The following is a 67184-nucleotide window of genomic DNA, read 5'->3' on the forward strand; positions in this document are numbered from 1 at the left end:
AGAAGCTTTCTTTAGGGAAAAAAAGAAATCTGAATTTCCTGGTACTGAAAAAGACTCCTCTCCTGGGGGATTTGTACTTTTATAGATTTCAAATCCTGAAATTCAAGGAAGAAAGTGCTTACTTTAGAGTTTTAGGTTTCTGTGAGCAAATGACAGAGGAACTTAAAACCCATCACAGATCCTGTCTGGAAACTACTGCCACAGCCAACTAAGCCTAGGAGTGCTGTTTAATTTTATTTCCTCTGAAAGTATATCTTAAGCATATCTTGTCTCACATCTTGGAGAATTTCTTAATGGCTGCTCCTCCAGACTTCTCTCTTAAAGAGCAGAGTGCCTGAGCCAATGAGGTGCTGCCGTTCTGTTTCCATAGCAATAAAAGAAAGAAATCTTCCCTTCCATCTCCCAAGGACAAACCTCACAACGCAAAGCCCACGTCAAGAGTCTGAATGAAGGGGTGACTTTCTGCTCTAGTTTGGCTTTCACTGCAATACTGAAAACTCAAACTGGATTGTCTTTAGAAGGGAAATTCATGCTCATACCAGGTCAGCCTTTGTAAAAGACTTTGACAGGATTCACTGGAAGCCTGCCTCTCTGCAGCACACATACTGTGGATTTTCTGCTCTGGCATTTCAGTCACTTGGAATGACCACTGAAGTCTCGAGTTCCGGAACCCTCTGGATTTGACCTAGAATGAATTCTGATTTTGTGTTGGTGCGAAACAGTTTCTCTATAACTTTGTGGTGTCTTTAAGACTCTTGGCTTGGAGAGGAGCCACATGGGAAAAACAAATCTTTGGGCAGTCCAAGGTAAGCCCTTTGGGAAGATGTTTCATATAATTTTTTCTGGAGGCTCAGCTGGCTCACTGGTGACTACAGAGTCACCAGTTGGCACATTCGGTCCACTGATCCTCAGGCAAAATCATCAGGGAGAGAAATAGGAAAGGAAAATAATGAGGAGAAAGAATCCTAACCCCATCACCACCACACACACCCCTGTGTTTAGAGCCATACGGTGCGCATCAAGCCACTCTGTATGCAGCAGATCTATCTATGCTGATATGGAAATATCTATTAGATAGCCTGCTATATATCAAAAATTTTTTAAAAAGCAGAAATGGTGTAGTGTGTAAAGTATGTTCTCACTTGTGTACAAAATTTTAAAGATTACAGAACATTTCTGGAAGGGTAACCAAAAAGCTCTTAACAGTGATTCCCTCTTGGGGGGGGTACAGAGGTAGAGGGCTGACGTTTAGCTCGTATGCAGTTACTGATATATTGAAATACTACCATACTGGTTGTGCATATACATTGTTCAAGCCCCTTGAATGCCCTGACTGCCACCTTGTTACCCCAACACCTCCCCTGGCACCCACATACCTCCTCAGGATTCAGCAGGTAAGGGTTTAATACCTGGCATGGGGATGGGAGAGGGTCCTCCACCCTGTTCCATCCCTATAACCCTTGACTATACTGATTGTTCCATAGTCTTGTCTTACCGGTTGTTAACTATTTTGAGTGTCATCCCCACGAGTATTTGGAGGGAGAGGCCTTTACTTTTTAAGAGCAAAAGAATATGCACTAAGCATTGGTGAGAAAAGGAAACAACCAAATGTTCATCAATATAAAACTGGCTAAAAATATAAACAGGTACATTCATAGAAGGAAAATTTACAAAGTCAGGATGATATAGAATCAAATCTCAGGCTTGTTTTAAAGATCTGTCTTAGGTATAATTAAAATTATAGATTTGCTTTTAAAATAATCTAGTGTTAGAAAAGTGGCCTGAGTATAGATGAATGAGACTAGCCACAAATTGCTAATTGTTGAAGCTAGGTGATGTGTGCGTTCACTGTACTCTTTTCTCTACTTCTGTACATTTAAAAAATCTCTCCATAGTAAACTTAAGTTTAAAAAGGATTATATGGGGGCTTCCCTGGTGGCACAGTGGTTGAGAGTCCGCCTGCCGATGCAGGGGACACGGGTTCGTGCCCCGGTCCGGGAGGATCCCACGTGCCATGGAGCGGCCGGGCCCGTGAGCCATGGCCGGTGGGTCTGCACGTCCAGAGTCTGTGCTCCACAACGGAAGAGGCCACACAGTGAGAGGCCCGTGTACTGCAAAAAAAAAATAAAGATTATATGATTATACTATATATAATATATATACTATATATATATATTATACTATATATATATTTATATAGTTACTGACATTAAAGAAGCTCATGACATTGTTTAAAAAAGGCACATCTAGAATGTAAGTAGAGTTTGTTCTCATTTATGGAAAACTATATAAATCTGTTTCTTTAGAGAGAATTCTAGAAGATATTAATCAAAATATTTTCAGTGGTCATCTCTAGATGTTAGTATTTTGGAGAATTTTTACTTCCTTAGACTCTTCTGTGTTATGATTTTCTTTACAATAAGCATATTTCAATTTAACAGAAACACAAAAATAAACCTATTCTCCCACAAATTTAGAAATAAAAGTTTCTATAAACAAAATGCCACTGGGGTTCATAATATTCCTAAACTCAGTTACCAGTTTTTGAGAATGTAATATATGCAAGGCAGTGTGCCAAGAGCTTTCCTGACATGGTCTCGTTTCATGTGCACAACAGCACAATGAGGAGGCATGAATTTTTGTCCCCATTTTGCAGATGAGGAAACTGAGACTCAGAAATGTGAAAGTACATTTTTTGAGGTCCCACAGGTGATAAGTGGAGAAGCTTCCATGCAAATCAGACCCATCTGATTCCAAAACCCAAAGAAAATTTTAGTAAAGAATGTTGTGGAGGGGGGAAGAAAAACTATAATTCTGGCCCAATTTTCATTTTTAAATATATTCTTTTCTAACCCTTGTCCATATTGGTACAAACTTTTACATAATTGTATTCATTGCATACACACTATTTTATATCTTGGTTCATACTCATTTCTTCATGCTTCCACAGGCTTTAAAGTGGTCAGTTAAAATCTATATAGGGCTTCCCTAGCAGTCCAATGCTAAGTCTCTCTGCTTCCACTGGAGGGGGCATGGGTTCAATCCCTGGTCTGAGAACTAACATCCAGTACGCCACGTGGTGCAGCAAAAAAAGAAAAAAAAAAAACTATATAATCTCCACTGAGTGGTTGTACCATAATTTACTTCTGTACAGTTTCACTTGTGGAGCTCCTTTCTCCTTGTTGACTGCTCCCTGTGATTAGAGCCACCCAGTGTATTAGTCAGGTAACAAATATTTATCAAATACCTGTCGTGGACAAGTTGCTTTGCCAGGCTCCCTGGGGGCACAGAGAATGACATAGTGGATCCAGGCCTTTAAGAACTGCTCAGTCCAGATGGGCCGACAAGAAATGGAATAGGGAAGGCACTTGCTGGGAGTTGGCCTGCCCCAGCCTCTCACTTCTTGCCCCAGGGACTCCTCTAAACCCCCAAGTTCAGGATTGGCCCCATTCTCACAGGAAGCAGATACAAGGTCCTAAACAGAAGCAGAGCTTCTGTCTTATTACTGCTGCAGGCTCCTCTCAGATTCTTACCTGAATTCTAGTCCCCTGTGGCACCATCTTCTCACCTGGTGTGCTCCACCCACCTCCTTCCCTTGTCTCCCTGAGACCTCCTGACCAGGCCCCCAGCAAAGGGGAACACGGACAGCTAGATACAGTGGCCCTGTCACCTGGTCGTTGGGCCAACATTCTCCATCCCACCCCCACCCCCAATCTTCCAGTGCAGTCACAAATCACTTTTTGGTTAAATCAATATTAAGCGTTTACATTAATATATATGAGAGTGTTCCTTACTGTGAGTTTATTTACTTTCTTATGCAATATTTGTTAGCCTGCAGTAATTATGCAATTTTAATTTTCTCAGGTGTCTATGTTTCTATTTTTAACTTTTCCCCAAATTTTCTGTTTCCTATTACAAGTGCTCTGTAACAAATTACCACAAATTTAGTGGCTTAAAACACCAGTTTATCTTTTAGTTCTGAGGTCAGAAATCTGAAATGGGTCTCACAGAGCTAAAATCAAGATGTCGGCAAGACTTCGTTCCTTCTGTAGGTTCAGAGGAGAATCATTCCCTTGCCTTTTCCAACTTCTAGAGGCTGCCCACATTCCTTGGCTCATGGCCCCTACCTCAATCACTCCTACTTGGCCATTTTCTTCTCTGACTCTGACCTTCCCACCTTCCTGTTAAAAGAACACTAATGATTACCTTGGGCCCACACGGATAATCCAGATAATCTCCCCATCTCAAGATCCTTAACTTCAGTATCTTGGCTATTATGAATAATGCTGCAATGAACATAGGGGGGTGCATATATCTTTTCAAATTAGTGTTTTTGTTTTCTCCATATAAATACCCAGAAGTGGAATTGCTAGATTGTATGGTAGTTCTATTTTTAACTTTTTGAGGACCCTCCATACTGTTTTCCATAGGGGCTGCACCAATTTACATTCCCATCAACAGTGCACAAGGATTCCCTTTTCTCCACATCCTCGTGAACACTTGCTCCTTGTTGTCTTTTTGATGATGGCCATTCTGACAGTTGTGAGGCTATATCTCATTGTGGTTTTGATTAGCATTTCCCTGATGATTAGTGATGTTATGCATTTTTTCATGTGTCTGTTGGCCACCTGTATATCTTCTTTGGAAAATTGTCTATTCAGGTCCTTTACCCATTTTTTAATCGAATTGTTTGGTTTTTTTGCTACTAAGTTGTATGTGTTCTTTTATACTTTGGATATTAACTCCTTATCAGATGTATCGTTTGCAAATATCTTCTCCCATTCAGTAGGTCGGCGTGTCGTCTTGCTGGTTTCCTTTGCTGTGCAACCTAAGTACCCATCAACAGATGAATGAATGTAGATGTGCCATATATATACAATGGAATATTATTCAGTCATAAAAAAGAATGAAATCTTGTCATTTGCAACAACATGAATGGACCTAGAGGCTATTATGCCAAGTGAAATAAGTCCGAGAAAGACAAACACTGAATGATTTCACTTCCATGTGGAATCTAAAAAACAAAACACCCTTTTTCACTTTTGCAAAAATTCTAGTATATTCTAGTATATTTTTAGTATAACATTTCTAATTCTAATATAACATTTTAAAATATTTTAGTTATCTACATTGTTTTTAAACTCAGTTTCCTGCCAGTCTTTCCATGTGACTCCTTAACCAGCCAAGCAACTCTGATTTATTCTATTCTGATAACACACTATATTGGCCTTACCTGTATGAACGTGAGTTATTTTCAATAAAAACTTTAATAATGACTTTAAAACATAAAAAATAAACAACAAAACAAATGAACAAACAAAACAAAACAGAAACAGACTCATAGATACAGAGAACAAACTGGTTGCCAGAGGGGAGAGGGGTAAAGAGTTGAGCAAAATAGGGCCTCCCTGGTGGCACAGTGGTTGAGAGTCCGCCTGCCGATGCAGGGGACACGGGTTCATGTCCCGGTTCGGGAGATCCCACATGCCGCGGAGCGGCTTGGCCTGTGAGCCATGGCCGTTGAGCCTGCGCATCCGGAGCCTGTGCTCCGCAACGGGAGAGGCCACAACAGTGAGAGGCCCACATACCACAAGGAAAAAAAAAAAAAGGAGTTGAGCAAAATAGATGAAGAGGATCATAAGGTACAAATTTCCAGTTATAAAATAAATGTCATAGGGATGTAATGTACAGCCTATGGAATACAGTCAATAATACTGTAATAACTTTACAAGGTGACATGGTTACTAGACTTATCATGATCAGTTTGTAATGTATATAAATGTCAAATCACTATATTGTATCCTGGAAACTAATATAATATTATATGCCAACTATACTTCAATAAAAAATAAACTAGAGGGGAAAAAAAGCAGGGTTGAGGGGGAAATCCTTAATCACAGCAGCAAAGCCCCTTTTGGCACGTAAGGTAACATATTTACAGGTTCCAGGGATTAGAACATAGACTTTTTTGCTGGGGGGACATTATTTGACCTACCACGTGCTCCAACAGATCTGTCAAATACCCATCAGAATCATCAGATAATCTACCAGTTCCAATCCTGAGTCTTAGGGAGCTTCCACCTGGAAATTGGTTCCTGCTGGTTTGTACGCCCTTTGCAGGCACGTAGGCTGCAGTTTCCTATGGAAGCTAAGTGAGGGAGTTATGGTCCCAAGCATGTCCTGACATCGCCTGTGCAATATTGTCTCCTCTGTCATTCTCTTTGTTTTTGTGGAATTAAATCTCTTTTAATCTTTACTCTCATTTTCGTGGGGTTCTGGAAAAGAAAGAAGATAAACAAGTGTGATCAAGGCTCCATGTTTATCTGACAGTTGTCTTTCACGCAAACCTTCGTAACAGGGGTTTTTGTTATTGGTTTTGTTTTTATGGAGTCAAGAAAGAAGAGTTTTGATTGTGTAATTCAGGCAGGTGACCAGGAAAGAGAGACTGAAAGATCTGCTTGCACTATAATTTGACTAACAGACCTGATTTTCCAGAAAGGTCTATGAAGGACTTGCTGTAGGGATTCCTCTTCGCTTTAGAGACAGCTAGTGTGACCTGATGGAAGAGCAAGTGCTTAGGAGTCAGATAGACTTGTGTTTGTTTCCAGCTTTCCAACTTGCTACCTCCGTGACCTCTCTGAGCCTCACTATCTTCATCTGTAAAGTTGGCATAACAATAACTGATCACTTATTGTGGATCTGACTCATAGTAAGCACTCAACTACATCAAATGCGAAACTGCTTTCAAGTCAAGTCTCCTAGGTGGCAAGGGGTGAGGTGTTATTCTATAGTCAAGACTCTGTACCACATCGACAACTTCCAGAATCTGTCATCTGTGCTTTGGGCCTTCCCTGGGTTCTTCCCAATTTGTCTCTAAGTATTGTTGCTCTGACTCTGAACACTGTGACTCTGCTGCCGTTTTCCCATTTCAGCAAGGGCCTCCTGACCTAGCAGCCAAGGCGGCCCCTGACCTCTCGTCTACTGCCCCTGCTGGGATCCCTGGAACTTGGGACCACGGAAACTAATCGAGACCCCTCGGCCACCAAGAAAGACCTCCCCAGTGAAATCCAAGTAAGGACTACCCGGGATGGAGTGGAGCCTGGGGGCTTGGGCTCCATTACAGCCAGCTTTCTCTCACAAGATTTCTGAAACAGTCAACTTGGCAGCAAAATCCCAAGAGAGCCAGAAAGCCCAGCTTTCCACAGCCTGCAGGCTGCACAGCGCTCTAGCCAGTGATGCCGGGGCTGAGTGTCATTTTCAATGAGGAAGTCTCAGAATTAGCGCAGCAGGGAAAGGGCCCATGGCAGCTGCCGCTCCATGGGGACAAAGAGCTTCTAGAACCAGGGGATGAGCTGTGCTGCTGGCCCGGGAACCCCTGGTCAGTGAACAAGTGCCAAGGCCTTCAGCCTGAGGTTCCCCAAGATCGTCCTGTTTTTAAAGATTCCTGTTGTCAGACCATATATTCCAATTTGTTTTCACTGTGGGGATCTCCCTTACTGGGGAGTGCTAAACCTGGTTTCTGAATTTCCAATTTTCTCTTTCTCGTTATTTCCCTTTTCACTTTCAGGCTAACTCCTCCTCCTCCGGCTTCAAAAAAACAAAATTATGCCCAACTGATAACAAAATCTGTTATTGCCCCAAAGTAAGTATTTTCATGTTCATGGGACAGAGCTGTTCAAGGTATGTGAATAAAATAATCTCCATTCTTGGCCTTCACAGCCCTTCCTGACTTGAGCTAATTGCTGCCAGGTATGTCAGAGAAATGCCAGAACCCGATGGGATTCCTCCCAGACCTCAGCTCCTACAAGTGGGTTCTGTGGTCCTCTGATCCCACAGCTTTCAAGGTCACTTCAAAGGAGCTCTCAGTGGGAGTGCCCCAGAAAGCCATTCCCTGACCTCAAAGGGCATGATGCCCAATACACGTCCTTGGCAAAGAGCCTCCCGTGGATTTATGGTGCTACTCACCCTTCTCCTGATTACCGTGTCTAAGATTTTCTGTAGATTGCAGCTCTGTTTCTACTCATCAATTAAAGTTTTTAATCCATAAGTTTTTAATTATAAATAAGCTTAGATGTGTAACTTAGCTTTAGGCCTTTGCATGAATCTTTGTGTTCTATTTATTTGGAAAATTTTTATTGAGCACCTATTATTTGCTATACATTGAGTCAGGTGCAGGGGGACAGCAGTGAACACGGCAAAGTCTCCACTCTCAGGGACTCACATTCTAGTGGGGAGGGGCAGGGAGATGACCATAAACATGTTAATCCATCCAAGATCTACAAGTGCTACGAGGAAAAATAACACAGGCATAGGGAGGAGGGTGGGATTGCTATTTTATACCGAGAAGTCAGGGCAATCCCTGTGTAAAAAGCCAGCAGGAGCCACTTTGGCACCTCAGGCAAGCACTCTTGGCCAAGGGAACAGTGGGTACAAATGCCCTGGGTGGGAACTTGCTTGGCACGTCTGATCTTTTCCTGGAAAGCAAAGAGGCCCATGTGGGGGGAGTGGAGGAAGTGAGGAAACAGTGTTGGGAAACGAGCTCAGAGAAGCAGCAGAGATGATGAATGTAGTAAGCAGAATAATGACACCACCACCACCCCCCGCCCACAAAGAAGTGCATGTCCTAATCCCTGGAAACCACCACTTTGTTCTGTTACTTGCCAAGGGAAAATTAAGTTTGCAGATGGAATTATGTTGCTCATCAGCTGACCTTGAGATGGACAGATCAACGTGGATTATCCAGGTGGGCCTAATGCAAATGTAAAGGTCCTTACACATGAAAGAGGAAGTCAGAGTGTCAGAGAAGGAGACATGACGATAGAAGCAGAGGTTGGAGTGATGCCGTTGTTGGCTTTGAAGATAGAGGACAAGGCCACTAGGAACAGGGGCAGCTTCTAGGAGCTGGAAAAGGCAAGGAAATAGATTCTCCTCTAGAGCCTCCGGGAGGAATACAACTCTGCCAACACCTTGATTTTAGCCCAGAGAGACCCATTTCAGACTCTGCCCTCCAGAACTATAACAAGCTGGTGTTGTTTTGGGGGTTTTCTTTTGTTTTTTGTGGTACGCGGGCCTCTCACTGCTGCGGCCTCTCCCGTTGCGGAGCACAGGCTCAGGACGCGCAGGCTCAGCGGCCATGGCTCACGGGCCCAGCTGCTCCGCGGCATGTGGGATCTTCCCGGACCGGGGCACCAACCCGTGTCCCCTGCATCGGCAGGCGGACTCTCAACCACTGCGCCACCAGGGAAGCCCTATCCTCATTTTCTGATAAGGAAACTGAAGCACGGAGATGTTGAATAACTATGGTTGGTGGCAGAGCCAGGATTTAAACTCGGGCCCATCTAATTCCAAAACCTGAGCGGTTTCCACAATGCCTGGCCGCCTCCTGGCCTCTGGCCATTAAGGAGAACGCAGAGGAGGATGTGGGCTGGGAAGCAGAGCGGTGGCAGGCGCCAGCGGCTGGCTTGTGCACATGCTGAATTTGAGAGGCCTATGGAGGCGCTCAGGAGCCAGCCGGGTCTTGTGCTTGGGGGTGAGGAGAGAGGTTAAGCTGGGGGAGGGCATGGGCGGAACTTGGGTGCGGGCATCCCACCTCACACGTCTGTGTTTAAGATGTGAGTAGGGCACTAGCAGAAGACTGGAGCAATCTCAGCACTCCAGGCTTGCACTATACCTTATCTTCCACCTTGAGGCCCAGGAAATAATAAACGTGTCACCTGGCTACTGCTTCGTTCGGAATAGGGAGCAGATTTGCGTCACCTTGGGAGACGAGATGTCTGCTAGGAAAAAGCATTCAGAATCAGAGAACATGGACAAAGTCAGGACTTCCAGGCAATGTCCCTGGACCCGCATCCAGTTCCTCAGCCCCACCCCGGCCTGGCCTCGAGGACGAACCCCTTACCTGACGCCCAGTCCACGGCATCCCTTCACTCCTCAGCATGGCGCCGGCTCCTCTCCGCACCCACCTCTCTGCTCTGAGCCCGTTTGAGTCAGGCATACAAACGAGTCAGGCAGCTGATCTGGAGAATGACTGGGTGGGTGTCCCTCACACTAAAGGGGACTAGCTGTTTCTGGAGGTAATGAGTAGATGCAATGTTCAGAAAATAGTCTGAACTTGAACGGTGAGAGCTGAGAGTAAGGTCAGGGTTTCTGGGAGGCCAGAGCCTGCATCTCTTTTCCATTAAGTCGAAAGATACCACTCAGTTTACGCCTCTGAGAGGTGCAGCGTGGAAGGTTCTGGTCTGATTCCATCCCGGCTGGGCATGCTGACACCCCCTCTGTCATTCAAGGCCCACCCACTCTCTATCCTCCGGGACCATGTAAAGTCAGTCCCCACATCCTCTTCGCGCTACCTGCTAAACCTCTCATTCATATCTCCTCCTTCCCCATCTCCTCCTACATCCTCTCTCTTCTTTCCTCACCCTCAGGAATCAAGGACCTCATCTCTGCTGCACTGCCTGCCACCCTGTTCACTCCAGCTCAGCCGTACAGAGCTGAGTAACCTCACAGATTTCATGGAGTCCCCAGACTCAGAAACACAAAACTCCGTAAATCTACTCTGAAATCCACACTCTTAAATCCCCTTTGTCCTGTTTCCGGCCCATTCCTTGTCTATGAGTCACTGTCTGCATCAATCCTATTCCTCCACCTAATTTCCTAATCCTGTGAATTTCTCCCTCCTCCATTTCAAGTATCTTTACCGAGTCAAGGTCAAATCCTAATAGATTTCTGGCATCCTCCTCTTTCCCTTCTAGTCAGTGGGTCACCAAACCACCCCTGCTCACTTCTGGCCAGATTACCCAAAAGGGCTCCGTGTGAGGCGCAGCCACCCTACTGCCAAATTCCTTCTTCCGAACCACCCTCTGCCCCTACCCCCCACCCCCCATGGTGATGGAGCAGGTGCAGAACGTGGCCTGGCTCTCACCAGGCCAGAGCCAGCCATGCCCAGGGAGGGCCCTGACTGGGACGGCATGGAAGCTGCGTGGATCACGGATTACTTGTCCCGCAGGACTGCTATCATTACTGACCTCGAAGAACAGATCTCAGAGCTGACAGCGACAATAGAGCAAATGAACAGAGCCCATCGTTCTGCCCAAAAACTGGTGAGTGGCCCTTGAGTTAACCGACATCTCTTTGGGAAGGGGAAAGGCCAGTAGTTTCAGATCACCTGCTATGTTCCAGGCAAGGCCAAGCACCTTCCTCCTGGGAGCCAGGCTGTCCAGACAACAGCCCTGACTCCATCCTCACCCATAATCGCAAGAACTCAAGTCCCTCCTCTAGGCCTAACTCAATTTCCGGGAGTTCTCGGGCAGCCTCTGGCATGTTCAACGCCACTATTCTTTCCACACTAGGGGGTGCCAGCCATTTCCAGCAGGGCTGGCTGTGGCCTGTGCGGTGAGTTAAATTTCAGACCTTGCTGAGGCTCTTAGTAACCGCACCAGCGTGACCAGGACTTCAGTTTTGCTCAAAAGCTGCCCAGAAGCCTCCAGTACCACTTCCTGTTGCTGGTGAAGCTGCCATAGGCCACTCTTCAGAACCTGCTCATTTCCGTTTGCACTCTTCGTGTTCCCTGGGGATTCTGGGAACACTCCCTTTAAAATTCACCATTCATTTTATCACAGACTTTTCTTCTCCGCCCTAAGCAGAGGTGTCTGGTGGCCTGGACTGCAATGATACATCAGACCCATCCTTAGATCTCCTCCCAACTCCTCCCCTCTCCTCCCCATCTGCCTATCCCCTCCTGCCACCAGCACCCCCCCCCCGGCCCCGCCTCACTTGCCGTTACCGAACCCACATGTGAAGGGTGACTTCCCAGCAGGCCAGCCCCTCGCCCTCTGATACACACCAGATGTGTCTGAATCCTGTAGTGACCCAGCATAGGACTCAGGCTGAGACCTTCCCTTCTGAGGATTCATTCCTATACCTTCCTGAAAACCCTGCCAAGTTCATGGTCACCTTCCTACAAAATTGAGGCTCAGGAAGTTAAATAATTTGCATGAGATCACTCGCCTCATCTGTGGTGGGTTAATGGGCAAAAGGCACACTTTCAGTCACTGAAGCATCGGCCCTGCTGAAGACATATTTAGAGATTATTTCTATCGAGGGACCTCAGATTGGGATTCTTAAAATTCTCCCAGCTGTGAACACCCTACATTGTTGTGTGACTGTGCAGAAGGGGGGGTGTGCTGGCCCCGAGCCCTTGTCTCGGCTGGCAGTGTCTATTCCTCCTGAGGCACTGGCCAGAGGACCCGATGTGCGTGTTAGAAGGGAGGTTCACCTGGAACTGAGCACTTCCTGCCTCCGGAAACAGAGCCATCCTGCCAACGAGGGCTTATTAACACTGGTTTTAAGTTCATCAAAGCAGGGTCTGAGTCTCAGGCCTCTTTGGCTCCTCCAGGTCAAGCCCTTTGCACAATCAACGATTGCTCAATTGAATTACGTATCCAAAAATCCGAAGGCCATGATCTTACAAAGAGAGTACAGTCCAGCCAAAGAGGGCAGACCTGCCCACAAAATAGTGAAAGGGATGGTTTCCATGCACCCTTTGTGAACTGATTACATACCAGACAATGCAGAGCGAGGCAAGAATTGTCCCGTTCCCTCAGTAACGATGTGCTTTCTGGCACTGCCGAACACAACGGGAGAGGCTTGGGGAGAGGGGCATACCCCGTGAATGGGAAGGCTTCTCAGAAGTTGCAGGTTGGAGTGGGAGTGGGGTCCTCAATCCTGTCTTGTAAATGCCAGCCTCGTTTCTAGCTCGCCAATGAAATGGATCTCCGCTGTGCTGAGACGCAGAAGAACTTTGAAAGCAAGAGGAGGTACACTTCCTGGCACAAGCTCTTGTGTTCTGAAGGTCCTAAGGCTCCTGCATCCTTGCAGGATTTCAGTTCACTGGGATTTCAGACAAGGCCAAATGGAACTGGGTGGCGAGGGGTAGGGGAGATAAGAGACATGTCTTTGGAGAGCAGAATGGTTTGATCTGAGGTCACTAAAATACAGCCCGGAGAAGGTTATTCCTGGCTTTGTAATTTCTCATCCAAATTTCATTTCAATTATAATCTCCCTTTAAGTTGATTGCCGAGAAGAGCCGTTTTTTGGTTCTCCAGGAGGTTTTCATGGTAAACTACTGTTGTTCCCAGCCTGGTCTCTCCCCACGCCTCTCCTCTTCTTCCTCTCACCTCTACTGTCCCTGGCTACTAGGTCAAGGTCTGGGCAAAATGGGAAGAAGGTATGGGAAGGGCAGGAGCCAGAGCTGTAGAGACAAACCAAGGGGAAGAAAAAGGAGGTGTGTTTTCTGTGAGAGTGAGAAAAGGAAGAGTCCCCTTCCACACCTCCTGCTGGGCACCAGAGCAGCCCCAGTTGTCCTGCTGGAGAGAAGTCTTCCTAAGTGTCACAAACTTGCTTTTTAAAAATTTTTTTAATTAATTGACTTATTTACTAATAGACTTTTTTTTCTTTTTTTACTATTTTTTATTTTTGCAGTACGCGGGCCTCTCACTGTTGTGGCCTCTCCCGTTGCAGAGCACAGGCTCCAGACGCGCAGGCTCAGCGGCCACGGCTCACGGGCCCAGCCGCTCCACGGCATGTGGGATCTTCCCAGACAGGGGCACGAACCCGTGTCCCCTGCATCGGCAGGCAGACTCTCAACCACTGCACCACCAGGGAAGCCCCTAGACTTTATTTTTTAAAGCAGTTTTAAGTTCACAGGGAAAAAGAGCATAAAGTAGAGAGAATTCCCACATACCCCCGGGCCCCATACCTGCACAACCTTGTGTCATCACTGACATCCCACACCAATATGCGATGTTTGTTACAATCAATGAAGCCTACACTGACACACACTGTTATCCCCCAATGTCCACAGTTTACATTAGGATTCACTCTTGATGCTGTACACGCTATGGGTTTTGACAAATATTTAGTGACACGTATCCGCCATTATAGTATCATACAGAATAATTTCATTGCCCTAAAAGTCCTCTGAGCTCTGCCTATTCATCCCTCTCTCCCCACTAACCCCTGGCAACCACTGATCTTTTGACTGCCTCCGTAGCTGTGCATTTTCCAAAATGTCACATAGTTGAAATCATACAGCCTGTAGCCCTTTCACAGTGACTTCTTGCACTTACCGATATGCATTTAAGGTTCCTCCGTGTCTTTTCTTGGCTCAACAGCTCATACAGCCTTTTATTTTTTTTTTAATATTTATTTATTTTATTTACTTATTATTTTTATTTTTGGCTGCGTCGGTTCTCAGTTGTGGCGCACGGGATCTTCACTGAGGCATGCGGGCTCTTCCTTATGGCACATGGGCTTCTCTCTAGTTGTGGCACGTGGGCTCTTGAGCACGTGGGCTCTGTAGTTTGCAGCACGCGGGCTCTCTAGTTGAGCCACGAGGGCTTAGTTGCTCCGCGGCATGTGGGATCTTAGTTCCCCGACCAGGGATTGAACCTGTGTCCCCTGCATTGGAAGGTGGATTCTTTACCACGGGACCACCAGGGAAGTCCCATATGGCCTTTTATTTTAACACTCCTCTTGAACACTGCCGACATCTGCCTCCTGGAATGGAGGCTGGAGAGACCTTGGGCTCTAAAATTATCCTGCGTGTTAATCAGCCCACAGTTTCCCAAAAGGATTGTAAGCAAAGACTGTGCTGTTGGGGGGCATCCATGGCCCCCTGATGTCTCCATGCAAAATAGTGGATGGTGAAAACAGGGATCTCCTCACCCTTTTCTGGATGGATGTCAGGAGAATGTGTCAGGAAGTGAGGGCCCCGCAGCCTGCCCACCAGCTGCCTGCGTGAGGGAGGGGAGGTGGGATCAGGTGAACTTTTCACGGATGACTGTGGCCTTCTCCTGGAGTCCTACGGGGAGCTCGAGGAGACTCACGCAGCACAGCTCAGTGAGCTGGAGAAAAACTACAAAGCAGCCTTGAAGGCAGAGAAGTTGGCTGCTCAGGTTAAACTAGGTACGGTTGGGACCTGGGAGAATGACCCTGATGAAGGGGTAGCGGCTGACCCTGCAGATCTAGGGCAGAGGAACACCCACGGCCACGGGTGGACTCTGCCTAGGCTTTCGAGGTTTCCTTCTCAAGCCCAGGAAGAGCAAGTGGTTGAGAATGAAACTGAAAAAAGGGAAACCATGTCAAGCAATGTCCTCCCTACCCCCAGAAGTTTGAAGGGTCTGTGGCCAAGTTTTGGGGTCTGAGCAAGTCCCTTCATCTCCTTAAGTCTTAGTTTCCCCATCTAGGAATCAAGGACAAGAATACCTGCCTTTATCAGAGTGATAAGAATGTGAAAGCACTGTTTAAAGTATATTTAAAAGGTCTACAAACGTAATACTGTTCCAATTCAACAAGTTTCCTCACCTGTAAAATGATGGTGTTTCATTAAATTCTAACAGGCACACTGTGATTTGTGTGGCCTTAAAACCTGTAAGGGTTGTGTGGGCCATTTATCCCATTATTTATGCTGCCTTTGGGAAGGACAAAGTGTGTACCCTTCAGAATTCTGAGTTTATAGACTAATCGCCACAGGGAGAAGAATTTCTATAATCTCCTTATTTTCCTTTAGCTTACATTTTTTTTTTTTTTTTTTTTTTTTTTGCTGTGCGTGGGCCTCTCACTGTTGTGGCCTCTCCCGTTGCGGAGCACAGGCTCCGGACGCGCAGGCTCAGCGGCCATGGCTCACGGGCCCAGCCGCTCCGCGACATGTGGGATCTTCCCGGACCGGGGCACGAACCCTTGTCCCCTGCATCGGCAGGCAGACTCTCAACCACTGTGCCACCAGGGAAGCCCTAGCTTACATTTTTAAAAGATGATATTTGTACCTTGCTGGTTTTCCAGTTCTCTAAAGAGAACATGTATTGTTTTCAAAACCAAGGTACACTAGGAATGTTATTTTAAAAAGAGAGAAGGTTTTGCTTCTGTTTTTCCTTCAGTTGTAGGTTTGCCCCCAGGGATTAGTCCTCATACTTGGGGTGCATCAGAATCACCTGAGAAGCATATTCTTGACAGATACTGAGCCTTGCCTCTGAAACTCAGCAGGCTTCGAGTGGGGTCGGGCCATCTAAATTTCTAATAAACTTCCAGAGTGATCGCTAAGGCAACACCATGGTTTCACCACCGACAAGATGAGTTTGAGGTACGGACGGTGTGCAGGAGAGCTCTCATTTGAATTTGAAAACATGTATTTCAGAGGAATCATGATGACCCTGTTGTTTTCCTTTTGTCCAGAGGATATGGGAAAGGAATATAAGTATCTGAAGAATCTGTTTCATATATATCAGGTGAGATTCAGAGCTCCTTTGTGGATTATGAGAGAAAGAGAAGCAAGGCTCATTCCTGGTTGATGACGTTGAAATGAATCTAGAGCTCTTGCCCAGAAAATCATTTCCTGAAATTCCCAGCCTCCTTGAACCTAAATGGCCCTCAAGGAGAAGAGGGAACCTGCGGACTGTGATGGCAGCCATGCAGGACATGTCAGTCACCCAGACCCTAAAGGAGCCCGTTGAAAAATACATTCGTCATTACAAAAGTAATACCTGCTCATTGTTTTTTAAAAAATGGGAATTCAAAAACCAACAACAGGGACTTCCCTGGTGGAGCAGTGGTTAAGAATCTGCCTGTCAGTGCAGGGGAGACGGGTTCGATCTCTGGTCCGGGAAGATCCCAAATGCTGCGGAGCAACTAAGCCCATGTGCCACAACTACTGAGCCGGCGCCCTAGAGCCCGCGAGCCACAACTACTGAGCCCGTGTGCCACAATTACTGAAGCCCACATGCCTAGAGCCTGTGCTCCACAACAAGAGAAGCCACCACAACAAGAAGCCCGCGCACCGCAACGAAGAGTACCCCGCCCTCACCACAACTAGAGAAAGCCCGCGCACAGCAACGAAGACCCAACGCAGCCAAGAATAAAACTAATTAATTAAAACAACAGCAACAACAGCAGCAACAACAAAAAGAATGAACTATCACCACCCCAAGACAACCACTGTTAATATTTGTACTTTGTAACATCTTTGATCTTAGTAAAGTACTGGGTCAAAAAGGATAAACACTTGGAAGGTCTTTGATGCATTTGGCCAAATTGCCACCCAAAAGGACTGTGTCGCTCTGCACTGACTCTAGCAAGCAGGGTAGGGGGTACCTCAGAACACAGCCCATCCACTTAGCCAGCTAATTTGATGGAGCCCCAGGAAACCAGAATTAGGGCAGGATTTCATCCTAGGGGGATGAGAGAGTGGGAGGGGGGAAGTGGACAGGGGAAGGGCTGGGCCAGCAAGCCCCCCATCCTATGGTGACCAACTGGTCCTGGTTTGCCAGGGACTTTCCGGGTTTTAGCACTGACAGTCTGGAGTCCCAGGAAACAACTCAGTCCCAGGCAAACAATGACAGTTGATTAAAAAAAACAACAACTTGGCATTTCCCTTGTTTCCCCCTGTGCTATTGATGAGTGATTCATGGTTCAGAGGGAGCTGACACGAGCATCTGCAACATGCTCAACTGCCTGTCTTCAAAGGAAGCCCAGTTCCAACAGGGCAAACGCCATGCAGAGTTCTCTTTGATCTTTAGGGTTCTGCAGGCTCTTGGGTGACTGGGCTGGAATTGACTCCCACCAGTCACCATATGGGGCCCCCAGCAAGGGTCCCAGGTGAGGGAAGCTGCAAAGGGCTCAGGGCTGAGCCTCAGGCCAGGATGCAGCCTTTCAGGATGCTTTTCTTCATGGTACCTTTGTACCTCCACAGGACAGCATTTATGATGGAATGGAGAAGTGGTCAGAGAAGAAGGCAGAATGGGAGAAGGAGTGGGAAAAGATCCTGTTACAGCAAAGTGAGTACAGAAAGTTTAGACTTTTTGATGACAGATGCACCAAGAAACTAGCATTAAGTTTGGTCTCAACTTGAGGAAGGCAGCCTTGAAGTCACGAAGGATGATGGGGGAGCTGCATGGCTGGACTCCTGAATGGAAAGGTGCCTGGAGTCTTCAAGAAAGTGCAACAAGGATAGAGTCTTTTATGTAGTTTAGCCACCTGAGGGTCTCAACCGTACCCTCCAGAACTCACTGATTGCAAGTTTGGCAATCATGTGCTGGAACGAGCTTGTGGACATCTGTAGGATTGCAGACTTGTTTTCTGGGTACAGGTGACCCCGAAGTTCCAGAAAAAAAGCTCTTGAATTAGTTTCAAATATTCACTTGTTGGGGGAGGGGCAACACAGTCCATACTCCCACGTCCCCCCTAGAGGAAGCCATGTTTGATATATTTTTCAATTGAGATATATTTTAATTGATATAAGGTGTACAACATGTTGATTTGATACAGTCATATATTGCTGTGTATTTTTTAAATATTTCCAACACTTAGCACAGAGCCTGGATCATACATAGTGCCCTATAGGACACTTTCCTACCTCCACTGAGCTTCTTCATAAATGGAAAAAAGAGAGAGAAATCTCTGGAAACTGCTCCCTGACCTAGAGGACTAGTTGAGGTAGAATTGGGGGCTCTATAAACCTATTCCACATCCTAGCCCAACACAATTCAGATCAGATTTAGTTGATATTCACAAATCACTCATATAAATGCAGATACTCCCTGGGAAAGGTCATCCTTAAAGCCCTTCCCACCCTGGACTCCCAGGAGGTAGCATGAAGACCCTGGAGTCAAGGCTGGGAAATGGGGTGTGGAGCTGCTCCTGTCTGAGTCTTTACCTGGAATCTTGGTGTAGCATAGCCCACGTCATCACCCGGACTCCCAGCTACTCGTACTACGCTCATCCCATGTTGCCAGAGTCTATGCTAAGATGCTACGAGCAGTTTTGGAAGACCGGAATTTAGCTGCTCATAGTGTAGCTCAGTCCAGACTTATCTTGTGAGCCCGGGGGTTGCCCCCCTATCCACCCCTAGCACCACGATGCTGAAGAAGAACTTTGTGTAAGACCTACACCCGTCCTTCCCCCTGTTTAGTACTGGGGCTCTGCTGGCAGGTTCCCCTGTCCCCCAAATACACTTAAGCCTAGCTCTGCCCCAGGGCTAAGTATACATTTTATTGAATAAATTTTATTGAATAAAGAATAATAAATTTTATTGCTAGAAAAGTCACATGAGCCAAGAGCTGTATTTTAAGGTAAGGGTATCAAAAAAACATGGTGATTGCTTCAGCAGAGGGAATGGACAAAATAATAAGCAACAGATCCAAAATAAACTTCTGGTTTCCCTACTCTATTTAACAGAGGTTTCTGTTTATTAATTTTTTTTTAATGAAAGCTTCTTTCTTTCTTTCTTTCTTTCTTCTTTCTTTCTTTCTTTATTTTTGGCTGTGTTGGGTCTTCGTTTCTGTGCAAGGGCTTTCTCTAGTTGCAGCAAGCAGGGGCCATTCTTCATTGCGGTGCGCGGGCCTCTCATGGTTGCGGCCTCTCTTATTGTGGAGCACAAGCTCCAGACGCGCAGGCTCAGTAGTTGTGGCTCACGGGCCTAGTTGCTCCGCGGCATTTGGGATCTTCCCAGACCAGGGTTCGAACCCGTGTCCCTTGCATTGGCAGGCAGATTCTCAACCACTGCGCCACCAGGGAAGCCCAATATCCAATTAACATCATTCCTCTTAAAAGTGAGCTGAATACTGTACTTATGAGTAATAAAAACAAGGAAAATCATGCTTAGGTTTTTGAAATCTAAGTCTAAACAGTGGTGTCTTTCACCACTGAAAAGCAAAGTCAGCTCATGGCGCAGGAGAAGAAGCTCACATGTTTCTGGGATAGTTTGTCACACTCACCACCAGCAATCAGGCTGGATGTGGGAGCATTATACCCTCAACCTCAACACATGAGGGGTTTTTTTAGCCAGATCAGATCACAAATATCCCCCTCAGTGATCTTTGACATTTCTTTTAAACTTACTATACTTTTTGTATCTACTACAAGTTCATTTTTAAACCTTCTCATCAAATTAAAGATACAATTAAAATCATGCCTACAGCTATGACTGTCTAGCTATTGCAAAGCCAGAGATTTAGATTGAATTTGCATGAAAATTATATTGTCCTGATTCCCATTCTCTTGACTTCCAGCTATCAAGAAAAAAAAAGAAAGAAAGAAAGAATAAAATAGCAGCATTTTAATTACTGTTTAGTTATGCAACTAAACAATAGCATCAATTAAGGGGAAAGAAGAGTTTTTTCCTCAGTGTGAAAGTAGGTTGTGGCATCTGTTTGCCCATATTTTTCTTGTCATCCTTATTGCTTACTTCAAAGTTCACCTTGGTAAGGATGGTGAGAATATCTTCACCCCTGAAAAACATAACATAACCTTGTGACCATCTATGGGGGGAAAAAATCAACTGGTAAACCCTATCATCTGCTGTGATTAGTGACAGTTATGTCCCTCAAAACAACAGGCATTTGAAATAACAAGATGTTAAACCAAGACCTACCACAGCTTTCTAGGTAAAGAAGTTGTCTCAGAGCTTAATATATTATGACCATCACAAACTTCACTGTCAACATCAGATTTGGTTTCTTTGCCTCCTGACCTATTTGCACTTCACTCTGCTCCATGTATGTGTCACTTACCCCCAATCGCCTCAACGCCCCCCCCCCAACATCCTCTGCCTCAAATTGGCATTGCTTCTGTGGATTTATCTGTGGCCGCATCAAACTTTAGGCAAGTGGAAATTGAAAGTCTCCTGCAGCCACCCCACTGCTTTCTCACCAGCTTCTCTTATCAGTTTAGTTGGGCAACCTGTTTATTCACTTCTGTAGCTAACCCCTTGGAACCTCGCAGGATTCGTGGTCTAAGTTACAAAATGAAAATGTAGTGTGGGTGTTATGGTTCAGTCCTTCATCTGCCATGGGAAATTCTTGCTCTTCATACACTTAAAACATAATGAGACACAGAACTAGAAGCAACCTACAGAGGATTCCTTGCTATTTATCTGCTGGTTGTGTGTGCATTTGGTGAACTGTGCCGTACAAAACCATCATTTAAATAAAGGCAACATAAGATAATAAATGAGGGAAAGTTATTTTCCCACATTTTGTGGGCTTCAAAGCAAATTTGTGGGAATAGAAAAAGTTTCTGATCTTTAGCACTTATCTCCCACAAGAGGGTCCGAGGTTGGTCAGCTATTATAGAACTTTTGACAGGTTTGGAGGATGTTAAACATGGAAATTCCAAACTAGTTGAGTGGGTTCAGTCATATTTCTGCCTAAAGACAGAGATAAACTATATGACTTTGCCATCTTTCCCACTCTACGATATGCTGATTGTCCTTTGAGGTGCTAAATAAAAGAAACTCCTCAGTAAGTATTTCAGTTTTTTCCATCAGTAAACTTGCCCTCTTTCCCACTCTGCAACTGACCTGAGAATTACAGTTATATGATCCACAGCTAGATATTTAAAGATGAATGAAGTGTTGAATAAGCAAAAATTACCTAGGACATCTTTCTCTCAGGCTCTGGCAAAGTGACTGGATATACCAGGTCCCCTCCATGGGGCTTCGGTAGGAAACACAGTTGTCCACGGTGGCCATCCCCAGCAGAAAGTCAGCCTCATCTGGGATATATCTCTTCTGAAGGGATGAATCCATTTCTAAATAGGTTTCCTTCTGTTCTGAGTCAGTTTCAACAGCTATACCTCTCTGGTAGTTATACCCTTGACAAGCCTGAATAAAAAAGATTTTGGGTTTGCCAAGAAGGGAAGGGCACTTTGAACCAGTGAAGTAAGAGGTCAGCTCATAGATGGGGGCTTCCTGCCCATCGGAGCCATAGATGATGCCTTTGTCTCCATGGGAGAGGATGCAGCAGATGAAGCAGTCCTTGTTATTGTGGTCCATGCTTTGGTAGGATTTCAGAACCTCACAGATTTTCTTCGCAGTGTAGTCTTTGTAATGCACTATCTCAAAATGAAGCTCACTAAAGGTCTTTCTCAAAGCCTCTGAAAAGTGAAACAAGAAAAGTCATATTACACCGCAAGAATTCCCAGACCACAACCCAGGACTAGAGAGAACATTGATCAGATAAGAATCTGAACCAGAACTTAAAAACAAGACCCTCTATATTAGTGGCTGGATTCCATAGACTTCTAATGTTTACTGCCACTAGCTGAAAATATTTCCCAGCCCTGAGGCAAAAGAGAAAGGGGAGACTGCTATTGTTGGCCTGTTGTCTTTTCTCAACTAGTCTACAAGCTATTATTTAGGCTTACTACCTAACCAATCTAAAAAGTAACTAATACTTACATAATCAGAAAAAAAGCAAAAACAAATTTTTAATAAAAGATCCATACTTATTTTATCCTGAACCCTCTCAAAATTGTTCATCAAAATACGAGATATGAATGTTTTAAAAGTCAAGTAGAACTAAAAAGCTACAAAAAAAGCTTTACCAAAAAGCTACCCCCCTCTACTCCTTCCTTTTACCCAGTCATGTTCTGTCCAGCCATTTCTATGAAGGAAGCCACTTTCAACTTTTAGCTATTTTTTTTTTTGGTATTAGCCTCCATTTTGTAATGAATTTGGCTTATTTCTATTTATTCGTTTATAAATTTTAGACTTTTGTATTGAGTTCCTATTGTGGGTGATGAGTGCTTGGTGCTCTTATACATTTACAAGGTTTAGTTGAAGCAATAGAAATATATGTATTACTAATACTATGTAAACATAAAATTCTTTAATTATGCTTCCTTTCTTATTAAGCTTTTTGTCTTTCCTGGAATTAGCAATAGCATTATTTTTTCACTGCTTTGTTTTCTACATGCTTAACATTAGTTTCCCCCAAATGCTCTAATTGATCTAGTCAAAGTCTTTCAACATTTTTCAGGCTGCCTGTCTGATTATTTTAGATAAAAATAGCATATATTTAAGGTGTACAACATAATGATATGAATAGTGAAATGATTACTACAGTTAAGCTAATAATTTATCTCCTCACTCAGTTACCTTTTGTTTGCATGTGTGTGTGTGTGTGTGTGTGTGTGTGTGTGTGTGATGAGAACACCTGGAATATAGTCTCTTTGCATACTTCTCATGTTCAATACAGCATTATCAACTATTGCCATCATGCTGTACAGTAGATTGCTAAACTTATTCATCCTACATATTGCTACTTTATACCCTTGATCAGAAATACAATCAAGGCCATTTTAATAAAAAATGTTTTCATGGTAAATATTAAGTAAATGAAAATCGAAAGCCTGAAACCTTTTCTTCAATACCAAGATATACGATGATGAGTGATGTAGTCAGTGAACTTAAGTTCTGTGGCTTTTTAAAACCTTAGAATAGATTTGCTTGAATAAACAAATGTTAACAGAAACCATTCACAGAGTCCTGATGATTAAAATCAACCTATCTTATTTTCTAAACTACTTTATTTAAAAAATAAGTAATTACCTGATGTTATGACTCATAAACACCATTTTCAAAAATTCTTTGATCAAGTAAAAATTCTTAATATCACAATGGTTGGGTTGAATTCTTTCTCTTATTGCTTTTAGTTGTAGCCATTTCTATGTTCACATGATGCAAATTATTTTTCATTTAACTTGTAAGCTCTCAATCTTAGCCGAAAAAGGCTGAGCCAAAGACTTTCTGTTTAGTTTAACATTTGAAAATGCTATTTCTGTTAAGGACTCAATTTCTGCTGTACTCACAGCCCAACTTTTATAAACACAACTTCCATAAATGGTCTTGATACCAAAGCAATGTTTTCCACCCAACACCTAATACACTCTATAGAGGCTCTATTCATCTAGTGGAATTAAAAACAAAGTTTATTGTTGCTTTTTATAAGCTTTTTAGTAAGATTTGATATTTTATCTTTATATATACATTGCTTTGATTTTTAAAATTAATTAAAAAAAAACAAAAGCAGAAAACTAACAAGTATGTTAGTTTTAGAACTAACAAGAATGTTGTTCACCTCCACAGGGAAATACGGTTATAACCATCTTTTTGAAACACGTGGCCCTGTTGATACAGCTTTTGTTCTCCCCTTTTGACAAAAACATAGATATCAGAAATATTTCATTTCTCTTTTGGGTTCTACTGTACCTGCATCCAAGTTTGTTCCATTCCTATCCTTCATGCTGTGAAGTTTGGGCACATCCTTCCTTGCTATGCTAAAATCATAATTGTTAAAGATCAAACAGTATCCCCGAGGTTTGCTTTTCATTCGGTAAACTGTGTTCGATGTCTGGAAAACAAAAATCCAGCCCAGGAGCTGACTCTGTGGATCAAACACTTGAGACGTGAACAAACAACTCCCTAGTAAGAGGTTAGGCGTCACCTAAGCCAAACTGGGATGCAAGTGCACTTTCCATAGCCCCACCCCAACTTGGCACTGCTCCCCTAAGGAACTAGTTTCCACTCATCCCCCGACAAGGATCGCAGACTTCTTCCCCACAGTTAGTGTGGAAAGTCAGTGTCCCAATACTTGGGCGTCCTGAGCATTTGCACTTATATTAATAGTGTTGTCACCACATTGTACTGGTATTATTTATTCTCATTTCTGCTCAAGGCAGTGAACATCTGTGCCAGGGACTAGGATTATTATTAATTTGTGAGAGCTCAATCAGGAGTTCCTGGATGAATGACTGTCTTGGTGCTGTCTCTGGGCTGCCCCTTTGAGACCTTGTGATTCCCTCAGCTCTCTGCTCAACTCATCCATGCTTCTGGGCTAACAGGTGAGGGCCTGCCCATCACACAGCATAGCATGGTCCCAGGATTTTTCAAGCTGATGACTTAATCTGGATCTCAGGACCAAAGTGACTCGAGGAGACAGATGTGCTAGGCAGGCAGGTCTTGGCTGTGCTACAGGTTACAGTATCCAGACTCTACTACTTGACAGTATCAATCAGAGGTGACCCTGTGACCTCCTGACTTCCCTGGGGTTGTTTCAGTGCTGAGATATTTAGCATTGATTGGAAAATCCATGCAGTTCCTCAAGGTGGAGAAAAGGGCCCCAGACTAGGGGGCCAAATTCCTGGCTCTACTACTTAATAACCTGAAGACTTTGGACAAGTTAACGAATCTCTCTTGCACTCAGTGTCATTAGCTGACGGGTGGGGATAAAAGCATGCAGAGTGCTTTTACTGTTTACAAAGCGCCACATGACTTCAGTTAATCCTTGATGTTCAGACTGAGAGAGGTCTGGTAACTTGCTCAGGAATCCACTAACAAACGGTCTCTCCTAAGCTTAATTTCAAGTCTCCCACTAGACGTTAGGCATACAGGGTTTCCTCTGTTTCCCACCACAAGGAAGAGTGAATGGGCTGCTGAGCCACAATGTGGTAAATTGCTGAAAGTTACAGAAACAGAAGTGATATCTAGAAAGGCAATTCTTGGGCCAGCTCATTGGGATGAGATCATAGAGACAACTAGATCGTTAGCATGTGCTGCTTACCCCTAATCGCAAAGGAGAAACTGTTTTGAAATGCCGAGCTAAAAGAAGACTTTGCTTTTTCTAATCCTGCTGACTCTTCTCCCAAAGCCCTCTCCCATTTAGGCTGATGCAGCTGCTGAAAGGATCAGGTTGGAGGCTCCCCACCCCTCTACCCTCCAACTATTCCAACATCTTCGCTTTTAAAATAGAAATTTAACACATGGGAAACCTTTTCAAAATTCAAAGTTTAAAAGTCACATTTTAAACTTGTGCTTTTGTGAATTTTTTTCTACAGTTCTCAACTGTATCTGGAAGCTAAAAAAAACCTCAGGAACACAATAACTAGAATCTGCAGCACAAAGGAGAAAAGGAATGGGAATTTCCCCGTACCTGTGACTCACTGTCCTTTTCTCCTGGAGAGTCCGACATGGCCAGCATTTCAACGGAGCCCCCACTTAAGAACAATTGTGACACATCTGGAATGACACAGGCAGGGAAGGTGCTTTGGTGAGGAAAGATGTAGCACCCAGGACAACATAAAGTCCCTTTTAAAATGAAAATTCACAGGACTTCCCTGGTGGCTAAGTGGTTAAGGATCCTCCTGCCAATGCAAGGGACATGGGTTCGAGTCTTGGTCTGAGAAGATCTCACATGCCGTGGAGCAACTAAGCCTGTGTGCCACAACTACTGAAGCCCGCATGCCTAGAGCCCATGCTCTGCAACAAGAGAAGCCACCACAGTGAGAAGCCCACACACCACAACGAAGAGTAGCCCCCACTTGCTGCAACTAGAGAAAGCCCATGCACAGAAAAGAAGACCCAATGCAGCCAAAAATTTTTTTAATTTAAAAATAAATAGAATAATTTTTTAAAAAATAAAGTCAGGATTTGTTAAAAAAACAAAATAAAGAATAAAAAAGAAAATTCACAGACCACCTTGAACATAATACCCTTGCAGTTCACAGAATAAGGGAAAATCTTATCACTAACTAACTCTGCCCCTATTTCAAACATGCTGGCCTGGGGCTGCAGGGTCTTTGTCTTTTGACAATGCCTTTTATATCTTCCAATGTGCAGAGAAGGTGAAAAGTAGCCAGTGCTATTAGGAGAACAGGTCCATTAACATGCAAATGTCATCTGCATACAGAGTGAAGTAAGTCAGAAAGAGAAAAATAAATATTGTATATTAACGCATATATGTGGAATCTACAAAAATGGTACAGATGAACCAGTTTGCAAGGCAGAAATAGAGACTTAGACGTAGAGAGCAAACGTATGGACACCAAGCAGGGAAAGTGGGGGTGGGATGAATTGGGAGATTGGGATTGACATATATACACTAATATGTAGAAAATAGAAAACTAATGAGAACCTGCTAGATAGCACAGGGAACTCCACTTCATTGTACAGTAGAAGCTAACACAACATTGTAAAACAACTATACTCCAATAAATAAATAAATAAATAAAACAAAATGAAAAAAAAAGATGGAGAAGTGGTCACGATTGTGACTGCTGTAGCCCTCCCTCTCCCCAGCCTGAGTGAGCAAGTGAGCCCTAATCAGCCGCTGCTTTTGCCCCCTCTTGCCTGGGTGGGGAACAGATGCCTGAGGGTGGCCCACATGCACAGACGGCACCAAAACCAAAGTTGAACTCCAGGGGCAGTGGGACCAAAGAAGAGAAAGGGAAATCTCTCTGTGCAGCCACAGGAGCAGAGGGTTAAATCCCTGCAATCAGCCTGGTAAACCCTGCATCTGTGGAATATCTGAATAGACAATGAGTGTTCCTGCAATTGAGGCTGTGGACTTTGGGGGCAACTGTGGACTTTGGGGGCAACTGTGGACTCTGGGGGCAAGTACACGCCAGAGTTGGGCCAGGTCAGAGTCTGAGCTGGCCCTACATAGCCCACAGCAGGTCCAGAGACCCACCTAGAAGTACTGGAGGACTTCCCAGGCAGGCAGGGAGGGATTGGCTGCACTTCACTGTGGGAGCAAGGACACTGACAGGTGAGGCCACAGGAAAATATTAATATTACTATTATTTTTTTCACTTTGTTCTATTGTTTTTTATTATTCTTTTAATTTTTATGTACTTTTTCTTTTCTTTTTATACTTTTATTTGTAATATATTTTTTACTCTATTTTTTTTCCTCTTTCTACTTTACTTTGTCATTATATCGTGTTTTTTCCTTGTTTTTCTTTTTTCCTTTGTTTTTATCTTCTTTTTAACTATATTTTATAATTTTCAATTTTTACTTTTTTGTTGTTTTGTATTTTTTCCTTTTGTTTTCACCTTTCTTATGTTTTTTTATCTCTTTTGTGTGTTTTATGCTTTCTTTGCCTTTTTTTAGATTGCTTTCTGCTTTTGATTGGTTTTTTGTTTTGCTTTTACCATTCAACTTGCGGTTTTGTTTGTCTGTTCTTTTTTTTTTTTTCTTTTCTTCCACACCATGTGGCTTGCAGGGTCTTGATGCTCCAGCCAGGTGTTGGGCCTGAGCCTCTGAGGTGGGAGAGCTGAGTCCAGGATGTTGGACCACCAGAGAACTCCTGGCCCCAGGGAATATTAATCAGCGAGAGTTCTCCCAGAGGTCTCCATCTCAACAGTAAGACCCAGCTCCACCCAAGGGCCAGCAAGCTCCAGTGCTGGATGCCTCACAACAAACAACTAGCAAGACAGGAATGCAACCCCACCCATTAGTCTAAACCCCAGCCTTTAGTCAGACAGGCTGACTAAAGTCATACTACGCTCACAGACACCCCAAAACACACCACTGGAGGCGGCCCTGCCCACCAGAGGAACAAGATCCAGCTCCACCCACCAGAATGCAGGCACCAGTCCCCCCACCAGGAAGCCTACACAAGGCACTGGACCAACCCCACCCACTGGGGGCAGATGCCAGAAGTAAGAGGAACTATGACCCTGCAGCCTGCAGAAAGGAGACCCCAAACACAGTAAGTTAAACAAAATGAGAACACAGAGAAATATGCTGCAGATGAAGGAGCAAGGTAAAAACCCACAAGACCAAACAAATGAAGAGGAAATAGGAAGTCTACCTGAAAAAGAATTCAGAGTAATGATAGTAAAGATGATCCAAAATCTTGGCAATAGAATGGAGAGAATACAAGAAATGTTTAACAAGGACCTAGAAGAACTAAAGAGCAAACAAACAGCGATGAACAACACAATAACTGAAATTAAAAATACTCTAGAAGGAATCAATAGAATAACTGAGGCAGAAGAATGGAGAAGTGAGCTGGAAGATAGAATGGTGGAAATAACTGCTGCAGAGCAGAATAAACAAAAAAGAATGAAAAGAATTGAGGACAGTCTCAGAGACCACTGGGACAACATTAAACGCGCCAACATTCGAATTATAGGGGTCCCAGAAGAAGAAGAGAAAGAGAAAGGGCCTGAGAAAACATTTGAAGAGATTATAGTTGAAAACTTCCCTAATATGGGAAAGGAAATAGTCAATCGAGCCCAGGAAGCACAGAGAGTCCCATACAAGATAAACCCAAAGAGAAACACACCAAGACACATACTAATCAAACTATCAAAAATTAAATACAAAGAAAAAATATTAGCAACTTCCCTTGTGGTCCAGTGGTAAAGAATCTGCCTTACAATGCAGGGGACGTGGGTTCGATCCTTGGTCATGGAACTAAGATCCCACATGCCGCAAGGCAACTAAGCCCATGTGCCACAACTACTGAGCTCACATGCCTCAACTAGAGCCCGTGTGCCACAAATTACAGAGCCCGTGTGCTCTGGAACCTGCATGCCACAACTACAGAGCCCATGCACCCTGGAGCCTGTGCACTACAGCTAGAGAGAGAAAACCCACACACCACAACTACACAGAAGCCCGCACACCACAACGAGAATCTGCACGCTGCTTTGAAAGATTCTGCATGCCTCAATGAAGATCCTGTGTGCCACAACTAAGAGCCAACACAGCCAAAAATAAAAATAAATAAATAAATAAAAAATCTTTAAAAAAAAAAGAAAAAATATTAAAAGCAGCAAGGGAAGAGCAACAAATAACATACAAGGGAATCCCTGTAAGGTTATGAGCTGATTTTTCAGCAGAAACTCCACAGGCAACAGGGAAGGGCCGAATATATTTAAAGTGATGAAAGGGAAAAAGCTACAGCCAAGATTACTCTACCCAGCAAGGATCTCATTCAGAATTGATGGAAAAATCAAAAGATTTACAGACAAGCAAAATGTAAGAGAATTTAGTACAACAAAACCAGCTCTACAACAAATACCAAAGGAACTTCTCTACGCGGGAAACACGAGAAGAAAAAGACCTACAAAAACAAACTCAAAACAATTAAGAAAACGGTAATAGGGACGTACATATTCATAATTACCTTAAATGTGAATGGATTAAATGTTCCAACCAAAAGACACAGGCTCGCTGAATGGATACAAAAACAAGACCTGTATATATGCTGTCTACTAGAGACCCACTTCAGACTTAGGGACACATACAGAAAGTGAAGTGATAGAAAAAGATATTCCATGCAAATGGAAATCAAAAGAAAGCTGGGGTAGCAATACTCATAACAGATAAAATAGACTTTAAAATAAAGAATGTTACAAGACACAAAGAAGGAAACTACATAGTGATCAAGGGATCAATCCAGGAAGAAGATATAACAATTATAAATATATATGCACCCAAGATAGGAGCACCTCAATACATAAGGCAAATGCTAACAGCTATAAAAAGGGGAAATCAACAGTAACACAATAAAGGTGGGGGACTTTAACACCTCACTTAACAGATCATCCAGACAGAAGATAAATAAGGAAACACAAGCTTTAAATGACAAAATAGACCAGATAGATTTAATTGATATTTACAGGACATTCCATCCGAAAACAGCAGATTACACTTTCTTCTCAAGTGCACATGGAACATTCTCCAGGATAGATCATATCTTGGGTCACAAATCAAGCCTTGGTAAGTTTAAGAAAATTGAAATCATATCAAGCATCTTTTCCAATCACAATGCTATGAAATTAGAAATCAATTAGAGGAAAAAACCTATAAAAAACACAAACACATGGAGGCTAAACAATATGCTACTAAATAACCAAGAGATCACTGAAGAAATCAAAGAGGAAATTAAAAAATACCTAGAGATAAATGACAAAAAAACACGATGGCCCAAAACCTATGGGATGCAGCAAAAGCAGTTCTAAGAGGGAACTTTATAGCAATACAATCCTACCTCAAGAAACAAGAGAAATCTCAAATCTAACAATCTAACCTTACACCTAAAGGAACTAGAGAAAGAAGAACAACAACAACAAAAAAAAAAAACCCAAAATTAGTAGAAGGAAAGAAATTATAAAGATTAGAGCAGAAACAAATGAAATAGAAGAGTAGCCCCTACTCGCCACAGCTAGAGAAAGCCCATGTGCAGCAACAAAGACCCAACACAGCCAAAAATAAATAAATAAATTTTATTTTAAAAAAAGACACATGCACCTTGATATTCATTGCAGCACTATTTACGATAGCCAGGTCATGGAACTAATGTCAATGCCCATCAACAGACAAATGGGTAAAGAAGAAGTGGTACATATATACAATGGAATATTACTCAGCCTACAAAAAGGAATGAAATTGGGTCATTTGCAGAGACGTGGATGGACCTAGAGACTGTCATACAGAGTGAAATAAGTCAGAAAGAGAAAAACAAATATCATATATTTAACACACATATGTGGAATCTAGAAAAAATGATACAGATGAATTGGTTTGCAAGGCAGAAGTAGAGACACAGACAGAGAGAACAAACGTATGGACACCAAGGGGGAAAACGGGGGGTGGAAAGAATTGGGAGATTGGGACTGACATATATATACTAATAGGTAGGAAATAGATAACTAATGAGAACCTGCTCTATAGCACGGGGAACTCTACTTCAATTCACTGAAACTAACACAACATTGTAAAACAACTCTACCCCTATTAAAAACAAAATGCGGATGTGGTAGAAGGTTGTGGAGAGGAGGCAATGAGGCTATCAGGAAGTAAATTAACTAAATAAACCTCGAAAACATATCTGCAAGTATTACCATTTGAAAATTCATCTGGACCTCTTCCAAGGCTCATTCCTTGCTCTGAATTTAAAAAGAAACACACATATTTGATTAGAAACTGCTGTGACATAGAGGAGTCTGTCCATTTAAGACTACATTTTGCTGATCCACAGCTCTCAGGTTATTTATACCTCTGCTTAGTTCTTCATAATCGTTGATTTTCTTCAGCAAGCTCTTGTTGATTTGCTCACAGATTCTTTTCAGGGTGTCCAAGTATCTTTCCCCTAGCATGACCCTCTTCTCCATCTCTATGAAAATATCAAGCAAGGTCTAGAGGGAGGAGAAATCAAGTTGGAAGATTAGATGGAGCCATATTGGCTTTTAGATTAACTTTTTGTTTTGCTTCCACTCTCTCCAAACTAAGCACCCACCCTAGCTTCCCAAGCCAACCCTCCTGAGAGGACATCCTGGCCTTATAAAGCCAATCAGTAGATTATTAGGGAGGCAATTCATGATTTCTGGCCCAGAAAGATAGAAATAAGAAGACACAGGAGAAGTCACATCAGATGTCACCTAGTCCCCAGGCCCAGGCCCTGTGCTGAAACTGTCTGTGGACACCTTTATGTGAAGACAGTGAAGCAGCCTGAGTGCATGGCTGAGATGTGACAGCCTGGTCCCTATGGCAACAGCCCTGGGGACTGCCTCACACCCTCCATTGCCTCTGCCACCTGATCATCTCCAGGCTGAGTGTCCCCATAACACATACACACACAGACAAGCACACACACATACAACATTACATCACAACACACACACACACACACACACACACACACACAGAGTTCCAGGTCCCAGGTTGTTTCAGAGACTGCAGAAGTGGGGAAACGATCTCAGGCCCACCACCGTCTCTCCTGGCTCTGCAAGGTCGCCACATTGCCTGTGCCTCCACACCAGCCTTCTCCCCTTGCTCCTCACTCTGCCTTGTTCCTGGTAATTAATGTGAGCAGCACTTCACAGTATACAGAGGCATCATATCTACAGCACTCATGCCTGACAGCATTCTTCTTCTCCCCAGTTAAAAAGTGAGAATTCATGTTGCTTTTACTGACAAGCGCTCTCTTTAGTCTCAGAAATCCCCACTGGCTGACTCACCCTCAGGACTAAACCTCTGTCAGACACCAGGTCTTACCATGTCATCATCCAGCTTATATTTGGCGATCTTCTGGCTCAAAAAAAACTTGAAGTCCTTCAATTCCTGTTTGGTCATATCTTCTGAAATCTGAAAAAGCATGACCCTGAAGTGGGAAACAGAAACACTTTAGAAATATTTTCTTAAATGATTTCCCAACCGATTTCCCATCCGAGTCACAGTGGACTTGATTCCTACGGCCTCCCTTTAAAATAAAGCCAGATAATGACATGATTTATGAGTTGAGTCTTTGGAAAGAGGCTGGTGTAGTGACACTGAAGACAAATGGCTCATGCCCAACTATCCCACTCTTAACAGAATTTAAAGTTCTCCAACTTTGACTTTCAGTTAATTCCAGTTAAATGAATTGTGTTTTTCCTTTGTCCTTCGCTATAAAATCAAGATCTTGTTGCAATAGAAAAAAAGCTTTGATTTTGGATATCATGCTTTTCAAAATGCAAATCAGATGGAATTCCTCAATTAAAACTAGTCAATGTTCTCCCAGGCGCTACCTTCAGTAGGAAGGCCAAACACCTCCTTCTGGAGTACAGGCTTCTCCCAGCCGCTACCTTCAGTAGGAAGGCCAAACACCTCCTTCTGGAGTACAGGTTTTTGTGAACTGAGCCCAGCCTGTCTCCTCATCTCTGGATGCTCCTTACTGCTGTCCCCCCATCTCCTCTCCAAACACACCCAGCTGCCCTGCCCCTCACCCTGTTATGCTGGGCCTCCTCCCACCCCTATCCCCTTGTCCGTCTGCAGACAACCACTCATCCACTAACAGCTCAAGCACTGCCTGACTGTCCTCAAGGCTGTATTCACCCCGCTGTTCCTGCCTGTGCATCGCCAGAAGAGTAACACACATAACTGTCTGTTTATGAAGCTGTCCAAGTTCCCTGAGAATGGGATCAGTGCCCTTTTGGTTTCCATAAGCCTAGAGGGTCATGAGATATAGTGCTTAAGTGCAGGGGACCCAGACTCCTGGTGTTGGAACCTTGGATCCACCATCCATGAGCTGTGTGGCTTTAGACATGTTACACAATCTTTCCCCCTCATCTGTAGATTGTAGATAATACTCTATTTACCCCTCTGGGAGGTGTTGAGGATTACATGAATAAGTTTACCTGAAGCACTTAAACCAACCTTTGGCAACACACTAAGTGTTCAAACATGACAGGCATTATTATTTCCTAAATTATGATAGGCTCTTGCGATATGCTTGTTGAATGAACAAAGGAAAGTTTTATAAGTCGGCAAACCTTTTACTATGATGGTGCAAAGGAAAATAACTTTAATACAAAAACATGTTAACTTCAAAAGTAAATTAGAAAATTAAAATTCTAAAAATAAAAACATGGTTGACCCTTGAGCAACACAGGTTTGAAGTGCGCGGGTCCACTTATGTACAGATTTTTTTCAATAAATACGTAATACAGGGCTTCCCTGGTGGCGCAGTGGTTGAGAGTCCACCTGCCGATGCAGGGGACACGGGTTCGTGCCCCAATCCGGGAAGATCCCACATGCTGCGGAGTGGCTGGGTCCGTGAGCCATGGCCACTAAGCCTGCGCGTCCGGAGACTGTGCTCCACAACGGGAGAGGCCACAACAGTGAGAGGCCCGTGTACCGCAAAAATAAATAAATACATAATACAGTACTACACAGTCTGCGGTTGGTCGAACCCACAAATGTGGAACCTAAGATATGGAGGATCGACTGTAAGTTATAAGTGGATTTTTGTGCAGAGGGTCCACATCCCTAACCCCCATGTTGTTCAATGATCAACTGTAGTGTAGAAACAGAAGTTACTCAGTATTATCACCTGCTTCATCCTTCTTCTCATGGAATCTCTACCCTAGAAGTATTTCTCTAAAACTGTCTCAGTTTGACCAAGATTGGGTCCAATCAAAAGCTACCTCCCCTTTTAACTTTATCACAAGGTATTTTGCCCTTCTACATTCCTCATTACTGAAACCTACTGGCTTTCTTGTACCATCATTGTCCAGAAATAAATCTGGATAGTTTATAAGGTACTAATTTTATAGGTAGCAATGATAATTTGAAATTTTAAATATCTTATAAATGGGAAGTGGCCACACTAGCATTTTTTTTTCTTACTTGATATTCAACAATGATGAACAAGCAGGAGATTTTACTTGTGCTGACCCTTTTGTTCCCAAGTTAACATGTTGAAGATTTTAACAGACAGATCCTGCCCTTGTTAGACACTCATAACCCTCCAACAGAGAGGCCCACGTCATTGTCTGCACTGGAAGTTGCCTTGGCTTTGCTCACATGGCAGGAGTGCAACCTTCAAAAGACCAAGACAGGGGACACAAGATGAGGCCCTCTAGCTTTCCTAATTATGGGGCTGTTGTTTTTACGATTAATTGATCCCTTAATGAAAAAAAATTCATTACAAGGACTTCACAATTCTATTGAACCAAAGTTACCCAGTATTGAATAGTATCCTTCCCCACTCTCCTTCCAAATTCACATCCACTTGGAACGTGTAAAAGTGACTTTACTTGGGAAAAGGGTCTTTGTGGATGTAATCTTGCCAAGATAAGATCATACTAGATTAGGGTGGCCCTAATCCAATGGTTGGTGTCTTTAAAAGAAGAGAGAAATTAAGACACAGATACACAGCAGAGAAGACAAGGTGAAGAAAGAGGCAGAGATTGAAGTGATGCATCCGTAAGACAAGGAACACCAAGGACTGCCTGCAACTACCTGAAGCTAGGAGAGGATCATGAAACAGATTCTCCCTCAGAGCCTCTAAAAAGGAATCAATCCTGTTGACACCTCAATTTTAGCCTCTAGCCTCCAGAACTATAAGGAATTAACTTCTCTACTGTGTTAAGCCTTTGGCAGGACAGACAGCCCAAGCCACTGCTGTTCTGACAGCATCTGGGGTCACAGGGATTAAGCAGTCATTGAGCGTTACAGGATGGCTTATGAAGTAAAACTGTGGAAGCTGTTTAACCTTACAATGGTCGGTTATTACAATGGGGGTTTCCAGATGGCCAGGCATAGATTAAAAATGGTTATCTTATACCCTAAAAAAAAAAAAGCACTCATTGCGGGGGTCTGGCCTGGCCAATCCAGAATGACTGGCAACACACAGCTCACTTAAGAACTTGGTAACAAAAGTCTTAAGGTATGGAATACAAGCCTAAAACCCTACTGAGAATTTCATAGTCATCCAAAAGTAGGTGGGAGGGCGTCTCAGGTGGGAAGTAGCGATGCTTTATTCAATAATAGGCAAAGAAGTGCATGGTATGGGCATCAGAGGCAGAGGCATCAAGATAACAGATACGTAACAGAGAGAGAGAGAGTTAGAACGTTTAAAAAGTGTCTATTTGGATTTTGGCATACCTATAGGTAATGTTTCACCTTGGAAAGAAAATTTTATTTTATGGTTTTAGCATATTTTTCTCTGAATTCTACATAAAGTCTCTAAATTTCTTAATCTGACTGTGGTGGGACATCTTCCCAAAGGCTCCAAAGTCACACCATACTGACAACCTACAAACAGCATCAGCCCTGCCCATAAAGATGTGCCCGTTCAACCCACACGTCCCAGCTCCACACCATGGAGGTTCTCCCCACCTATAGGCAGAGATCTGGGCCCTGCCCGGCATCTGAAGCTCCCTCTCCATCTCCTCCACACTGGTGTCCAGGTAGGTGAGCAGATCCAGTCTATTCATTCGGAAAAGCAGCTCCTTCAAGAAGGACAGGTTGCTTTCCTCCAACATTCTCTTTTCCTGGAGCCTCTGGAATAGCACCAAGGCATCCTTGATGGGTTCCTGCTTCCTATGTGGAATGTAGTCCAGGCTCAGGAACTTGAGGGCAGCCAGGTCTTCACTGCCCAGCTGTTCCCCAATATTATACAGACATCTGTTGAAATTCATGCTGATCAAGCGTTAGGAGAATGTAGTTGTTACCTAGGTTAAAATACAATGTTATGTTCAGATGAGGAAGAAAACTACCACTTACTGATTTGTTCCTTCATCAAATGCTATTACATCTACTATATGCCAGACATTATGCTGTGGATACAGGCAAGAAAACGAACAAACAGGTTCCCACTCTCAAGTAGCTTACTGTTTTTGGAAGGTAGATTTACAAACTAGTCAGTGGTCAGAGAGCTGTGACCAGGGCACAGTAGAAATATAGAGGAAAGAGCCTTAACTCAGCCTGGGAGAAGGGCTTCCTGGAGGGAATTCACCTCTGGGGAGGAGATGGTGAAGGACAATTTTTGAAGGAAATAATTTATGCAAAAGTTGGAGGCAAGAATGTTCAAGTCAGTTCAGGCAGGCAAAGGGAGCTCAATAAAGTAACCATGAAGGGTCTGGGAGAGGGAGTGGTGAGACAAAGGGATGGAGCTGTGGCCGGGAACTGTTATAAAGGGCCTCATATGATGGGTCAAGGGGGTCAGGCTCTCTCCTGGATATAATGGGAAACCAAGAAAGGATTGTAAACATGAGCGTGACGTCATCCAATTAGGGATTAACATTTAAAGTGTGGGGGACATATGTAGATGTATAACTGAATCACTTTGCTTCACACCAGAAACTACTCCAATATAAAATAAAAATTAAATTAAAAAAATAAAATAAAGTGTGGAGGACAGATTGGAAGGGTTGGAGGTGGGAGAAGTCATGTGGTCTAATGGAAACAATGGTGGCAGGAGGACATGATGCAGTGCTCTCCCCCAAGGGCCTCAGGACAGGCACCCACAGCTGGTCAAGACCCCAAGACTGGAAACGGAACCAAGAGAACTCGGTCAGCCTTTCAACACAAACAGTCTCTAAATCAGATTATGGGGTATTTTCACATACTTACATGTTTGAGCAGGTAAAAAAAAAAGAGGGGGGCTTCCCTGGTGGCGCAGTGGTTGAGAGTCCGCCTGCGGATGCAGGGGACACGGGTTCGTGCCCCGGTCTGCGAAGATCCCACATGCCGCGGAGCGGCTGGGCCCGTGAGCCATGGCCGCTGAGCCTGCGCATCCGGAGCCTGTGCTCCATAACGGGAGAGGCCACAACAGTGAGAGGCCCGCGTACCGCAAAAAAAAAAAAAAAAAAAAAAAGAGAGGGCAGTGTTTCAGGAAACCCCAGACAACCTTCACACAAGCAGCCCCAGGTCTGGGGTTTCTCGAGCCCCTTGAGTCACCTTGGCCAATTTCTCCCTCACCTCCCCTGCTCTGATAGGCCCATGTTCATGGTACAGGAGCCCTTGGAGCAGGGTTTGTATCGGGTACATCATAGGAACGAAACTGGGACCTGGATCCCCAGGGCGGGCTACAGGGCCACTGTCAAAGCCAGGAATCTCACCTGCAGCTGACTGTCGGAGAGGCAGGCAGTGTGGTGGTTCAGAGTCTGGGGCTGCGGGGTCCGAAAGAACTTGGACCAGAACCCAGCTGGGGCACTGGCCCAGGCCTGGGCAGCTCACAGCCTACAAGGGTGAGATTCCTCCTCGGTAAGGTGGGATCAAAAGAGCAATATCTCCTGAAGTGTTGTGAGTATACAACACCTATCGTGCTTTTAGAGTAACGACCAGCAACTAACAAACAAAGACGAGTTCACCTGAAAGAAGGAAAGACATTGGCTGTGGGGCCGGACACCACCGGGCATGTGACCTGAACACTTCTCTTACCCTCCTGGTTTTCCCACTTCCTCCCTGGAAAATTCATCTGGAAGCAGTGATTTTCCACCTCTTCAACGTTGAAGAACTCTTCCTTGAAGGCTTACTCAGATGCTCCCTTACTTCAGGGCTACCATCTGCAAACCCTGAACTAGAAAACCTTTAACTTCTCGTCCAGCTTCATCATTTGCTTGCTCCCACAGACTCTGTGCCCCTGGGCACTTTCTACTCAAATAACCTTAACCTGTTTGGACCTCTTTCCTCCCTGAAACAAGGCTCCTAAATTTTTTTTTTTTTTTTTTTTTTTGCGGTACGCGGGCCTCTCACTGTTGTGGCCTCTCCTGTTATGGAGCACAGGCTCCGGACGCGCAGGCTCAGTGGCCATGGCTCACGGGCCCAGCCACTTCACGGCATGTGGGATCCTCCCGGACCGGGGCATGAACCCGTGTCCCCTGCATCGGCATGTGGACTCTCAACCACTGCGCCACCAGGGAAGCCCCAAGTCTCCTAAATTTTTAAGCTCCCTGCATTCACTGACATTCTCGGATGAAACCACAAATCCTGACTATCACTTGAGGGGTGATGGCGTGAACCAGGACCTGTGTATTTTGTATCTCTGATGTTAAAATACAAACATTATGGTAAACTTTAATATTTTTTAAAAGTGGCCCAAAAGACTTTGAAGCTTTTAGTTTTTCTTTTTAAAAACACCTTTCCTGGGACTTCCCTGGTGACACAGAAGTTAAGAATCTGCCTGCCAACACAGGGGACACGGGTTCGAGCCCTGGTCCGGGAAGATATCACATGCTGCAGAGCAACTAAGCCCATGCACCACAACTACTGAACCTGCACTCTAGAGCCCATAAGCCACAACTACTGAGCCCTCGTGCCACAACTACTGAAGCCCGTGCACCTAGAGCCCGTGCTCTGTAACAAGAGAAGCCACCACAATGAGAAGCCCTCGCACCGCAACAAAGAGTAGCCCTCACTCGCTGCAACTAGAGAAAGCCCATGCACAGCAACGAAGACCCAATGCAGCAAAAAATAAAAATAATTAATTAATTAATTAAAATAAAATAAAACAGTATTTTTTTAAAAAAACAATCCTGATTACTTCCCCCCAATCCTGATTACAGAACACTGGGGTGGTTTTTTTTCCAGTAAAAATTGAAAATGCAATAAATTATAACATGGTTATCATTATCATACATCACATACACACAAATACACATTTATATAAAAATTAGAATCAGGTTGCACATCCAAGCGTGTACATCTGTATTTTTTTTATACCCACTTAATATTTAGAATGAACATTTACCCTTACCATAAATATTCTTCTTTGGCATATTTTTAATATTTCTTGATTTCCAGCATGTGGAGATATCAAAATTCATTTTAAGCAATTTTCTGTTCCTTTACTATTAAAAATAATATTTCACTGAGAGGTGTTTTCATATATCCTGTGCACACCTCTGATTATTTCCTTCTTAGAACTGGAATTATGGGCAAAACTTTTTTTCTCCCTTTTAATCTAGAGCTGACATTATTGTTTAGACAAGTTTTCTTGATTAGGAAACTGGAGGGACAGTGTCTTAGAAAGATACATCTTGTTTTACACTGGATTCACAAAGGCTGCAGAGCCTAGATTATTCACTGCAAAAGCAATCAATTATCATGAAAATACTTTTATATAGGAAAGATACCTTAAATATTTGGGCTGCACCTAAAAGCATACGTTCAAAGTTCAACAAACAAAACCTCTAGACATTCAAGGGAACAAACTAGCAAGTTCATTCCTTAAATCACACTCCATAGGCACACACGTGCTCAACAGGGTTTGTACATGGAGTCTCACCACAGACCGATATATAAACCTGAACAACCAGAAACATCCCAAATGTCCTCCAATAAAGGAATGGCTAAATTAACTAAAGCATAGTCATCCTACAGAATATTATGCAGCAGTTAAGAAAATGCACTCCAACTTCTGAAATTAAAATGGATAGATATTCAAGATATGTTATTATGACAGTGAAAATAGCAAGTTGCAATATAACCAAAATCATACATCTACTTTTTAGAAATAACTCAAACAACATAATTAGATTTTCAGTGATTACAGACATATATATTAAAGCAGAAAATAAAAGATAAGGAAATTCTGGAAAGAGACATACCAAACTCATAAAGTGCCTAGATTTTGTATTCACAGATCTTTGAAGAAAATACACAGGAAGCTGCTTCAGTGGTTGCCTGAGAGGAGAGGAGCTAGAAGTCTGGGGGGTGGACAGGAAGAGACTTGCTTTACATTCTATACTCTTTGCACTGTGTAAATCTTTACGATTTTATTACCCTAAATATACATGTACTTAAATTAAAATCTCTATTTAAATAACTATTTTTATTCCAGTATATGAAACTGGAAAGGATCAGAACTGGGTCCAGCCCTGTTTAAAACCATTAGGTCCAGTGTCCTTAAATCTTCCAATAAGTTCTAACCATTGCTAAAATATCATTTTACAGAATAAAATCAACCAAAGAATCAAATGAAAGCAGAATCTCCTTTTTTTCCCCTCTGCAATTATTTTCTTTCTAATGATAACAATGCTTATTGTATTCCTTTTAGAAAATACAGGAAAGATAAAAAGGAGAATAAAAATTACCTATAATTCTATCATCCAAAGATAAAATGCCTAATCAAAACATTCTCTGATGTAAATCATACCAATATTTTCTTAGGTCAGTCTCCCAAGGCAATAGAAATAAAAACAAAAATTAACAAATGGGACCTAATCAAACTTACAAGCTTTTGCACAGCAAAGGAAACCAAAAACGAAATGAAAAGACAACCTACAGAATGGGAGAAAATATTTGCAAATGATGCAACTGACAAGGGCTTAATTTCCAGAATATATAAACAGCTCATAAAATCAACAACAAAAAAACAACCAAATCAAAAAATAGGCAGAAGACCCAAAGAGACGTTTCTCCAAAGAAGAAAGACAAATGGCCAATAGTCACATTTGAAAAGATGCTCAACATCGTTAATTATTAGAGAGATGCAAATAAAAACTACAGTGAGGTATCACCTCACACTGATCAGAATGGCCATCATTAAAAACTCTACAAATAACAAATGCTGGAAAGAGTGTGAAGAAAAGGGCACCCTCCTACACTGTTGGTGGAAATGTAAGTTGGTAAAGTCACTATGGAAAACAGTATGGAGGTTCCTCAGAAAACTAAAAATAGAATTACTATATGATCCAGCAATCCCACTCCTGGACATATATCTAGACAAAACTCTAATCCAAAGAGATACCTGCACCCCTATGTTCATAGCAGCACTATTCACAATAGCCAAGACATGGAAGCAACCTAAATATCCATTGACAGAGAAATGGATAAAGAAGATGTGGTACATATATACAATGAAATATTACTCAGCTATAAAAAAGAATGAAATAACGCCATTTGCAGCAACATGGATGCAACTAGAGATTATCATACTAAGTGAAGTAAGTCAGAAAGAGGACGAAAAATACCATACGATATCACTTATATGTGGAATCTAAAATATGACATAAATGAATCTATCTGAAACAGAAACAGACCTGTGGTTGCCGAGGGGGAGGGGGTTGGGGCGGAGATGTAGTCAGAGGTTGGGTTAACAGATGTAAGTGTTTATGCATAGCATGGAGACCTATATTCAATATCCTATGACAAACCATAATGGAAGAGAATATTAAAAAAAGAATGTATATATATGTATTACTGAATCACTTTGCTGTATAGCAGAAATTAACACAACATTGTAAATCAACTATACTTCAACTTTTAAAAAATTAAAGTAAAATAAAAAACAAAGATAAACGCCTAATAATCCTACTGTCCTTCCTACCGAATATTTTACGCATATATATTTTCCCTCATATTTAAACACCATATTTCTGAGGTATACGTGGACTTTTCCACTGATAATACTGTAAGTGCATCTTGATGTCTTTATTTTTTCTTCTACAGCATGGATTTTTAAATCTATAAGGCATCTAATCATATGAATGGGCAAGAATTTATCTAACCAGTCTCTGATTACATTTAGGATGATCTTAAAATGCAAATCTCCATGTATACCTCCAATTATTTTATTAGAATAATTTCCTAGAGATAGGATTACTGAGACAAAAGGAATAAAGATTTTTAAGGCTTTTGTTACATATTCAATAGCATTTTCTGACAGTATACAAAAAATTCCAATCCAAGGCCAGGATGACGTGAATTTGGATATAACATGATGGGCTCCTGTCCTCTATGGCCAGTTCACCTCACTCGTTTCATTATCTTTGCAATAGCCTGACAATGCTTTCTAAATTATTTTTGCATCATATTAAAATGGACACTTAGTAGGGAAAGTGCTGGCAAGGCTTCTTTTCTGACCCAGCTTTTCCCAGAACACATTGTGGTATAATATTGTCTTTGTTTGTTTAGGTCACACATCTCTTTGATCGTAGTGCCTGGGAAGCACTGTTACCTGCTCTAGATTTTATACCATTAACAACGGGCCACCTCTAGGTTCTGGCTCTATAGGAACAGGGACCAAGAGGCACTTCTTTTTTTATGGGCCCTGGGTTTAACTGCATGTGCTCATGAGCTAGAAACTTTGTTAGAGTAATATTTTAAGGAGAATATTCATTGTTGTATTTTTCTCATCCTAAAATAGTAAAAGTAACATTTATTCCTTAGAGAACTTTTAAAAGAAAAATAAAAATCACTTAGAAAAACTTAGAAGTAATTTTGGGGTCAAATTTGGTGGGTTTTTTCCCATTTTATTCACATGTTCACATATATATACATATATAATGTGTGTGCATATACATATGCTGAATATATAAATTTGAAGATAAATTTGAATATATTGGTTTATATTGCATACAAGGTGGAAGAGAGGGGTGGAAATGGAAAGCCCTCCAGAATTTTTCTTTTATTTCCAATTATATAACAATGATAAATCAATATAAATATATTTGTATTCTATGATATATAAGTATATCTAATATTTTTATAATAAATGTGTGCCCCAAAGTATTTTGATATAAATTTTTATATTATGATGTGTGTTTATAACATATAACCATATAAACATAAAAATATTTTTCTTGTCTCACTTACTGCAATCCTCTGAAGAAGTTGCTATTATCATCCTCATTTTACTATTGTGAAAAATCAGTTCAGAAATAAGCTATTGAGAGGCGTCAGGCCCAGGTTTGAGCATCTCACTCAAGGGTCTCAATGACAGACCCTGCAAGGATTTAGAATTTATTCTGATTCCAGTTGGAAGCCAGTGAAGGAATTTAATGAAGAAAGACACATAATCAAAATATTTTTAAAGATTATGAATTACTTAAAATTTTAAAAGACTAAAGAAACCCCCAAAACACAGAAACAAGAGTTCTTAACAAATCTACAAAAGCAAAGAGAGGGTCAGAACCTTACAAACCAAGCCGGTACATGCTGGAGCCCGGATTTAGACCTCAGCACCTCACCCCAGAGTCCCAAATAAGCACTGCCTTTTGTGCCACAATTAAATTGCAAATAAATCTCATCTAATCACAAACAATCCTTCTAGCGACATTCTAGCAACCTCTTAGCTCTTTTGGTGATACGGAAAACTACCTCAAAGCTAGAGAAAATAAACCCAAAATTTGCATTACTCTTCTGAGACAAAAATCCGTTACCTCGTTCAAAGCTTGAGAGTACTGGAAAGCCGCTCTCAGGCCCAAACCCCTAAGCAATAGGGTGACTACTCCCTCCAGTCCAGGATGACCACCCCCAATTGGGGTTCCCCCAGAACCTGCCAGGTGTCCCCCCTGCACACAAACACTCTCCGCTGCAGGGTCCCAGCCAGGGCTATCACACAGCCCAGGAAAGGTGTTCAAATCACGACAAAACTCAGAGCCAGCCAAACTGAAGGAATTTATAACTCCACCTATAAACGCTTAACCCCACAAGTACTGATTATCAGTCGATGCTTGCCATTATATTATTCCTGGTACTGTCCTGTGCCCTTTTAATTTCTCAAAAATAAATAAATAAATAAATAATTGAGTTCTTAGCACTATTTCTGTTTATGTGTGTGTCTGTTTATGTGTACGTGTGTGTTTATACTGGTGGTCTGAGTGTCGGCAGATTGGTAAACTATAGCAGCAAAGACTGTTGAGAGTTGAGTTTTGGTTTCTATTCTTTGACAACTCGGCATAAGGATGAGGCATCTGTACAGATAACTGAACTTGGAGTATTCCCCCCCAAAATCAGGAATGCATCAACCGAAGCTGGAGGGACCCGTGGGCCCTCACTACAGCCCTGGGAAGCACTGCTAACTCTCCTGGTTTCCGCATCTACACTCATATACAAGGATCACCCCATGAGCCCCGAGGCCACCAGATTCCACCCTCAGTAGCCTAGAAAATTCTAGAATCAAAAACTTTCCTCTCTAAAAGCCCATCCAACCTTACCAGAGGCAAGTCCCAGAACCCTCACAGCGGCAGCCACTTCACAGGCCTCTCTCTCCTGGCACATCTAAGAAAAGAATGAAGTCAAATGAAGAACCTACAGCACAGCTCACTTACTTCCTGTTTTCGAAACTCCTGAGTCACTAGTGAGGTAGGCCGGCCTCCAGGCAGCACCCCCGTCTAGATCGCTAAGAGGGAGCCTGTGGAAGAGGAGGCAGGTGCCGGGAGGGGACCCTGGCCACCTGAGCTTTGGTGTGTGACTTTGGACGGGTCAGTTTCTCTTCGGGGCCTCCTTACCACACTCCAACAGGAGCCAGTTTGAACTGGATGATAGCTAAGAACCCTTTCTTTTCATATTGCAGGAACTTACAGATTTTTAGGGGCTCATTATGAAGACTTTAATGGTTTCATTCAGTAATATTCACTGAGCACTCCTGAGTGGTCTTGGGATCTGTAAACTGCAGGGCCCTCACCACAGCTCTCAGAGGGTCTGCCGACCCTCACAGAAACTCTCTTGGTTTCCCCATCTACACTCACATACGCGATCACTTCCATGACCCCGAGGCCACAAGACCCCAGCCTCAGCAGCCCAGAAAACACTAGAATCATAGTCCTTCCTCCCAAAAGGCCCAGTCAAGCTCACCAAAAAAGACAAATCCTGGGGCCCTCACCATGGACTGGCCCTGGAGAACAAAGCACACATTAGCCCTGTCTTTTTGCTCTCAGTCAGTTGAAATGTTTTCTGATGATAAAACTAGAGAGAGAAAAAAAAAAAAATCAAACACCTCTCTTCTTTGAAACTGCCTTTTTTCTTTCCCCAAATGGAATATTAGCTTTCAGAGGGCAGAGCTCACGGCTGAGAGGATTAATGAGATGTCTGAAAGTGCCCCTCCACCTGCAGAGGGCTAGGGAAGGGTGCCGTGGTCCCATTGTGCCCTTTGCTACCTCGACTCTGCCCCGAGAACTCTGAGTGAGAGCACAGTGACAGAATGAAATCCTGTTAATGGCTAAATCCTAGCCCAGGATGTGCTCCCTGACTCTTTCCTGTGGCTTCCTGAGCATACACTCAGCTTTCATCCTGCTGTTTTATGGCTGGTTCCTGTCCGAGGCTGTGAGCTTCTCAAAGGCAGAGACCGAATATTTCATGCCCGTTCCCAGGATATGCCACAGGAGTAGCAATATCTAGAACATACAAAGGTTTCCTGCAAATCAACGAGGAAAAGAAACCCTGGAGAACGACAATGGATATGGACACAGGGTTCCTTGACAGGGATACTCAGATGGCCGAAGTGTACGAATGACGCTCAGACTCATGAGTAAGCTGGGAAGTGCCAAAATAAAGCAACGAGCTCCCTACTTTGTACCTATCAGAATGGCAAAGGTTTGCAAGCTGGATCAGGCTAAAGATTGGTGGGCAAGTTCTCCTATAGTCCTTATATAGGATTGGGAGACCGTCCATCATGGAATAATAAGTAGTGGTTACAAAGTGGGACCTGGCAAATTACACAGAACTTAAAATACAGTGCTTACTTGAAAAACAAAAAAAGTCAGAAACGGAACAAGCAAAATACAATACAAATAATACTAATACGTAATAATAATTGCTAACACTTACTGGATACTTAGTAGTGCCAGTCACTGTCCTAATTGGCTCATGCTGTTGTTATCAACTTAAATCTTCACAGCCACCTCATGAGGGAGTGTTAATCCCATTTAATGATGAGGAAACAGAGGTACAGAGAAATTACTTTCTTGTTCCTGATCACACAGTTTAAAAAGTAGCGTACACACACAAAACAAGGACACATTTTGCAAAGATACAGAACAATTCAAGGATATGTATCAAAAGATTTAGAGGGTCGTCTTTGAGAGGGTAGGAGATAGGGTGGGAGTGGGGAAATCAAAGAAAGTACCTAGAACAGGGCAGGGGAGAGGGGCCCGTAAGTCTTAGAGACCAAGGGCTACAGGGAATAGGGATCTGACAGGGTGATTAACTTAACCCTCTGCCCCAGGCCAAACAGAAAATAATTTAAACATAAGTAGGTAAATAAAGTCTTGTAGAATTTCCAAAGTAATCCAGCAGGAGAGAGACAGTGTGTCTATATTTGAGGCAGCAGAGGAACGGGAGATTCCTCAGAGTTAAAAAGTAGCAAAGTCAGTGGTTGTGGTTCAGAGAGAAACCCAGTCCAAGATCTGGGCCCCTAGCAGGACCCAGAGGTGACTCCACTCCGCAGGTCTGATCTGCCCCTTGAGTGGGCAACGTGGTATCCAGAAGCCACTTCTGCACCAGACACTCACCTGCTCCACCCTGGCAACATCACAGTCACCAAGCTCCCGATGCCAAGACCCCTAGACTGCCTAACTTCACACGTTCCAATTACTGAGGCGGGTTCTTACAACCGGAGAAAAATCCCTTGTAACGAGACAAGGGGGAGGGGGAGGAAGGAGGTGGGGTTGGAAAGGCCTCCCGGAAGAAGTTTTCTTTTACTTTCGATCACTCAACCAGGCTTTTCTGCCTGTCCCAGCAGACTCACTTCCTGTTTCTCTCCTCTCCACATTCAGAATTTACTAACGAATTCAGCAGGGCTTTGAAACATCGCGAGATAAAAGAAAGAGAACCTGTGAAACCATTGCCCTCCGGCAGAAGGGCAAAATCTGGTCTTCAGTAAGAGAGAAAGAAAATTCCTGAACAGAGAGAACTAGAGAATAAAATTGACTTTGAAAACTGGAAAACAGAGGTGATTCACTCGAACAGAAAATGTTTCTTATTTAAAGGAACCGATGCAAACTAAAAACCAGGAAGCTGTATACTCACTACATTTAGTGTATATAAGGCCTATAATTTTTAAAGACAGATTTGAGACTGTCTGTGGCAAGTAAAAATGCCATTCCTCCTTGAAAGGGGTCTGGGGAGAGGAATTATTCCTCTATTCTGTGGCCCAAATCTCAGCACTGAAGCCATGGACCAGCCCCCCATATCATCTGGCAAGAGCTCTTCTTGGGTCAAAGCAGATGTCTTGCTGAGATTTGGGGAGATCCTGCACAAAAGGGGATGTGGGTCTGGCCCAGCCCTAAGCAAGGGTAACAGTCCCTGGCCAGTGCTGTGCCTTAGTGACCGGTACCCGTCCAGTGCCGAGCCTGGAGTGGTGGTAATGTGGAGATCTGTCCCCCAGGACCCTGAGCCCCCAAACCTCCCCAGCTTTTCTTCATCTTCCATCCCCTTCCCACCCTCTGCCTCCGTTTCCTGTTTGAATTTTTTAAAAGGTTTTCTGCCTTTTTGTTTTTACACCTTGTACATTTTATAACAAAAACACCAAAAATTATACAATACCTATATGTTGTACCTTTACATCAATTATCTCTAATTCCCCCAGCAAAGTAGAGGATTGTTCTCCCATGTCATGGATGAGGAAACAGAGGCTCAAATGAATACCCAAATTCGAACTCAGTCCCATTGGACCAAAAACAAGGATTTTCCCACCGTAACCCACTATCTCCCCTTCCCCAGCATTTAGGATTTGAAATGAACCATGTGGGTGGAAGAGCAGTAAATTTAAACTAAGATAATGACCTATGCACAGAGGTCACAAGGTCACCTATGAAAAAGGAGTCCGCCTAATGACACCAGCTAATATTGAATAAACATTATGTGTGCAAGGCACAGCCACCCACACTGGCTCATTTCACCTTCTGAACAATTCTCAGAAGTGGATGTTCCCATTTGAGTGACAAAACTGAGGTTTGGAGAGGCGAAAGACTTGGACAAGTACCTTCAGCTAGTGAGTGGCAGAGTGAGTTTTGTGTGCCTAAGACCCTGAGAGGTTAATCAGTGTCTGAACATTAATACACACCCATGGTTCTCAACTTGACTGATCTGAGGGTTAACTGAGGAGGTTTAAAACAAATACCAGTCTTCAGGCCCCAGCTTTGGAATTCCTACCTGAGCAGAATTACAGGAGGCAAAACAGACTGAGCACTTAAAGGAATGCCTGGACCTTTGACAGTTCTCAGTAAATATTCACTACCACTGTGTTACATAAGCTCACAGTGTCTGTAAGATGGCTACGAATTATTAGTCACATTGTACAGATGAGGAAACTAAGTTCAGTGTCAATCAGCTGACCAACTGCACGGCCAACACAGGATGCCAAGATTGTCTCACTTGAGAGTTTACGTCCAGTCCCCAGCCCCCAGCCTGGCAGAAATGGATGACCCACAGCAGGCATCCAGGGGGCCATACTGAGGAGGAATGGGGGAGTCTCAGGGCTTTGATGTGTCATTTGTAAGGTATTGATCCTAGGCTCTCCCAGTCTTAGATCTTTTTAAAAAGGAAGATGAATAATCAACAAGTGAATTGCGAACCTGAAGTTGGTTAAATTCCTTTTGTGATCTTCTAGGATCAATATTAATTCACTTGCTCTAACCAGTTTCTTGCCTCCTTCTTGAGCTAGACGTCTGCTTGATTATTTACATGGAAATGAATAATGTACCTGGTCTTTAGTCCTGGGGAAGCTGGAAAACCTGGAGGCAATGCAGTTCAGCGGGACATAAGGGAGCTGGTCCCTGCCCAGTGCAGGGTGAGGACAGCCTGTTTGGTTTTTTTTTTTCTTTTTTTTTCAGTACGCGGGCCTCTCACTGCTGTGGCCTCTCCCGCTGCGGAGCACAGGCTCCGGACGCGCAGGCTCAGAGGCCATGGCTCACGGGCCCAGTCGCTCCGCGGCATGTGGGATCTTCCCGGACCGGTGCACGAACCCGTGTCCCCTGCATCGGCAAGCAGACTCTCAACCACTGCGCCACCAGGGAAGCCCAGGACAGCCTGTTTGGACTTAAGTGCCGAGAGGTTTCCACCCTCCTGAATCTCAGCTCCCACCTGATGGCCTGCTCCAGAGGCTCATGTCTACTAATCTGCTGAAATCAGATTTGGACCTGTACATTTCCCTAAGAAAGCCAAGAATGACTAAACCTCCTTTCAGCGGGCTGGAACACACCAGTCCCATTGATCTGGACTTGAACCACAGGACATTAGTCAAGGACAAATCAAGGACAAATACTGACAGTGAAACAAAAATCCCCTGAACAAGCATGCTCTTTTGTTGGTTGCTTCTCTATTAAGTTGTATACAACTGACCCACAGGCCGGGTGGTCTGGTACGTGCATTCTACTGGGCCCCTCCTCCCCCTTCCTCAAGCTGGCCTTGGCTTGACCTTAGAATCCTGAAGGCAATGGTGAGGGAAAGGAGACTGCATTCCAATCCATCTATTTCACCTCCTCCCGGCCATGTGGGAAGAGACTCGGCCAATTCTCTAGAAGTTTTTAACAGCTAGGCTTTGAAGTCTTTGATTTTTGTTTTGGTATTGAGATGACTAGACAGTCATGAGCAGGTAGATGAAGAGTTTACATCACTGACCCGAAGTGTATATTCTGCAATTTGGTGGGTGCTGGAACCTGCCCCCTCTACTTCCACAAAAGATCCTACTGCAAACAAGAACCCATCCCACTGATCTAGAAAGGAAGAAATTGAGGTAACTGTTGGGCTGGGATGCAATATTCATGTCATCAACTTAGCTTTTCAAATATTTTCTTGGAGGTCTGAGCATAGTCAAGGTGAAAGTCCTCCAAGTTCCAGCTACACTCTATGCCCACCCCCAGGAACCATTTCTTGGGAACAATTTCTCAGTACCTCAAACCCTAAGGACAAATGTCAAGAGCCATTAAATTTTTTTTATTATGATAAAATATACATAACAAAAAATTTACCATTCTAACCATATTTAAGTGTACATTTCGGTGGCATTAAGTACATTCATATTGTTGTGCTATCATTCCTATCATCCAAGAGCCACTGTTTTTTCTTTTTATTGAAGTATAGTTGGTTTACAATGTTGTGTTAGTTTCTGGTGTACAGCAAAGTGATTCATATATATATATATACTTTTTAATATTCTTTTCCATTATGGTTTATCACAGGATATTGAATATAGTTCCCTGTGCTATACAGTAGGACCTTGTTGTTTATTTTATATACAGTAGTTTGTAGCACGATGCAGTTTTAAAGTGTTCTCCCTACTTCATCTCATTTATCTCATTAGTGAGCACAATTTTTTAGTCTAAAGCAGGCAGAGTAGGTGTTACTAAGACATTTAGAACACCAAAGGCCAGAAAGGTGAAGTGACTGAGCTGGGACTACCCAGCTACTCTATCTGCATGCAGCACTAGTGACTCTTTCTTTTAAAAAAAAATCAAAAGATGGGAGGATTATTCCCTGAAACACATATATTTTTTCCCTTTTAAAAGAAGTCACTCCTCGGGACTTCCCTGGTGGCATGGTAGTTAAGAATCTGCCTGCCAACGCAGGGAACACGGGTTTGAGCCCTGGTCTGGGAAGATCCCACATGCCGCAGAGCAACTAAGCCCGTGCGCCACAACTACTCAGCCTGTGCTCTAGAGCCCGCGAGCCACAACTACTGAGCCCACGTGCCACAACTAATGAAGCCTACGCACCTAGAGCCCATGCTCCACAACAAGAGAAGCCACTGCAATGAGAAGCCCATGCACCACAAGGAAGAGTAGCCCCCGCTCGCCACAACTGGAGAAAGCCCACGCACAGCAACGAAGACCCAACGCAGCCAAAAATAAATAAATACATAAATTTATTTTTTAAAAAAAGAAGAAGAAGAAGTCACTCCTCAACTTCTGCAAGGGAAATTCATTTCATTCTTTCTCAGTTCAAAAAGGATTTCAAGAATTGGGTAATGATATTTTTCCTCAAAGCTATTAGTAAAAATAATTACAATACACCCGTTCCTAGTAGTAGCACAACTAACTTGCAGGTACAGGTAAGTCCAGGTGAGACAGCCAAGTGGCAAAATGTGTATTTGGTGTCTTCCCTGGATAGGACATTTTTTCTTCCCCCAGAAGTGTCCTCCCAGGCTCACTTGGATTCCTACTGACTCCAGCTTTCAACAGACCCCGAAACAAAATGATGTAGTAGGAGGGTTAGTACAGTTTCTTATTTATCTTTCTTGTGATAGTCTACAGAAAAGGAAAAGCAAACATATATCTGCATTGACTTTAATTTTTGCACTAATTATTTGTATATTTGTTTAAACATTGTGTGCATGTGTGTGTATTCTATCATTTTTTCATCTAACTCTATCTTGTATCTCTTTCTACATTAGTACTTATGAACGGCCTCTGTCCTCTTTATTACTGCTCAGTGCTTCTAAGCTAGTTTAACACTGCTTGGGACAATGTGCATTTTAGCCAGTGTCTCTGCAAACCCACTGGGGTTCCTCAGAACAAGTTGAAGAGAAAAAAAAATGGCATGTTGTACCTGAGGCTGACCCTGGGAGCCAGGCTGTTCGATTCACTCACAGGAAGGGGCAGTTGGCCAGGGAGTAAAAGGGCCAGGTTTTAGGACTGGGTCTCTGGTTATAAATGCTCCAAATCAGACTTTCTCGTTTTCTTTTTCTTTTTCTTTTTTTTTTTTTTTTGCCTCTCTAAAGGTATTCAGAAGGAGATTAAGCCAAAGAGCGCAGATAATAGTCATTCCAATGAACACCTTAGAGGTGTTGATAAAATCTATATTCATTCATGATTAAACAAACATTGATTAAGTGCCCAGTGATTGTTTATGTTTCACAAAATGAAAAGAAAAGGTCATGGGTAGACACAAAAGTTAGGTTATAAAGTTAAACTTTTTGTGCTTTACAACATTATGATACAAACTTCCAGTTTCTGAGAGAATGAGTCATCCCTCATCTGACGCAACACGTTGTAGAGGCTCCGATTATGCTTGAAGATTATTTTAAGTTGGAGTCAAATGAGAATCAACAGATACAGAAAGAAGCCTTTTGTAGCATCCCTTATCTGACTAAAAGTAGCAGATTCTGAGAAATGAAGACTGCCATGAATCCCTCTCCCAGGGAAGTTTTATGGCCATGAAGAAGAAAGTCTCCACCAAGATGGACCTGCATGAACAAATGTAGTTTGCCCAATATATTTACCTTGCCAAAGTTTATCACTCTTGGAAGCCTAAACCCTTTATTACCTTTGTCTTGTCACTTCTCTGCATATTTATTGTTCGTTGCTTAGATGCTATATAAGCCCAAGTTCTAACCACCCTTTTGAGTTCCGAATCACTGAGGTTTCTCCCACTTGATGTGTTTGCATGCATAATAAACTGTTTTTCTCTTGTTCATCTGGCTTTTGTCAGTATAATTTGCAGAGTCTGAGGTAAAGAGCTTAGGAGGGTACAGAGAAAAATGTTTTCCTCCTCTACAGCGTCAAGAGTCATCCCAGTGACAGAGCAGAGAGGCTCTCTCTTTTGTGCAAGGATGATGAATGAAATTTTCCTGGTGGCTCAGCATTTCAGCTAAATCTCAACAGTTAAGGACAACTGTATCCCTATATACTAAAGAGAAAATGCTAGCCACACTCTGGTGGGAGGAATAAAAGACAGTGTATTAATCATGTCTTTTATTTTGTACTTTCAGTGCTTCGACATCTTGAGGCCTTGCTCATCCTGGAGAGACTGCCCCTCCCCAGGTGTTTCATTCCTAGAAAGAGCACACACCAGGCCGGCCAGCAAGGCTTTCAAATGCAGATCAACCAATCCAGAGTCCCTACCCCCAACCACCTCCTTCATCAAGATTTTACACTCTGGGACACTATTCCCCTGCACTCTAGAGACATGTACCAGAAAACTAGGGGCACCCCCTACAACCCAGAGCCTATTGAAATGATGCAGACTAACCCAACCTAAGCCTGATTGCCCTGCCTCATCAATTCCTTCCCACAGAAACCACAATGAAGGCTCTTGCCCACATTTCCCCTCCACATCATCTGCCTCCTGACCAACTGATGCTTTCCCATGTGGTCTTGCATGGTGTGCCCCTTCTCCTGGGATCTGTGAGTATAAAATTCCTCAAGACAGTCATTTCCATGTCTGCATATCTCACCATACCTGATTAAAGCAAATCCCAGGTACCGTTACAACTGATATCCACACCGGGTTTTTTTGACACTTTCCACCCCATCCTGTAGAGTCTACAGGAGCAGAAGATGGAGTTCCTTGAGAGAGAATCAGGGCAGAAGGAGAACTGAAATTTAGGTGAGACTGGATCCAGTGGCAGAGGAATGGACTTATGCTTGTCTACAGAGTCCTAGTGAGTAGGGAAAAGAGAAAATATACCTATTGCAAAGTTATGGGGTGGGGGGGAGTCTTGTGGAACTAAACCCGTAATCTGTGAGATCTGATGCTATCTCCGGGTAGGTAGTCTCAGGACTGAGTTAAATTCCTGGTCAGTGTCCTCCGAGAATTGAGTTAATTGCTTGGTGGTGTGAGAAGAAAACACACAGCAGAGTTAGGGAACAGTCCACAAACCACCCTCACTTCTCACACCAACTGCAAGTTCAAGAGGTTCCCAAAAACACCCTGAGGTGTGATAATTGAAGGCTATTACACTCATAGTTATGATTTATTACAGGGAAAAGATACAGATTAAAATGAGTCCAGGAGGATTCCATAGCTGAGCTTCCAGTTGTCCTCTCCGCATAGAGTCATGGGAAGCATTAACCCCTCCCAGCGCTGGGGTGTGATGATACACACTAAGTACTGCCACTGAGGAAATCTCATCGGAGCCTTGGTGTCCAGTCTTTACTGGGGTTCTGTGGCCATCTGCCTGCATGCTGACCTCAGTCTCTAGCCCCTGTGGAGGTTGAGCTGATACCCTGTGATGGAAATCCCTCAACATAAATCACGTTTTAAAACTTTCTGGGGAATTCCCTGATGGTCCAGTGGTTAGGACTTGATACTTTCACTTCCTGGGGCTTTCAATCCTTGGCTGGGGGACTAAGATCCCACCAGCTGCCCAGTGCAGCCCCAAAAAAATCAAACAAACTTTCTGACATAGTCCAAAGCCCCCAGGTAAACAAAGACATTCTTATCAGGCACAACATTTCAAGGTCATAGAGATTACCTCCCACAGACCAAGGACAAAGGTCAGACCTCTCTTTGAGCAAAGTTCAAGTCTTCATTACATACCTAAATAGACTGAAGTGCTTGAAAGAAGATGAGACTTGTATCTCACTGCCTAGCTGGAGGCTTGATGAGCTGCAGAAGCTCAGAGGACCATTATAGTGAGTCCATAGAAGCGGAATGCTTTGAGAAAGTTCTTGGGAGAGCCTCACTTGCAATCTCTGGTGCTGGGGGCAATGTGAACATGGAAATGGTGCCTGCATTGCACTTGGAACATGAAGGTAAGAAAATTGTTGATGTCACCACTGCTCAGGCAAGACAAGCCAGAGCGGAATCAAGATACGAGTCAGGATTTTCTTATGGGATAAAATGGATAAATGAGAAGGTTGCCTGGCTCTAAATCTCTTGATTAGAGCCCATCCAGAAGATCTGCTTGCCAGCGCCTTGATAATGTGGCATTCACCCCTGGGGCTAGGATCTCGATTGTGATGGGCAGGATTCTATACTAATTCTCAAAAACTCCACTGTAAGTGTGCTGGGGAAGGTTGGAATTCCCCACATATCTGGGTGAATGTGTCAGGACTTGGATGCCTGCCATGGCAGTAGGTACCAACTGCCAAGAGAGATCTGCAGCTGAGCAGAAAGATCTTTTCTTCTTTACCTCCTACCCTGTGCCTGCCTGGGGGAAGCAGAAGACATGGAGCGAGTAAAGAGAAACAACAAAGAAGAAACAACAGTCCCCTCCTCAACTGATGTTTCCCTAGCTAAGATTCATTCCTGAGCTGAGGGTAATGGGATCCTTTGACTTCAGTTGAGATGGAAACTTTTAAATATCTGAACTAAATTTTTAACAGGTGAAATGAGTCATAATATTATAGCCTTCTTATAACCAAAAGAGCTGAAAGCTGTGGGATCTGCCCAATGTCTAGTCAGGCCATCACAGAAGATTTCTCACACCATCATTGAAAACAGCGATAGGGAAAAAAATAAATGCACTTTCTGTTGGTAGGCCAATGAGTTCAGCCCAAACAATAAAATAAATACTAGTTCATTTTGGGGTTTTGGTGTTATTATTATTTTTTTAAGCACCATTTTATCTACCACCTTGGTCTCCTTTAAAGAAATTGAATCAATAATTTGCTAAAAAAGAAAGCACCAAGCCCAGACAGGTTCACTGTCAAATTCTACCAGACATTTAAGGAAGAAACCAATTACATCAACTCTCATGATCTGTTCCAGATGTAGAAGCAGAGAGGTTACTTCTTAACTCAGTTTATGAGGTCAGTATTACCCTAATAGCAAAACCAGACAAAAGCATTACAACAAAGTAAAACTATAGACCGATATCTCTCATGAACATAGAATGCAAAAATCTTGAACAAAATATTAGCAAATTGAATCCAACATTGTATAAAGATTTCTACACCAAGACCAGCAGAGATTTATTCTAGGTGCCCAAGCTGGTTCAACATTTGAAAATCAATTAATGTAAGCCAACGTATCAACAAGATTTTTTAAAATTGTGTGATTATATCAATAAGTGCAGAAATAGCATTTGACAAAATCTAGAGGATCATAAATCTAAATACGAAAAGCAAAGCAACAATGTTTTTATAACAAACCCTGAGAGAATGTCTTCATGATGGACTCAAATAGAACACCAAAAGTGCTAACCATAGGGGAAAAAAAGGGTCAGCTGGACTGTTTCAGAATTAAGAGTTTCTGTTCAGAAGAGGATGCCATTAAGAGAGTAAAAAGGCAGGCAGGGAACAGGAGAAGTTATGATACGGAGCAATCTCTAAGATGTGCTGGTTAGTAAGAAGGGGTATTGCAGAACAGCATGACTAGCATGATAAACAGATGCACACAGGGCCACCGCTAGACATCATAACGGTGCCTCCTCTGCGTCCCAGCCCCTTCGATACTGTGGATCAACACCTCCAAAATGGAAATCCTTCAAATGATTTTCTGAAGGAAAATTTGCATCTTGTTTTGCAATGAGTATTAACTGAAAAACACACTCAGGCTGAAAACCTAAACTGATGATTTTGCCACTTGGGATCGTCCGTTATGGGCCACTTCTGTCAGCCGCATCCCCACCAGATCTGGTTGGATGTTCATTCAGCGCACAAGCTGGTTACACACCAGAGTCCCTTAAGCAGGACCTTCATACAACTTGGCAACTTCCCCATGATTTTCTTGCCCTACATTTCCTATTATATTGTTCTGGATACTTTTCTTTGTCTTGTTAATTATTTAAGCAGTGGAAAAAGAGAGAGAATTAATCACCATGACTAAGGAAGTAAGGTGTTTGGACCTCAAAAATTGAGGCTGTTATTCATTAACTGGTTGGGCCAAGGAGAATTCTAAGAAATCCTGCAACCCCTGGGGCAAAGCAGAGCTGAGGGAAAAGACAGAGCCAGGATAAAGGATCTCCAACCCCAAACGTACAACCAACCCCAAATGGGCTCTCAGTTGATTTCAGAAGAAAGTTGTAATACATACATACATATATATGTGTGTGTGTGTGTGTGTGTGTGTGTGTGTGTGTGTGTGTGTGTGTGTGTATTCAATTAAAAGAAAGTATCACCTGGGCGTCCCTGGGGCCACCAGCCTAGAACGTTCCAGAAACAAATCAGTTCCTTCCTAAAATTCCAGATAAATCTTACCAGAAGGCCAATACAGGTGCTTCTTTCTGGGATGTGTTCTTGCCAAGAAACGCCTCAAAAATATAATGAAAGTCAAATGAAGAATATATTGCTAGTGTTCCTGTGAACATAACTGCTGGAATTTCCACAGGCAGAACAGACTCAGCAAATCAGCGTGAGAGGGTGGGGAGGAGAGCAGGAAATGAGACACGCCCTCTTCCATGTCTTGGCTTCATGACTGGTCATGCAGAGGAGAGGAGAGAGAATATGCCAGGGAAGTGAGGTACCCAAACTGGAGTCTGGGCTGGTCAATTTAGGTCTCAGTCCAATTTCTACATTCCAAAAGGAGGGAGTTAGGCTAGATAATCTCTAAGAACACTTTCAGTTCAAACATTTAATGAGTGCATTTTATATGTTCTTTTTTTCATTCAGGGACTCAACTGTTTTTCTTCTAGGACTCTAGTAAGTTAAGACATTCATTCATTTAAATATATATATAGAGAGAGCATATATATATATGTCTATATGTATGTTTATATGTCTATACACACGCACACACACAGGGGCCAGGGGGGAGAGAGAGACCCTATTTTGAGCCAGATACTGTTCTGGCATAAAGCAGCGAAAGGAACAGAAAAAGTTCTAGCCCTCATGATGTGATTCAGTTTGAATTTTTCCTTATATTAAAATGATGGGGGTGATGGGCAATAGGCACATGAAAAGATGCTCAACATTACTAATTATTAGAGAAATGCAAATCAAAACTACAACTAGGTACCACCTCACACTGTTCAGAATGACCATCATCAAAAAATATACAAACAATAAATGCTGAAGAGGGCATGGAGAAAAAGGAACCCTCCTACACTGTTGGTGGGAATGTAAATTGGTACAGACACTACGGAGAATAGTATGGCGATTCCTTAAAAAACTAAAAATAGAGCTACCATATGATCCAGCAATCCCACTCCTGGGCATATATCTGGAGAAAAACATGGTTCAAAAGGACACATGCACCCCAGTGTTCACTGCAGCACTGTTTACAATAGCCAAGACATGGAAGCTACCTAAATGTCTGTTGACAGAAGAATGAATAAAGATAAGGTCGTATTCAATGGAATATTACTCAGCCACTTAAAAGAATAAAATAATGCCATTTGCAGCAACATGGATGGACCTGGAGATTATCATACTAAATGAGGTAAGTCAGAGAGAGAAAGACAAATAATATCATATGATATCGCTTATATGCGGAATCTAAAAAAAAATGATACAAATGAACTTATTTTAAAAACAGAAACAGACTCACAGACTTAGAAAACAAACATGGTTGGGCTTTCCTGGTGGCACAGTGTTTAAGAATCCACCTGCCAATGCAGGGGACACAGGTTCAAGGCCTGGTCTGGGAAGATCCCACATGCCTCGGAGAAACTAAGCCTGTGCTCCACAACTACTGAGCCTGCGCTCTAGAGCCTGCGAGCCATAACTACTGAAGCCCACGCACCTAGAGCCCATGCTCCTCAACAAGAGAAGGCACCACAATGAGAAGCCCATGTACCATAACGAAGAAGAGTAGCCCACACTCACCACAACTAGAGAGAGCCCGTGCGCAGCAACGAAAACCCAACTCAGCCAAAAATAAATAAATAAAATAAATAAATTTACAAAAATTATTTTAAAAAAACGAAAACAAGCATGGTTACCAAAGGGAAAAGTCAGGTAGAGAGATAAATTGGGAGTTTGAGATTGACATATACACACTACTATATTTAAAACAGATAACCAACAAGGACCTACTGTATAGCACAGGGAACTCTGCTCAATATTCTGTAATAACCTAAATGGGAAAAGAATTTGAAAAAGAATAGATACATGTGCATGTATAACTAAATCACTTTGCTGTACACCTGAAACTAACACAACATTGTAAATCAACTATACTCCAATATAAAATAAAAATTAAAAAATAAAAATGAAATTTTTTAAATGAGGGGAGAACTTTTAGTTTTGAGACACAGTGTCACAGATTCCTTCCCTCTAAGTACAACTAAATACCCTGAAAATAATTCCACAATCACACAAGAGCTCTCAGGGGTGCCAAGAAGAAGCAGACTGGGGAGGGATCTGAAGATTTGAGGAAAGACACTCTGTTTTGTCCCCTTGGCTTTCTTTTCATCTCCCATATATGCCAGACTGAGAACTAGAGAGGTCTACAACATAGAGCTGCCAAAAGGCAAAGATTAAAAAGAACAAAGTAAAAGAAAACAACAAGAAAAGAAAAGCCTGCTCTCTCTCTAGCAGGACTGGGAAGAGAGTGGCCAAGCAGAAAGCTAGCGGGGGAACTGCCCTTGATTCGAGTACAGGGAGGTGTCAGCGATGAATCCCCCACCCAACACTGGGGGCAGCTGCTGGGTCAGCAGGACCAGCCTGGGACCCATGCCTCACTCCAAACCCAGAGCTGTGCCAGGATATCCTGGTGGTCCCTTGGGTCTATACTGAGGAACTGTGAACAGTAGATGATGAGATTGTTAACCAGACTCAGAATTCTAGGTTTGTTGTTGCTTCTCCTGCTAGTTATTAAATGCAAGTAAATCTCCTCATGAGGTCCAGTTCTTAACTAAAAAATCCCCAGGCACAGAAAAAAGTGGCTCCCACCAAATAGCATCACAGAAAGATCAACAGAAAGTGTGAGGCAAAAATGGTCTCCTGGGGCTTCCCTGGTGGCGCAGTGGTTGAGAGTCTTCCTGCTGATGCAGGGGATGCGGGTTCGTGCCCCGGTCCAGGAAGATCCCACATGCCGCGGAGCAGCTGGGCCCGTGAGCCATGGCCGCTGAGCCTGCGCGTCCTGAGCCTGTGCTCCGCAACGGGAGAGGCCGCAGCAGTGAGAGGCCCACGTACCGCAAAAAAAAATAAAATAAATAAAATAAAATGGTCTCCTGGACAATCAGAAAATGGCCTTCCCCCAAGAGGTCTCTGAGTCCAGTTACTCAATGAGTAGGTCTCAGAAGAGGAAATTGATGGGCTCCCCACCAAGGAACTCATGCAGGTACCAGGCCATGGGGGGTTTGACCGGCGGCTCGCCAGATCTGCACAGTGACTGATTTTTGGCTAATGCAGGTGCTATTCTTTTCACCCCTCCTGATGAACTAGAGATAAATCAGAGAGCCCCAGACACTTTTACCCAGACCTCTCAGCTTTCAAAAGTAAACAAGACTGGGGGTTAGGCTGAGGTCTTTCTGTCCCCAGTGGGGACAAGAGGCCAGATGCTGAGGTTAGATTTCAATGGTGGGGGAAGTATTGCACTTCTTGGGCCTTTCTAGATATTGATGCACCAGTGACTGTGGTCTTCCAAACCCTGGCACCAAGATGAGCACCGAACAGACAATGTGCTCTGGTTTGGGGGCTGAGGCCATCCCGCTTACCAGGACCTTTGCCCAAACCTGAGTATGGATAGATCCCTTCGAGTCCCTGTAAACCTCCCTTATTATGGCCCCCCCACTGAATGTGTTCATGGTATTGATGATTTGTCTATGTGGACCCCCAATCATCTTCACCCTCTACCTCTGATGGGAACTGCTGCAGTTAGGGTCATCTTCCTGGGGCACGTGGAAGACCTTGAACCTGCCTGACTACAAGTGCTTAGTGCTCTTGTACCCCCAAAACAGTATCAGCAGCCTAGGGAAGAAAAGGAAATAACTGTCCCCACTGCTGGGCCCAAGGAAGCCACAGTGCTGTGTGAGACTCTGTCCAGCAGTCCTATTTGCCTAGTGCACAAAACTTCGGGTGCCTGGAAACTTCCCATCGATTACAGGGGGCTCAACGCTGTGCTGCTGCCCTTGTGCTGGTGGTACCTGACATTGTGACTATCACAGACGCTCTTGCCCAAGCTGAGGGAACTTGATATGTGACAGTTCACATTGCAAATGCCTTTTTCAGCATCCTTCTCACTCAATCATCAGGATCAGTTTTCCTCTATGTGAAATGGGTTACAACATACCTTTAACATCCTTCCGCAAGGCAAGCTAAGTTCCTGGGCTATCTGCCATCAGGTGGCTCCTTACTGTGGAAAAGCTCTGCTCCTGGAGGCTGTTAACGCCTCCTCCTGGTGGGCTCAGACCAGGGCACAACCCAGCAAGGACTGGACCCTCTGCTGGTCCACATGCAGCAACACAACTAGGCTATGAACACAGACACATCACAGAGTCCTAATACCTAACTGAAATCCCTGAACATAATCTGGGAAGGGGCGTGGCTTCTCATTTCAGAGGAGACAATTGCCAAGCTTTTGGTCCTCTCTGCCCCCAACAAATAGAAAGAAGGCCCAGTGACTGGTGGGACTATTCAGCTACTCACTCTCTCACATTCCCCCTGTGGGATCTTGACAGCACCCACCTATCAGTTTAACAGAAAGGTCACTACGTGTGAGTGAGACTTCCGACAAACAGGACGCCCTGGAAACCCTCCAATGGGCTACCCAGGCTGTCCTTCCCCTGGGCCACACAGAACCACACCTGCCATTTGAGTTACAAGTCTCAGCAATCTCCCTGTTCGCAAATTGGAGCCTATGGCAGAAGGACAGTGCCACAGGTCATAGGTTCCTGTTGGGCTTTTGGACACATAAGCTCCTGGAGTCAACTGGAATGTACACACCCTTGGAGGGACAACTGTTGGCCTATTATTGGGCATTGGTGGCTACTAAGTCTGTGATCCATGGCCGTGAAGTAATCTTGAGACCAGAAATCCCAGTCATGTTGTGGGGCTGAGCAGAGGCCTCAAATTCCTGGGTGGGAGTGACTCAAGACCATCCATAGTAAAATAGAGATACAAGAGTGGGCAGGCAGGAGACATACTGGAATGGACAAACCTCGCCCAGCTGGGCTCTCACAGCTCCTTGAAAAGGTATCAGGAATGCCCCTCCGCCTACCAGGCATCTTGCCGTCACCTCCACCAGCCCAATGGGGGCCTGGGTATAAAGACCTCTTGGACCACCCAGGGGCTTGGTTCATGATGGTTCCTCCTGGTTAACTGCTACCTGGCTGGTATGTGGTGAACTTGCCATCCAAATGTTCACCACATTTGGGAGAATAACGGATGACCACAGTGAGAACTTCAACAAAGAGATAAGATGTGTAAGAAAGTACTAAATGGAAGTTATAACTGAACTGGAAAATACACTAGAGGGGTTTAACAGCAGGCTGGGTGAGATAGAATGAATCAGTGAGCTGGAAGACAAAGCAATGGAACTCATTCAGAGCAGCAAAACGAAAAAGGAATTTTATAAAGTGAATATACCTTTGGAAATTCCCTGGCGGTGCAGTTGTTAGGACTCTGTGCCTTCACTGCCAAGGGCTCGGGTTCGATCCCTGGTTGAGGAACTGAGATCTCACAAGCCACAAGGTGCAGCTGAAAGAAAAAAAACCTTTAAGGACTGTTGGGACAACATCAAGCAGAATAACATTCTTGTTGTATGGGTCCCAGAAGGAGAAGAGAGAAAGAAAAGACCAGAATCAAGCTAAAAATTCTGGACAGCAAAGGAAACCTCATCAAAATGAAAAGGCAACTTACTGAATAGGAGAAGATATCTGTAAATCTTATGTCTGATAAGGAGGTAATATCAATACTATATAAAGAACTCATGCAACTCAACAACAACAGCAAAACAACCCTATTGAAGAATGGGCAGAGGTTCTAGATAGACGCCTGAAACTTATTTTTTTTAATAAATTTATTTATTATTTTTGGCTGTGTTGTGTCTTCGTTTCTGTGCGAGGGCTTTCTCTAGTTGCGGCGAGCGGGGACCACTCTTCATCGCAGTGTGAGGGCCTCTCACTGTCGTGGCCTCTCTTGTTGCGGAGCACAAGCTCCAGACGCGCAGGCTCAGTAGTTGTGGCTCACGGGCCCAGTTGCTCGGAGGCATGTGGGATCTTCCCAGACCAGGGCTTGAACCCGTGTCCCCTGCATTGGCAGGCAGATTCTCAACCACTGCACCACCAGGGAAGCCCTGAAACTTTATTTTTTTTTTAAGTAGTGAAATCCTTGGTTTGGAAAAGAAAAAAGGAAGTTAAAAAAAAAAACTGTCTAAAAACGAAAATGATCTAAGCTGTACATTTATAATTCTTGTGCATTCCTCAGTATCTGTATAATATTTCAATTAAAAGTTTTCATTTAAAAAAATATGACATTTCTGGTCTCCTGATTTTCTGTTTTTCCTCCTAGACCTTGCTGGATGTTTTCATAAAGATAGAGAAAACGATCCTACCAGAGAAAAGAAACTGAGACACATTGAAAAGACTCCAAATGGTTAGGAATCTGATGAAGAAAGTCAAAGACTATGAAGATTTAAGTGGAGGGTAGAAATAACGGACACTTTTTCAGCTCAATTTATTCTTTCATTGAAAAAATCATGTCACACCATTCTTCTTCTTTGTTTTGTATTGCTTCTGTATTTTTTCCAAATTTTATTTCATTTATTATAATGTTATTTAAGTATATGTAAACATAAATCTACATATAAATGCTTTACGCTTATAGCTCTTGTACATGGATATAAGCAAAAAAAGTTTATGGATCAGACACAAGTAAAACTGTAAAACTACATATAAATTATACAAATCATATACATTATTTAAATAATTATATAAATAATTACATTAAACAAAGATGGACTAAAATTCTAATTTTAAGAAAAGACTTATGGGACTGGATTTTGTAAAACAAAACAAAACAAAACAAACAAAAAAAAACAAAACAAAACTGACAATACACTGCTTACAACAGACAGTTCAAGTGTAAAGACACTGAAACACTGAAAATATCAGGATAGTATTATACTAACATCAAACAAGTAGACACAAAGCAAAAGTGGTCAGAACTAAAATGAGAAGTAGACAGTCCACAGTCATTGTATGTGATATTTATGCACCTCTCTCAGTAACTGACAAGACAGAGAGAAAAAGCAGTGGAGCTATAGGAGATTCAAATAACACAATGATCTTGACCTATGTGACAAAGTTGATTAATTAAGAGATAGAAGTATAAGCATGCTAGATGTAAATGTAGAATTATACCAGAAGAAAGAGCTTTAAATGTCCCAAGTGGTACCATGGGGAAAAGGACCAGTTAAGTGGGGACTTTGGGGTCTCCCACTGGTAAACAAATGCCTCCTCGGCTACCAGCCACTTCTTTGCACTCAACTAGATCAGCCAGACTTCCTGTTAATTGTTGGTAGTCTGCTCTGTTCCCATATTTTACAGTCTCCCAGACTGAAAAAGAACATGTACAGTGAGACTCAGATATAAAAGAACTCCTTGGGACCTCCCTGGAGGTCCAGTGGTTAAGACTCCGTGCTTCCACTGCAGGGGGCATGGGTTTGACACCTGGTGGGGTGAACTAAGATTCCCACGTGCTGTGCAGTGCGGCCAAAAAAATAAAATAAGAACTCCTTGATATTATCCTAAAATCACTGCTCTCTAACCAAGGCTCATTCCAGAACTTTCCCCTAAAGATTCTGGGCTTCCACAGCTAAATCATCAGCTGGGCCATTTAGGTGCTTCCTCTCAGAGCAGCCTGGCTTTATCATGAATGGCAGGCACCAAGTTGCCCACTTCAGTCATTCCTGAATGACTTCAACAACTTTTTTCATATTTTCCATTTACTCGTTCTTTTATTTATCTAATTTTTAACTGGTTCCCTTTCTTTACTTAAATAAAAATTGACAAATAAATGTTATTCAAAAGGAAATTGGGGGACTTCCCTGGCAGTCCAGTGGTTGAGACTCCACACTCCCAATGCAGGGGGCACAGGTTTGATCCCTGGTCAGGGAAGTAAGATCCCACATGCCAAGTGGCGTGGCCTAAATAAATAAATCTAAAAAAAAAAAAAAAGGAAATTTTACATCACTACCAGAAATGGAAAAACATTACATTTGCTACAGAAAATGAGCTGTAAAAATAAATAGAATGAAAATGTAACGCTGTTTACTAAGCTCTAGCTAGATACTATTGCCTACTCTCTCCTTGGTCAAAAAGGGAAAGGAGCATATTTTGAGACATAATAGATATATTGGCTGTGACAGTGGATTTTTTTCCTGATGATGTAAGAGAATTATAAAGAGGATAACTTTTCACTGTGCAACCCACTGGTGTTTAATGCATAATGACTGTGCACCACCCAGTATCATTGGTGGTCCCTCTTCTGTTGTTGGGTCCCACGCTTCAGGGCACCAGTTCCTACAAGAACTTGGCTAAACGCCACCCTCCACCATGCATACACAGCAGGCTGGTAACTAGAGTGGACTAATAACCACTCTAGTTATTAGTGGGTGGGTGGGTTCCCGTCGGCACCAACTCTAGTCAGTGCCTCCATGTCTGGACTGAGCACAGCAGCGGCCTCCACCACGTCTCATCCCCCACAGTTTCCTCTGGAAATTCCAGGCTCATGTCAACGCTCCCAAAGTTCAAGTGGCCAGCTGCGCGCAGTCTGCCGGGGCCCAACCCCACGCAGCCTGAACGTGGACTTATCAAGATATAACGGGCATGCCCAGGGGCTGCTCCTAGAAGGAAGGAGGGGGGACGGTGCGTTGAAAGCCAATGTCAGCACCTCTGGCCTGGCTCTCCCTCTACTGACAACTTGACCTGCAGCCCTCAGTCTCTGGGGAAGGATCTAAAGTTGCTATGTCAGCCACCAGGGTCAGCCTTCTAAAAGCAGGCAGTTGGGGAAAGAAGCCTAGTCTTTTACTGTGCATATTGAAAGCAGCTGGGTGAGCGTGGACTCTGGAATTAGGCAGAGCTGCGTTCAGCTCTGCCTGTTGCCGAGGACCTGGACACCTTCCTTTGCTCTCCTGAGTCTTGGTCTTTTCACGTGGGAAATAGAGATAAAAAATGACTACCTGATAAGGTTGCCCTGGGGAGTTGCGCTTACGGATGTTCTCTTACAAGAGCTCCATAAATGCTAATTCCCTCAGGCAGCCACAGTCACCTACACTCTGAAGCTCTTGGGGTCGGGAGGGCAGGCAGGAAGCTCAGCACGGATAACCAGTGACAGATCACACCAGACACAATGGGAACCAGAAACCAGTGCTCACGGTGACTCAACCTCTTCCCATCCTTCTCTGGGGCCACTGCCGCCCCCTCCCTCCCACGCTGCCTGCAGTTCTGCTGATTCACTTGTTTCTTACTGTCTGGCACCAAGAGTTGTCATTTATCAATTATTTTAGTTACTTCTTTGAAAAATACAACATTCCCCCCCAAAAAATCCCTCCCACAGATACAAAAACAAAATAAAAAGCAGTAGTTTATCACTGTACTTACTTATTTATTTAAAGCACCGATAAAAACGTGAAAACCAGGAATTCCCTGGTGGTCCAGTGGTTAGGACTCTGCGCTTTCACTGCAGGAGCTGGGTTCTATCCCTGGTGGGGGAACTGAGATCCCACAAGCCATGCACGTGGCCAAAAAAATAAGGGAAAACCTCTCCTATGGCCTCTTCGATGCCACCTTGAGAGGTCACCACTGTTAACATTTTGATTCTTTCAGTCTCTTTTCTATGTTTGTACAGCCATCATGACTCTTGCTCTGCTACTTGCTAGCTGTGTGACCTTGGGCAAATTATTTAACAGCTCAGTGCTTCAGTTTCCTCATTCATAGAGTAGAGATATTAACAACTCCTACATTTGAGGGTGATTATGGAAATGAAATACTTGCAAAATATTTAGAACAGTTCCTGGCATGCTGAGTAAATACATAATAAGTGTGAACAAATATTATTATAGCATCTATGCACATACCATAGAT

At 43.3% G+C, this 67184-nt stretch overlaps 2 protein-coding genes across 7 annotated transcripts; one reads left to right on the plus strand and one right to left on the minus strand.

Moving 5' to 3' along the window:
- Positions 1-6973: 6973 nt before the first annotated feature.
- On the plus strand, positions 6974-18832 carry FLACC1 (flagellum associated containing coiled-coil domains 1; the record flags this gene model as incomplete). The annotated part of the gene is made up of 11 exons (XM_060151171.1): positions 6974-7071; positions 7568-7642; positions 7750-7807; positions 9689-9828; positions 11006-11099; positions 12754-12815; positions 13371-13374; positions 14871-14964; positions 16231-16283; positions 17744-17828; positions 18636-18832. Coding segments are annotated over 11 exons (960 nt in total), but the record flags the coding sequence as incomplete, so codon positions are not given.
- Positions 18314-47112, minus strand: CASP8 (caspase 8). 6 transcript variants are annotated; one of them, XM_060152339.1, is made up of 11 exons: positions 47065-47112; positions 44770-44833; positions 36224-36558; positions 32618-32723; positions 31620-31758; positions 31465-31509; positions 25761-25846; positions 24041-24182; positions 21423-21924; positions 20237-20279; positions 18314-20060 (listed from the first exon to the last, which is right to left on the minus strand). In XM_060152339.1, exons 3-11 carry the CDS (start codon positions 36523-36525, stop codon positions 20025-20027), a joined length of 1401 nt encoding a protein of 466 aa, XP_060008322.1. In that variant the 5' UTR covers positions 36526-36558; positions 44770-44833; positions 47065-47112; the 3' UTR covers positions 18314-20024. The 6 variants fall into 6 exon arrangements, with proteins under 6 accessions (XP_060008322.1, XP_060008319.1, XP_060008321.1 ...); XM_060152336.1 differs by lacking the exons at positions 18314-20060; positions 47065-47112 and adding exons at positions 37460-37630; positions 37948-38199 and having other exon boundaries at positions 20090-20279; positions 44770-44873; XM_060152338.1 differs by lacking the exons at positions 18314-20060; positions 44770-44833; positions 47065-47112 and adding exons at positions 37460-37630; positions 37948-38199; positions 43993-44039 and having other exon boundaries at positions 20090-20279.
- Positions 47113-67184: the final 20072 nt, after the last annotated feature.

The sequence above is a fragment of the Lagenorhynchus albirostris genome, chromosome 6 (assembly GCF_949774975.1).
Source record: "Lagenorhynchus albirostris chromosome 6, mLagAlb1.1, whole genome shotgun sequence".
NCBI lineage: Eukaryota > Metazoa > Chordata > Mammalia > Artiodactyla > Delphinidae > Lagenorhynchus > Lagenorhynchus albirostris.

Excerpts from the sequence above, each read along its gene's own strand:
- CASP8 (XM_060152333.1), bottom strand. The coding sequence starts at position 36,525 with ATGAATTTCAACAGATGTCTGTATAATATTGGGGAACAGCTGGGCAGT. Across the intron at positions 21,925-24,040 it reads TGGAACAAACTTGGATGCAG|AGGCTTTGAGAAAGACCTTT; the intron begins GTACAGTAGAAC and ends TTCACTTTTCAG. Across the intron at positions 20,280-21,422 it reads CTGAGAGAAAGATGTCCTAG|GGGTGAAGATATTCTCACCA; the intron begins GTAATTTTTGCT and ends TATGTTTTTCAG.